Here is a 63,794-nt window from a genome sequence, read left to right as displayed (position 1 = left end):
GGATGGAGAATGGGATGTAGGAGGTTTTTAGAAGATAAACAAATTTTAAGAATAAATTTGAAGAAATGAGTATTTGAGTTAAATTATAGAGATGAAGAAATAAAACCGGATGGGGATGCTCTTAATAACCCTTCTAGACATGGGGTATGGAAAGCCGCTCCGAACTGTTTCCATCAGTAGCCGAATTAGTAGGGGATGTGCTGGTCTGCACCAACAGTGCTAGTTCCCAAAGGCCGTACGTTGCTGGGACAGGCCATGTCGGCTTGTTGTTTTCTCCTTGACGGGCCGGTCTATTGCGGGAGGAAAGGGCCTAGTTGTTGCCCTTTTGTGCACGTCAAACCTAACTCAATCGGTGTTCGTACGTAATTAGTTTGCCGGATAGGACTAGGCGCATGTTTTTAGAATAGAAAAATATAGTTACAAGTATAATTATGTATTAATTTGTACACAAATGTGATGTAATTAGTTAAAAAATAGATTTTATTAAAAATAATGTTAATTTAAATTTTAAGTATGAATGAATCAGTATTAATACACAGATTAGTACGCGACTGTGCTTGTGTATAACAAAACTCTTTTAAAATGGAGATTGTGCCTACACTCTGAATTTTACTCTGAATTTCAAGAAAGTGATTAGAATTTAGACTTACGATTGGAACTATTTACGGTTATATGATATTAGTTCTCTTGTCTAATTTATTCCTGTGCATTATTTATCGAAATTATCCTTTTATTTTTCTCGTGGTATGCATGTGATTGTTTGACACAAAATAATTAAAATTTAACAAAAAAATTGCAACTAATAAAAACTATATATAACATGTGATTTTTCTTACATTTCATGACATATAATTTGTATTATAATATTTTAGATATTTTCTTTATTTTTATTTCTAACCATATTAAACCTTATCAATTTCGCTTTTGTGGAATAAATCAGCTTCACCAAAATAAAATCACGGATTCTACATAAATGTTCATTGTTCAAAATCAAATAAAATATGGTATTAAAAATAATTTTTCACAAAATTCAACATAAAGAAAGTGGCAAGAAATAACCATATATACTACAATACAACAAAAGAAAAAAAAAACCATAAAATAGCATTCCTATAACGTATGCAACTTATGTGCAACTTCAAATTTGTTCATTAAAGAAGTTGCTATATATATACTATATAGCCATCTGAATAAATTTTCTAAAAGTATTGGGTAAGAAGCTAGCAATCATGTCAGAGAAGATGTTATTAAAATATTGGAAAATTTTGAGAAGGTAAACAAAATCTTGTTCGTTGCAGCTATGCTTGACCCACACTCCAAATTGAAAATTTTGGAGTTTTAATTTATTGACTTTCTTAGCCTCGACATCATCCAAGCTTGTTGCACGACTAAGGGGAATCACTAAGCAATTGTATAAGCAATATTTAAGTAGGGGCCAATCAAGTGCTGGTGAGACCCAAATCAACACTTTTTATGATGATGATGATGATTTCTATAGTAGGTATCACCAATATCAAGCATCAAAATGTGTTGTAGAGTCCAAATCAGAATTGGATAATTATTTTTTGGGAAGCCTTGAAGGATTGACACCCGACTTTGATATTCTAATATGGTGGAATGTGAACTCAAGCAAATATCTGGTCCTTGCTAATATAGCACGGGATGTGTTGGCGATTCTCATCTCTACTATTGCTTCTAAGTTGGCATTCAGTGTTGGGGATCGTGTTTTAGATTCATTTTGAAGCTCCTTGGCCTTAAAAACAGTTGAAGCTCTTATTTACACTTAAAATTGGTTGAAAGCTCCCTCTTCATTATGTATGACTCCCAAGACTTGATGGAAGATGCTGAAAGCTATAAGCTGAAAAATGGTAAGACTCATTTTGAAATATCATATGTTTTTATGTGAGTTTTTTTAATAATTACATTTTTAACAAAATTTTTTATCTTCATGTAGAGATAACTTTGAATAAAGTTTTGAATATAGGCAGTCGAAGAATACTAGGTATTTCCACTTCATTCAAGCTTTACCTTTTTTTTCCTTTGGTTGCAACCATAGAATTGTAAGACTCGTTTATTGCACCTGCTGTACTTATAGAATTATATTTTCTTTTGGTTGTAATTAAACATCTATACATTAAAAGTAAATCTCTCTCTCTCTCTCTCTCTCTCACACACACACACACACACACACACACACACATATATATATATTTTGAAATAGAAACTTCATGCATTTCATTAATATGTAATTAGTCTATACAAATAGATTCTTTTAAAACTTGCAAATAAATAAAATCTGGTCCTTCCTCGATCCATATCACTTCATGCTCAAATTGCACTATTGCCTTTGCTAGTGAATGAGCCACTTCATTGCCTTTCCTATTGATGTACTGCACTTTCCAGTTTTTCCTTCCTCTCAGCATTGCTTTGATGTCCTCAATGATGTGTCCATTGAGAGATCAATCCTCTTCTTCTTTGTTAACAGTGTTCACCACCACTTGGGCATCCCCTTCCAAAATCACCTTATTCAACCTAAGGTCATTACATAACTCTACAGTCTGGCATAGTACTAAGCTCTCTGCTAAGGCTCGATCTTTTATTGGCTGCTCCTTATAATAGGCACTTGCCATTACTTCACCTTTCTCATAATGAATGACAATAGCTATCCCATGTTTTGCACATTAAGAGAGGCATCCCAATTTACCTTGACATATCCTTGCATTGGTTTCCCCCCATGTCTGCAACCTTCTTTTGTTACTATTACTTGTTGTAGATAAAACCTTTGCCTCTGATTTTAGAGCGATATCATTCTCTTGTGCTGATTGAAAATCTTCAAGGATTGATCTCACTATTGCTGGAACTTTTAAACTTTTCTTCAAAAATGAAAAAATTTATTCTAAGCCAAATCAACCTCATTGTGACTGCAACCAGCTTCAACTCCTCTTATTTCAACCTTTCCATTAATTTCTCCCATAAACCAAGGAAACTCTTTCAGTGCTTGACCATTTCTGAATAGGCCTCAAGGAATCTGCCCACACATCCCTTCCTGCTGGACACAGCCATAGGATATGCATAGTTGTATCCTCCTCTTCACAGCATATCAGACACTTGGGATTTTCTACTATTTTTCTTATCCACAAATTTTTTCTTATTGCAAGAAGGTCATTTCCAGCTTCCCACAAGAAAAAACTAACCACTCATAGTGTTAGGGGGAATTTTCATCAGGGCCTAAAGCCCATGATACTGCCTCAGGCCCATTACTTCGCCAGGCCCCATGAGCTCCAGAAATGCCAGCCCAAGCTTGGAAGGGCCCCCCTTTGGTAGCCCGAGGCGGGTCCCATACCCATGTGAGTCAGGCGAGCTCTAAACCCGTGCGGGTTGGAAGTAATCATCAACATTGGGATGGGACGTTACAGAAGGGCGTGGGAAATCATAATCGGGGAAAAGGGAAGAGACGACATCTGGCAATTTTGCCAGAGACCCACACCGCATTAAATGACTAATACCAAGAAAACCACACCGCATTAAATGCAGTATGGCGGTGGAGACTCCGAGGAGAGGCGTCCCTCTGCCCCATAACACAAGGTACGGCTCTTCTAACCTGAATGACCAAGTATAGAAGGTCGCCTAGAACTACAAGGTAAGAGAGATGACGAATTCAAGTCTGTTGTCAATTATACACCACTATTATCTTCTTCTTTAAGCATTTTATCTCTACTCTATACTAACTTTGGCATCGGAGGTTCCCTGAGCCATCGCAGGAGCAACCCCTCTCCTACCACAGGATCTGTCGCCAGTGAAGACTCGTGCCACTGAGCAACCCGGCCCGAGGGCGTACGAAACACGACATTAACATTAGGCACAGTCTATGGGATTTGGCTAATCTTACGGTCAAGTGTGTCCTTCGTATGCCTGGGAGGACCCGTTCTCAGCTGGCACGAGAGCAGGACGAAGGAATGGTAAGCAGCATGGAAGCAAGGTTAGCCGCTATGGAGTAGCTCATAGGAAGGCTCAATGATGAAGTGAAGGACCTTTGGGAGGAAAACCAGGCCCTCAAGGATAACTTCCGAGACTCGATACACCAGGATGAGCCCAGTGTCAGTGAACACCATTTGGGAAAAGAGGCAAAGGGTGACAATGCCCAGGATGAAAGGAAACGCATGCAGTAGGACTTGTGTAACCTCCAGGAAAAGTGTGAGGAGGTATTGAGGAAAATGGGTAGTTCGACCTCAGTAGACCAACTACTGGTTAGCACGGGCCTACCGTACAGCGCACGGATGATGGTGGTCCTATTGTCACCAAAGTTTCGAGTCCCGTCCATGGAAGCATATGATGGGACCCGAGACTTGGTAGAGCATTTCGAGACCTTCAAGGCCCACATGACGTTGCATGAGTTTCCCGAGGAGGTAGCATGCAGAGCCTTCTCGCTGACCTTGAAGGGACCCGCGAGAACGTGGTTCGGCTCCTTGGCGCCTGGATCCATTGAGAACTTCAATGAGCTGGCCTGCCTATTCCTCACTCACTTCATGGCCAGCAGGAGATGAAGAAGGCCGGTTGCTTACCTCTTCACCATCAAGCAGAGGGAATATGAGAGCCTGAAGACTTACCTGGCTAGGTTCAACAAGGTGTGGATAACCGCGGAAGACCAAGACGAGAAGATTACACTGGCGGTGTTGCTCGGGAGGGTCTGGCCCCGATCGATGTTCATGGCAGAGCATGCAAAAAAGACCATTGCCACTCTCTGAGAGTTCATGGATTAGGCTGACAACTTCATCAATGTAGAGGATACCCTCCCCAATGCCACTCAAAGGGTTTTCGGGAGAAACGGTCTAGTTGGCGAGGACCATCGCCCTGTCAGTTTTGGTGGGCAACCCTCCCTATGTCAGCTTGGTTATGGTTGACTTTTTGTTAGTGAAGGCTCCTTCCTCCTACAACGCCATCATCGGCTGCCTGACAATTAACCAGCTGCGAGCCATCACTTCCACCTACCACCTGAAAATCAAGTTCCCTACGATTCAAGGAACCAGTGAGATCCGGGGAAAGCAGGCCTCTGTGCGGGAATGCTACATGCAGGAGCTGAAATCCACTAGAGAGGAAGCGACACGCTGCAAGGGCATGCACCAGTCTTGAAGTCATGGCAGGCTCCCATCAGGATGCAAGCTATTTTGACTAGGAGGGAGGAGAAGGGGCGCATGCCAAAAAGAAAGGACAACTAGGGCCCTTCTTTTTTTTTTTTTCCCCTCACATTTCTATTTTTTGTCTTTTATCTGCTTGCAAAATTGCAAATGACTATGATTCTTAGTCAATGAAAGAATGCTCCTCTGAGGATACATCTTGCACGGGAAAGCTCCCCCGAGGGAATGCTCCCTTGAGGGAATGACGAAGGCTCCCCCAAGGATCCACCTCACGTGGGAAAGCTCTCTCGAGGGAATGAATGAAGGCTCCCTTGAGGGAATGACGGACCTCTCCCGTGGCCACGCACCTCACGCGAGAAAACTCCCCTGAGGGAATGAACCAAGGCTCCCATGAGGGAAGGAACAAACCTCTCCCTAGGAAATACTCCTCGGTGGGAAAGCTCCTATTAAGGAAAGCTCCTCTGAGAGGATGATGATCCTTTCCTAGGGGGAATGCTCTCGAGCGTGGGAAAGCTCTAGTAAGAGAATGAACGACAGCTCCCCTCAGGGAACAAAGGACCTCCCCCAAGGAAATCACCTCGCGCGTGAAAGCTCCTATAAGGGAATGATTGAAGGCTCCCCGGGGAGGGAAAGTTCCTTGAGGGAGTGAACATGCCCCTCCCTCGGAGGAATGCGGGTAGTCTTGAAACCAGCTCAAGCCTGCACTGGCCCTGGAGTCCTACCATACCGAGCCGGCGAGACAGGTCAGTAATGGTCAAGTTAAATTGAATATATACATTTGTGCATTGGCTTTTGTAGCAAACTTGGTTGGGTTTGGCTTACGCGCCACTCGGCCATCTACCAAGAAGATGCCAAGTCAGCAAGACAGCACATCGAGGGAATCTCCATCGTGGCTTCAGCTATGCGGCATAATTCAAGCAAGATGGGGACCTTATGTGCAAGATCGCAAGCTGGTTACACTACAAATAGCCTCAGGGGTTGGCAAGGGTAGAAGGTTAGTTATGCTTGGAAGGGTACTAGTAGGTTAATCATCAACTCATTGCGATGTGAGCAAACAAGCGGTGCATCGCTGCTCGTGAAAGGCGTGCGTAATGAAAAGCAACGCAAGTAAAAGCATAAAAAATAAAGGCAACTGAATAGGAAGACATAAGAAGAGAAGTTTTATTCATCAACTGCCAAGACAATTACAACCAAGGGAATACGACGCAACAACGAGAAACCATGCAAAGAGATACAAAAAAGAAAGATCAGTGTGAAAGTCCAAGTCGGGTCTGAATGGGTACGACGCCATCGGCAAAAAGGAACAGCGGCTCCCAAGGTTCAAACAATAATCCAAGAGAGGCACTATCCCATAAGTACAGAGGTGAGGTTGGGAAGCAGGACAGGAATCGTCTGGAAAAGAAGGCGCGGTTAGCCCGAGTTCTATGGACTACCCTAAGAGCTCAAGTTGACGGAGAGACCATCTACGGTCCCTTCCACGGGACTCCACCCCTACTCCTCCCTGGGCCAGAGAGGAAGTGTCCGGGCTTGAGCAAGCCAAGGACACCAGAAATCCCCTTTGCTAACCCAACTAGGGAAGGAAGCCCTGCTCTTCCTAGATTCGGGAGCAACCCGAGATGTAAGAAAGAACCATGAACTGGACAAGGAGTTCTGAGGTAGGGAAATCTATTGAACGATTTTCCCGCAAAGCTGGGGACATGCCATCTTTTCAAAACATCTCACAGTAATGAAGAACAACATGAATTTTGGAAAGGCATCCGCAAGGCCTCAAGGAGGCCACCACACGCATGTCTCCATGAGAACTCATCGCAAGACTCGGCATCAGAAGACCAACCCTGGCCCAAGGTACCCATCGAAGTTAAGAGCAACCAGTATAAGTGCAAGGGGGCAGAAAAGAGAGCAGGAATTTAGAACACTTGAGGAAGCAGGAGGGAAGACTTGGTGGGAGGCAATGAAGGGGGAAAGGCCTATATATAGGCTGGGAATGACTCTTCACATCCCAAGGTTCAAGGTATATACACGTCGAAGGGCTCCATCATATTAGACGTGAATCTCGCAGAAACCTCCAGCATAGATTTCATGGCATGCATGGGAGAAACAACACCCACATCATAAAGGCAGGACAACCAATGGATGGGCAATGAATGAATGATTGTTTGAAATCCTTTTGGATCCGTAGGAGAAACGCTAGCCATTAATTCACTCCTTTGGGAAGGCTAAAGGGTAGGTACAACAATAACGAGAGAAGGGCATAATTCAAAGCGTCACATCGGAAATGAAAATACTACAAGTAAATGGCAGCCAGACAGTGCGAGAGGATAAGTCAGAGCATGAGAAGGCAGTCAGGGCATAGAAGAAAAATACAAGTTTTTATTGATTAAGTTATCTACAATTTACAAAGGGACATGTAGCATTTATTACCAACATGGCCCCAAGAAAGTAAACAATAAGGAAAAGAAGGACTACGACTATGGAGGAGGGTCAAGATCGGGAAGCTTCAAGCCCTCTTGTGGATCAGAAGAGCCTATCTCGGTAGGGTCCCGCTCATGTTCAGTGCTAACTGGGGGATCTTCAAAGTTCCCTCCCCTTGTGCCAGCCCAAAAGTGCTCACAGGGAGGAAGTCGCCGGAGTCGTCATCTTCTGGTAGGAATGCGTCTGGGATTGTCTCCGACCCCAACTCGCCAGCATCATTAAGGGTGGCGGCGTCAGGCTCGAGGGTCTTGAAGTCCAAAGCCCGCAAATGCGCCTCCAGTGCCTCTAAACTATGTTGAGGGTTGAGGATGACGTAGTCACTCATCCTGTCCAAGCTGCCTCGTCGCGGACAGAAAGAGCCTTTCCCAGCTACTTACTTGATCACGTAGCCACCTCTTGCAACTGCCATAGGTCGCTGCCAGATCCTGGATAACTACGTCCTCACCGGAAATCCTCTCACGGGCAATAGCTAGGTTGGCCAGAGCCTCTTCCTGGCAGACCCTGGCTGTAGCCAACAAAGCCTTATGATCATCTGCAATAGCTGACAAGTTAGAATGCTCCCCTTTCAGCATCTTGATCTTACGCAAGTGGAACTCATGCAGGCCCCTTAAATCCTCATTCTCCGTTCGCAGAAGGTCCTGCGATTCCTGGAGCTTACTCAGAGACTCTTGCGCATTCAAAGCCCAATCCCGGGCCACAGCCAGCACTGCCTCCAAGCATCCCCGCTCTTCCCTCCCTTGTTCCACTACAGACTGGAGACACCGTATCTCATTCTCAGCAATGCGTTGGGCTAGCGCTCTGATTCCCTACACTGGCTTCAAGATTAGACAGGAGACTCAAGATCAAGAAAGTGAAAAAGGAATACAGAATGTAAGAAGTACCTCAGAGAGAAGTTTTTGTAGCTACTCCACTTCGCGGCCTATGCAGAATCCTCCCACATGGACTCTCTTAAAGGGTCGGTAATAACATTTGTGCTCGTGGTCTCTGCCACACCTATGCCAAGCCCAATCAGAGCACCCCCACCCACCAACAAAACAGGGGGAGCCACCACAGAAGGGCTGCTCTTGCCCCTGCTCTGGCGACCGTCACCCTCACAGGGACCTACTATCCTAGTCACCGACTTGCCAGGGCTCGGTGGGGTGCAAACTAAAGATGCATCCGACACATTCATTTCAAGGTTCTATGATTTCCCCCATTTTTTCCCATCCCTTTTTCCCCCTCCAGCTTCCTTCAATCTCTCCTCTTCAGACACTTCCTCAACCACATTCAACATTTCTTTAGTCCCACCTATCCTTGGGCCCCCTCGCTGCCTCACATTCAGGATTTCTTCTCCCCCTTTCTAGGTCGACACACCCTTTTCACCTTCATCATTTCTCCACCGACCCTCCCTTCTGTTATCTCTACTAATAACCTGAGTAAAATTTCTCTCTCCCATTGAACTCCCCCTTAGCTAGGCCCCAAATTGTTCCTCTCTCTCATTTTTTCCTTCTTTCTGTTTTTCCTTCTCAGGGCATCCTTGAGGACTATGGATTATCCTACCACAAGAGAAGCGCATATGAGGTAATTTCTCATACCTGAAGGAGATCCATAGCCTGTTACCTATGTAGTAATTGTTCTTCCTCTATCCAATGGTTTTGTGAGATCCATTTCGATGTGGGCCCTGAGATACCATCCCCAACCACTCCCATCATCCTACACGTCAACATTTATCACCTTGCCCACTGTTCTTCCCAGCTACTCACCTTTTTCCTTTGTGATATAAGCTAGAGGAAGATTATGCATCTACACCATAGTTCCTCCCATTCAAAATTCATCTTCAGTGGGGGAGTGAATCCATCAAACACCTTCAACGCCATCAATTGGTTGTCAAACAACCACGGTTTCCCTCCCCAAACTTTCTGTTTGATTGCATGGGTTGTGCAAGTGATGACAAAAACATTCTTCCCCACTTTCAGAAAACTAGCCACCCTACCTAACCTCCAAATCTTTGCCATCGTGGATTCTAGGACACCTTTGCTAATCCTTCTTTCCATCCACACTTTGCCAACCAAGCTTCTATCTCCCTTATTTTTTATCTCTTCTGTAATACTATCATCTAGTTCTACATTCCTCTTTTCTTCCTCTGTTAACCTGAGCTTTTCCCATTGTTCTTCTAGACTTTCCATCTTCTACAACCATCGTCGTGGCCAGAGTACCTCAGCCCCCTTCTTTCGTTTGCATGAAATCTTTCGCTTATTTTCCACCTCTCTCCGCCCTCTGCCACCCGTACTGACCACGAATCTTCCTCCCTCAATGATGTCCGCTCCCCACTCTCTACCACCAATTTTGTTAGTGCAATACTTCCCACTTCTCCTCTCTTTTCTCTAACGGAAAGGAGAGAGAAGACGTCAAATCTATCACATTTATATTTAATAGCTGAGGTGGTGGACTACGTACCTCATATAAAGACATATTACATTGAAAGCATTAATGTTAAGGAGGGAGACTAAAATTAAAGAAAATTAAAAGGAAATGGCAATGAAGCAAAGATTCGGGGCCATGTTTGGAATCAATATATAGTGATTTGCTATGTTCTAATAAGTAGTAATTCAAATAGTTGCGGTTGGAATAAGCTGCATCTGGTAGAAAGGCAACTATGATGATCATTTGTTTTGGGGCATGCATTTCACTTAGAGATCTTTACTTCCATGCATTTGGCAATCATTCATCGTTTTTCATCCTTTGTTGCCTTTTTTACCCGACTTATAACGAATTAGGGTTTCCTGTAATGCCTTGTTCGGATTGTTGACAATTCAGACAAGAACCATGTGTGAGATGAGGGAGGACGGCACATCTCCACCAAATGGGGCACCAACCAGTTTAAGAGAGTGGTAATGTACGATCATAACTTTGTACTACTTCTCATTTGGTTGTGAAGCGCTTATACTACAAGTTGACAAAATGCATGTCTCATGTATCGAACCTTTTCTGCAGAATACATGGGGGAGGCCAAAGTGTCGGGTGGGTGTAGATTTGAATTTGACAGAGACATGAGTTGATTTCTTAATCTCCTTCTTTCTGAAGATGACTGCCATTTTCTTCTCAAATATTTGCCAAAAATGATAATTTCTGAATATTTAAGTCCATAAAATTGGCCTTGTTATATTGACTTAGGTGGCGCTGCTTGTATATCAGATGCTCATTCCAATTGTGAATTGTAGGATTAGCACACTTGAGTTTGCAAAACTAACATGAAAGATCAGCAGGATCCACACTTGCTAAAACGCACTTGTTGAAAGAAATACACGCTTAGATAAACATGATTACTTAATATGGGCTAAGTGCTAACTAGCAGCCGCATGTATAGTAGGCTAGGAGAGGGCAGAATAAACCGTTTGTAGCAAGGAAAGACATAGATGGGCTAAAGAACATCTTTGGATCTCCAAAATAATCGTGCCTCGATCCTATTCGTTTTATCCTATGCTAGTTGTGACATCTTTTCTGCTACAACTGGGGCCGCCGGTTTTGAACCCATCAGACTCTTGGAATTACTGGTACTGTTTTGTTCTCACGTTCGCAGAGGTCTGTGCAGAGAAAACCGTGGCAACAGATATCATTATAAAGCCTGGTTAAGAAAACTTGCTATGTCCTCATTGCTCAAACCAATTTGTATAATGTTTGTCTCTTTGAGATGAAGTGCATCTGCGGGAGACTTAATCAGCCAATACATTCTCGCAGCATAATAGGTGATGTTGTAGCCCTTACTCGGATCACAATGCTCATATGCGATGAGGTTTCTAAACGTGGATTCTGTGTTCTCCTCTATAACTATTGCTGCCATCTTGATTATCTTGTTATCTTCGACCTCGAAATTGAGGATGTTTTCTCCTTCTGCAGCGACAAATCTATATCCACTCTGAAGACACTCTGTCACAGAAGGACCTGGGTTCCGCTCTAAATGAACTAAGCACTTGCGACCAATTACTAAACAGTTTCGGAAGCAATCGAGTAAATGCTTGTGATTTTGACTGCTGCGCGCCGATGGAGGAAACATTCCATACTTGGAAAGAGAAGAGGAAACCAGATCATCAAGTCGGGAGCACGATTCAGTTTTCAAGTAGGGCATGAGGTTGAACAAACAGTCGAGCACGCACCAAGGAATTTGATTCTCAAGCAGAAGCAAATCTGTTAATATTTTTCTGGGCATCCATGAAGTATTAGGCACGAGAGCTTCCTCTCCTCGAATTGCCATCAGGTCCTTTTGATATCTGCAGAGGAATTCGAGGATAAAGCAACCATCGAGGATCATCATCTCTATGAATTTCTTTCTTGGAACATCTACCTCTTCTGCATAAGACTCACGACAATCCTGCTCAGTACTTCCGACGGCTTTTACCAAGCAAACCAAGCTAACTACTGTTTCCTCAGCAGGTGCTCGATTGAGGAGGCATTTTAAATACCATAGCTTGATTTTTTCCATTCCTTTTAACTCCTTGTTCTCGTGGTGAAATGGACCGATTGAAACTACTTGTGGGACGAAAGCCTTCTCATTATGCCTGCGTAGTCCATTTGGAACTCTAAATATGGAACACTCATGAGATGGTGGTGGAGGCATTTCGGAAAGCTTTCCTTGAATCCAAGATGCAATTTCTTCCACATCTTCAGTCCCAGTGGAAGTTTGCATGGTTCTGTTGGAATTTGCCATCAGATCATCATGTCTTCTGCAATATTTATTTCTATCGAATTAATCTTGCTCACCAACAATGCTTGTCATAATGTGTGTGTGTGTGTATATATATATATATATATATTCTTTCATCTTGGAAACCCAAAATAGTTGAGAATGAAAGATGGCAGAAATTAATGAAATTACAACCAATGCAAAATAATTTGTCTCAACAAGTGAATGAAAATAGAAGGAAAAAAAAAAGGAGAAATAATTATGGTGACACAAATTAATAAGATTAACATTAAAACATATAAAATGCAGAGAATGGAAACAATTCCTTTTGAGAATCTATGCATGTATTAATTACCTAGAGGTATTACTTGCCGGCGAGCACTTTTCCGGTGGATAATTACCTGCTAACGTCGAGATGGTTGCGCCCATGTGTTATCCTGAAATTGCAGATCAAGATGCAGTCAAATCCTAGTCAAAAAAAGCAGGAAAAAGAGAAAGAAGCAGATACAAATGGGGACGTACGGATGATCTATAAGAGAACCGGAGAAAGAGATCAGAGGCAGGCAACGACAGATCAAGGCACTCAAAAGAGTTCGTTAGATCGAGAGAGAATGATACGATGTCTCTAACATTAACACGATCGTCTTAATATAAACCAAACATTATTGTTATTTTTTTTTTAAGTTTAAGAAATAATATTCTAATCTTTCTTTTAAATTAAATTACTAGAAAAATACATTACTCACAAAATAATTATATAAAATTAAATATATAAAATAATATGACTTGATGTGATAATATATTAGATTATAAATTTACTTTTATCATATTATACAACAAGAAGTAACATTTAAGCCACAAACAACATTTAAGTAGACGAATCAATGAATTTAAGGACTAGGATAGTCTTGGACACGTTTGACGGTGATTTGGGAAATGTTTTCCTTCTTCCTAGATTTTAGTATTGATCCTTTATTAAAAAATAAAAAAAATTAAAAAAGCATTGATCCAGTGACTTTTAATTCAAAATGTATGACATGAATCAATGATTAAAGAGAATAAAATCATTGGTTTAACGTTATTATGTTTGATTCCAAAACCCACCATTCCTAGTGACTTTGACTGGCCACTACCATCCCTTCATGAATAGATATATAATTTTATATAATACGTTAAATTTATTTTATAATAAAATTAATTTTATAATATTTTTACAGTTTAATGTATTGTATTAATTGATAGATTTGCTTTTGTAAAATCTAATATTTCTCTATAATTATATGTATCCAAAACTCACCAATTAATCTTAAAGACAAATGATTTGTCTAAGTTTCAAATAGATAAATCTTGTATAAATTTTTTTAAAAAAATATAAAAAAAACTTATATAAATTTGTGTATTTAATGCTTGAAATAGCATTCTCTTATCTTACAAACGGATGATAAAGAAGTTAAGAGCACTAATATTGACTTATTTTTCTTTATCTTTATCCTTAAATTTAAATAATATGGATTTAAATTCATCTACATTGACTTATGTATCTCTATATTTTTACATAATTATAAATAGTAATTCTTCAAATTTGAAAAAACATTTTTCACTCTCCAAACATTATTTTTAATATTTTTTCTCTCTCCTACCCATTAGGAGAGAAAAAACTTTGTGAAATTTGTGTTAAGGTGATTTTGATATATAAAATTTGTATTAAGTTGATGATACAAAGTATTTTTTAGTACATATTAATATTTATTGATAAAATTAATCATTTTGATATATAAAATTAGTAATATTTAGATATATGAAATTAGTATTTTTGAACATATGGTGCTAATTATAAAATATATAAATGTTAATAAATAATTTTAAGAAAAAATAAAAAATAATAATATTTTATTATTATTTGATTTAAGTATATATAATTTAATATAAAAGTTTTTTTTAATATGTAAAATTAATTTTTAAAATATGTAATTTTAAAAATAAAAATACATATAAAAAAACTAATGCTAGTGCAAGGTGTAAAGCCATTGCTTTACATCCGACAAGATAATTAAAGATGTTACCATTTGCCTTTTAAGTAAAGATGAAAACTACGAAGCTACTTTTACTTTCCCTGTATCCGCGCCAGAGGGAACTTTTCAGGTCACTTTTTCCCCTCATTTTACAGAGAACTTTCATAGTTTTACTTTCCGACTTTGTTACGTACAGTCATCAGATGTAGTCGACGTATAGTCAATTATATGAAATAAATAAAAAAAAATTATAAAAATTTTTTCTATATTCAGGAAAACCGACATGAATTATAAAAAATTATAAAAATAATTTTTTTTTTCATGTAAGTTCTGTATTAATTTTTTTTACAGCCGACTGCACGTCGACTGCATCTGCCGACTGCAAAAAGTATTTCTCTTTACTTTCAGTTTAAAGCAGGGCCAGCTCAATAGGAACGGGGGTAAGGCCAAAATTTTTATAGGGATTTTTTTTTTTATTTTAAAAAATAAAATTATTTAAATTTTTATATTATATTTTATTTATAAATAATTCTAATAGCTTGTTAAGTAAAATTACTATTTAAGATTTTATACTATATTTTTAACTAATAACTGACTTAATTTTTATTCGAAAATTTCTGATTTAGAGATGATTTTATCAAATCTAGTTTAACAAAACGTGCTTTAGACTCTTAAGGGCAGTTTGGTAACACAACTACTTTTAGGTATCTTCAGATACTCTGAAATTTAAATTTTTCTCTTACATTTCTCAAAACTAAATAAAACATATTAACTTAAACTATTTCACTACAATTCACATATATTCTTAATATATAAACAAGCCCTAAAAGTAATTATAATTATAATTTTTAATAAAGTTCTATAAATAACCTACATATTTGGAAAAAAGTAGGCCCTTACTTTTTCAAAGATCATACTAAATTTTTTATTATCACTCAAAAATTAGATTTTGTTATTTATAATTTTTACATTATATATTAAACTAATAATGACAAAAAAAAAAGTGTATTCTTAAAAGAAGAATACTTGAAATAATTATTATGTGTGATACTTTTAAAATTAATAATGACATAACATCTATTTAATACTTTTAATGTCATCTTATTGAATTAATTAATTTTTTATTTAGATATTTAAAAAAAAATTCTAAGTTAGACTTTTTTGAAAGGAGGCTCTTCTTCTACTAGTCTTAAACAATTGCCTAATTCGCCTTAAGAAGAGCCGGCCCTGGTTTAAAGCAAATATAATAATATCTTTAATCTTGTCGGGATGTAAAGCAATGGCTTTAGAGCATCCCCATCTGGGTCTGCATATGGAAGTTTTCCCTATAATTTAGGGATTTTTTTAGGGTTTTGTAATAAAAACACCTCACATCTCGTTTCCCATTTTGCGATCTATCTTTCCGGTCTGTACAGAAAATCCCCATCTTTGTTGATCTACTGTACATCTGCATCGTGTATTTGGCTCCTGTTTCTCCCATTCCGTCCCGCGTGTTCTTCCCTCTCGCTAGGGTAAACGGTTTGCTCCTCACAGTTCAAGCACCATCGACGCACCAGTGAATCGCTGAACTTGTATGTACGGTTAGTTTTCTTCGTCTTGCTTACTCTTGACATGTGTTTCCAATTCTGTACGCATGTTCATGTCTATCGTTCGTATTCTCCTTCGTGATTTTCTTCATCTTGGTATCGAGGCAGTAGTTTGAATTGAAGGCTGGATTTATTTTATATCTGGAGTTCCAAAGGAATTTTGTCTTGGGCTCAATGTGTTCAACTTTGGATTGAAGATCTGGGGTTTTCTTATGAAACCCGGGTTCCCAAAAAATAAGGGGTTATACGAAAATTGGGGCTGTGTGGGAATTCTGTGTTGGGATTTAGGAAATTTCACGATTCATACTCGATTAAATACCTAAGTTCTGAAAATATCTATCTATATTTATTGGGGCAAAAGATAGCTTGAATCTTCGCTTTTAATGGGGCAAAAGATAGCTTGAATCTGAGCTTTGAAGACCATTTCTGAAAATATCGAAGAAATATCGAAGAAATTTTAATGGGGCAAAAAATACCCCATAAAATGATCAAAATCATTATTCTGATTCTGTGAATTCCATTCTCTCTCTTGGTGGCTGAATTTCCGAGCTTGGAGCTTACTAGCTTACGAAAGACTCTACTTTGTGGCTTTGTCAATTTTTTCTTAATCCTGTTTCATTGATTTATTTTCTTGGTTTTTCCTGGGTTATGAATTGCTTCCCTTCTTTCTTTGCTTGTATGCATTGTGATATGGACATGGGAGAGCACCATTCTGCGATATTTCCATGGAATATTAAGGAGTAATTATTTGTGAATGCTACCATATTTAATGGTTTTTGCTATGGATGCTCGAGAGGCTGACGCTTTCCATTCAAAGTCTCAAATATCCTAGTTTGCCTGTATACATTTGGTTTATTACTTTTTTCCTTATTTCTTTGAATTGAATTGGTCATTTCATTGCATGTTTAAATTGATATGAAAAATTCTGCTCTTACAGATGGGGATCCCACGACAAATTTTATTTTACAATTTTATTTTACTTTTACTTAATAATTAAAGAAATTCTTTTAACGACGATATATATAATAAAAAGAAAAAAAAGTGCACTGGCCGTCGGGATCCCATCTGTCATGTGTGGCTGCGGAGCCACTCGATAGGTATGGGACAGGCTGTTTCTTTTCTCTTTTTATATTTGGAACCATTTTTGTTCTTTCGACACCTTGCTTTCAGCTGGTGTTGGAACCTTTTCTCTACGTTGAAGGTGAATATGGCATAGGTTCTATCTTTTATTTTTTCCTAAGATAATCTCAACTTAGTACTTCTGCTCATGATCTAATCTACAGTTTCAATAAGAAAATATAATTGTTATGCGGAAGGAGAATATACGTGTTTGGCTGTTGCTTATTGTTTTGGTCTTTGAGAATAGGACCAACAGATCTAGTTTCTTCTAATTTCATAGTTTGAGCAGCATAAACTAGACTAATTTCATTGTAGCGTGCCATTCTTTAAATACAGTCTCCTTGCTAGGCTGTTGATATATAACGGCTTTAATTGTTTTGATACATACCTGGCTGACAATTACTGCCTTGCTTCTTTAGCATGAAGTCAATTATTTTAAATCCTCTTCTATTATAGTTGATGTCATTGATGACCATATAATTGTTGAATATCACGGTGATGTTTGAAGTTTTTCTATACAGTTACCTTGTTTGAACACAGATCTATATATAACATCTATCTATATATAATATCTTTTTCTTTATGGTATGGCCTGACCTATTTCTTAATATACAATTCATTGCGTATGACAGGCAAGCTTTGTAGCTTGTTCTGTTAGAGCTATGGTATTTTTTTTTGTTAGAGGTAGGATTGTTTGGGAAGAACACAAGGTATTGTTTTTTATTAACTAGTGGTTGAAAAACACTGGTCTTCGTGTTTTTTATTTTGTCATCCTGGCTGGAGGTGTGTGTTTTATTGCATTTTTTGGAATCAGGAACCCAATTTGTTGGTAGATACCTACTTTGAGGCTTTTAAGTTTATGAAGATGAGTTTCACCTTTTGTTACAGTTTAATATTTGGAGAAGTGAGATGACAGCCATATCAGTGACAATTAAAATCTGAACCGGATGCACCAAGTTTATTATGGTTAATAGATCCCATCATAATTTCAAGATCTTTTTAATAACTAGTTTGATTTGAACCTGTTGCATAATTCTTTGAGTACTTTCAGCAATATAAAGAAACCACAAATGAGCGGACAATAAAGTCTTTAATACATCGGTGGTCGGTTATTTAAAAGGCCACAAATAAATTTTATGCGAAACTAGCTCAAGCTGAAGGGTTAAATCAAAGTGGCATGACCGAACAAGATAAGTTAAAAATACCATATGCTTACTTATTTTACAAGTAAAATATTTTTTCATTTTCAGTGGTTTAACATGGGTTTTATTTGTTTAAATACAAGTTTGAGAAGGCGAATATTATGTACCAATCGCTAGAAAAATACAGTTTCCAGTTTGAGCATTGTTGGCACCTATTGAAGGACCAACCTAAGTGGATTTGGCGCGCCACAAAGGATGTTCCACCGCGAAGGAAGACGATGTCCCCGTCCCTGACCTCGACCTCAACTCGATGTTCCGCCGCTACGGAGGATTCGGTTTTTGATCTTGAGACGGAGAATGTGATAGAAAATGAAGTTGCTGAATTGGACCGACCAATGGGCAGGAAAGCCGAAAAAGGGAAATGAAAGGCCCAAGGCAAGCAAGCAGAGGAAAATTTACAACTTAGAAAGATGAAGTATACTCTTTTAGAGGAGTCACGTGCTCAGGAGAAAGAGTTTTATCGCCTTAAGGCCGAAAAGATGGAGTATGACAAAGAGAAAGAGGAAAAAAAATTACGTCTTGAAGATGAAAGACTGAGGTTGGAGGCTGAGAAGATGAGGATTGAGGCAGAGAAGATGAGGATTGAAGCTGAAAAAGAGCAAAGTAAAATCCGTCAAGAGGACGAAAGACTGAGGTTGGAGGCTGAGAAAGTGGAGCTTGCGAAGAAGGAATCAGATCAACGCATTATAATGATGGATGTGAGTGTCATGCCAGAAATGCAGCGGATATATTTCCAGCAACTCCAGACGGAAATCATGATGAGACGCAGTAATGCCCAAGATTTGGATTGATTGTAATGTAATTTTTTTATTGTACTTTTGATGATAGTTTCCTATTATCCTTTTGTGCAAGTAAATTGGATGCCATAATTTCAGAAACAATTATAAATTATGCCAAATTTAATCCACTATTACATGAAAGAAATACGAGGTCACTGTTAGCGAGAAAAAAATGAGTGGAAATTTTATATTCAATACGTGACTAGGTTCAAGACCATTAAAAAGACGGATAAAGAATACTAAATAATAAAATATGGCCATCACGTTAGAAAATGCACTAATTAAATAAAAAAATTACTATTTTTATAATACGAATTTCGGTTAAAAAAATATTGTATTTGATAGTCAAAATCATAAAAAAATTTAATAGAAATTGATATTTGAAAAAAAAGATAATAAGACAAAAGAGTTAGTAGTTAAGATTGTAAATGGAAGAGAGAGAAAAAAATAATAAAAAAAGAATAGAAAAATATTATTTAATAGAATAGAGATAGAGATGAGGAATGAGATGTGGGAGGCTTTTAGAAGATGAATAAAATTTAGAAAAAAATTTGAGGAAATGTGATTTTAAGTTAAATTATAGAGATGGGGATGGAGAATGGGATGTGAATGCTCTTACATAACCTTAGCTTCTTTATCTATCGTCACTTTGTAAGAGAGAGCAAATATTATGCAGTCCATAACTTAAGCTCATAATTTAAGAAAAAAACTCTTTTATTCTGTTAAGTTTTAAAAGCTGTTTACGCATAGGCTTGGATAAAAAATAAAAATAAAAATATTTTAACTCATTTATCTTATTTAATTATTATAAATTTTTTAAATTTTTACACAACATATAATAAATAATTTAATTTTTTTTAATCTCAAAATAATAATAATATTAAAAATTAATATTTTAATAATATTTTATTCAACTTTCATTTTAACTCATTATCTAAACCTGCCTGTGATTAAAACTAAACTGGAGGTTGTTTGGATTGAGAAATACTTTGATCCTATCTCATTTTATCATTATAATTTTTTAAAATTCCTACACAAAACTAAACTAGAGGTCGTGATGCTGGTTACAATAAAGTTAGGTTTGGGGAGTGAGATGAGAATTTTTAATTTTAGATTAAAGTTTATTATATTTTAATATTATTATTATTTTGGGATTTAAAAAAATTAAATTAAGATTTGAAAAAATTAAATTATTTATTATATTTTATATAAAAATTTAAAAAAATTATAATAATGATATGAAAATTTTGTATTTGAAATTAGAATTTTGTGGTGGCCAAACCTAACCTAATACTCTCCTTTTTTTAATATTTATATATATATATATTTAGGTTACAATAATACTTGATTTGTGGCGCATCTTTCTAGGACCTGTAGTTTTCATGTCGTTGTTAATGGTCCAAGCTCTTGCAAACTGTTTTTAGTATTAAATTGGCTGCCCTAATTCTTATTATTGCTCATTGCTAGGGCTGTAAATGAATCGGTCAATTTGATAGTCCACTCAGTACTCGCCTAATTAAACTCAAATCAAATTCTATTCGTAAAAAATAAAAATAAAATAAAAAGAGGCTTGACTATGAAAGTAAATACTCTCCGATTAGTAAATGACTTATACCCAACGACACTTGACTTGACTCGACTCAACTAAGGCTAGTTAAGGTCCGCTTGTTTATGCCGAGACGACTTGTTAGCTCGACTCAATTAAAACTCATTTATATATTGATCAATATATACATACACCTTTGTAGGGCTAAGCACCAACCAAGTTGGAGTTGAAGGGCCCAACCTTTGACTTTGACTCCGACTTTGTTAGAGGTTGAATCCAACCTCCAACTCCGACTCTGATATGCACAGCCTTCGCTCTGACTCTGACTCTGTCAACGGTGGAAAACAGTGTGAGATTGGGCTGATACAAACAAGGGCAATTGAGAGTGGAGAGAGAGGAACCCGCAGGACCAACAACAGAAAATGAAGGGGATGAGCGATTGGGGATGTGCAATGGTTCCCCAAATATAGGGAACCCAAATTCCTATGAGGTCTCCTATGCGTCGAGACCAAAAGAGGCCGCTAGCCTGTCGTTGGAGGGGAAAGGTAAGAAGCCTCACATCAAGGCGGTTCGCAATCCTTGGGAGTCTAGTGATAGCAATTTTGGATCATCCTAGCTGCCACCCCTGGGCTAGTCTTCACAAGTGCTATCTTCCTCGAATGGCGCGGAGACATCCTGGGGGAGGGGGGGGGGGGACAACTCACCCTGGGTCTGAAATGTCTTGGCCAGTTTCGTCTTCCTAAAATGTCTTGGAGACATCTGGGGGCTAACAACTCTCCTCGGGTCTAAAGGGCGCCTTGTTGTCTGTCCCTCCCTCTTCTGTTTCCTAGTTGGTGCCGTCTTCTACCACGTCGAGCAACCCGTGGCCAATAGAAATCCTTAGCTAGGGGGAGGAAGAGCTCAAGATGGCCTTATTTTTGGTCCTTCTAGAATTTGCCGCTTGTCGATGCCCTGGAGATGATTCCCTCCCCTGAAGCCAACACGTAGGTTGCCGATCTCAAGATGGTCACTAATGTTGGAGCATTGACATCTCAGGGTGTTGGTGAGGGTGCCCATTCTCCACACTTGGCTCGGTCCACTGGGGGCGTGGGTCTCTGGGTCATCCTCCGGCCGCCGACTTCAGCAAGGACAGAGTTTCCATCCCGATTTTAGCCGTATGTGGTACTAAGACCATGCTCAAGTTAGCCCCTGTTGAAGGCGAGGGTGGCATTGATGTCGCTAGACTTCTAAGTAGGTGTAGGTGATAGCGCCGCAGGCGACATTGAGATCTCACCTGAGCCTGCACTTAGTGGGAACAAGTAAATGAAGAGTTGGTTACATAAACATCTCAACAAAATGGACTATGAGTGAATCTATCCCAGTATTGATCTAAAACTTGCTAGAATTCTATTTATTTAATATATTAATGTGATAAAGTCATTAAAGATTACAATTGCACAGTTACCTCTCATAGCGGCAAGGCCAACGTGGTGGCTAATGATCTGAGTCATAAATCGACTAAGAAAATGTAGGGTTGATTGAAAGTTCAAATGAACATTTGTATAGGGATATGGAGAGAGTCAATTAGAAGTCGTCAAACAAGAAGAGTAGAGTATATACACTGTCAAGAAACTCAATGATTAGGTGATTTTAATAGGTTGAGTTCTTAGAAGAAATTATGATTATTGAAGCCCACGAAAATGCCGCCGAGGATTTCCAATTTTAAAGAATGTTTTCTTTTACAAAGGAGTTGAGAAATGGCATTGTGATAATTTATTTTATTTTTAAGTTTAGATCTTAATTAGTGGAAGGTGCAAACACCACTGCATTCATTCACACAGATCGTCGCCTACATAACATGGAGTAGGGCAAAAAATATATCATTTAAAAATATTTACTTAATTATTAAATAAAAAAAATCAAGACTCATTCTCGGTAGAAATCATCGGAATCCATAGCATTTTTCACAATAAAACCAATAATAATAATAATAATAATAATAATAATAATAATATATGGTAGGGATGGCACCGCTAGTTGAAGAGCCACCCACCCGCTGTTGTGGGGTGGCCAATCAGCTCGCCATCCAAGTTTTTGTTTTCTAAAATTATTTGTTTTTAATTTGATTTTTTAAAAAGTTATTTCTAAATTTCATGTGAATAATAAAATAAAAAATGGATATTATGTCTAATATTGTAATACGACATTTTTTTTTTTTTTTGTTTAATTTCATCGACAAACATTACAAATAGCATTACTTCGAGTTTGACAAAAAAAACATGTAAAGGATCCACACTTACACACACCTACTTATCGAAAGAAATGCACACTGTGATAAACCAAATTACTTGGCTGATTTAGAATTAGAATCCTTGTAGGAGAGGACAGCAATAACTGTTTGAATACTGGAAAGACCTAGAGAAAAGACGACTCCCAAAACGAAAGCCATGAGCGCCCATGGTCCAATAAAATAATCGCGCCTAAGACGTGCTTTCCATACCGTCCATTTGGAGGAATAAGCTTTGTTCAAGTCTTGGCAGAGACCTGAGTGGAGAAAACCATGGAAACTGGTATCATTATTAGAAAGCAGCCTGTTGAAGAAACTTGCCCTGTCCTCATTGCTCAAACCAATAATTCGTAGAATATCTCTCTGTTCGAGTTCAAGTGCATCTGCGGGAGACTTAATCAGGCAATCCAAGAGAGCAGCATAAGACGTGATTTCATTGCCCTTCCTCTGATCACAATGCTCAAATGCGATGAGGTTTCTAAACACAGATTCTGTGTTTTCCTCTATAACTATTTCTGGGATTTCCATTAAGCCATTTTTGAACTTTACATCGAGGATGTTATCTCTGGATTTAGCTTTCAAAGGAATTATTCCATGCAGGATAAGCTCTGTTACAGGCTTAACTGGTTTCCACTCTGAGGCTTCTGAGCAATTACTCCGTTTTACAGTACATGATCTAACTAAACAGTTTCGGAACCAATCGAGTAAATGCGCGTGCTTTTCATGACTGCGCGCTGAGTTAGGTGCTGGGAACATTTTATACTAGGAAAAAGAAAAGAAGACAAGATCATCAAGTCGGGAGCACCCTTTTTCAGTAGTTTTTAAGGAGGGCATGAGGTTGAACAAACAGTCGAGCACGCACCATGGAAGTTGGTTCTCAAGTAGGAGCAAGTCGACTATTATTTTCCTTGGCATCCATGACGTTTTAAACCCAGGATCATCCTTTCCTTGTGTTCCCCTCCGTTTTTGCTGATATCTGTAGAGGAATTCGAGGATAAAGCAACCATCGATCACCATCATCTCTATGAATTCCTTTCTACTAAGATCAACCTCTTCTGCATAATATTTACGGCAATCCTGCTCAATCGTATCGATGGCTTTTACCAAGCACTCCAATTCCGCAGTTCCTGTTCGACGGAGGAGGCATTTCAAATACTTTAGCTTATTATTTCCCGTTGCTTGCAGCTGCGTATTCCCGTGGTGAAATGGACCGATCGAAACTACTTCTGGCACGAAAGCCTTTTCATTATGCCTGCGTAGCATATTTGGAACTCTAAATATGGAACGACGGTGCTGAGATGATGGTGGTAGCTGATCCGTTTGGAAAAGCTTTCCTCGAATCGAAGAAGCAATTTCTTCCGCATCCATAATAATCTAATTGCTTCTGTTGGAATCTGGCATCAGATGTATTCTTTCAAAATAGTTGAAAGTCTACTCATAATCATATATCATAAAAATAATAATAATAATAATAATTCTTGGTGAATTGGTCTACATTGAATGTAGAGTCGTGCCCTGTGAGCTCAAAAAATGCTTGCTAATTAGTCCACGGATAGATCTGAAAAATGTAAATTTAAGCATATGTTAACTTGTAAAATATTTGTTGTTATAAAATAGATTTATCTTATTGTATCAAACCTATCAATTCTAAATTAATATTCTAAATTCAATGTTAATTACGTACCTGATGAGGATATTAGCGGAGGATTTGTTAATGACGGCGAGCGGTGTTAGAGAGGGTTGCTTGTTGGTGATGTCGAGTGCGATGCAACCATATGTTACCCTGTAGTTGCATATCAAGCTCGCTCCAGTCAAATCTTCCTAGTTATAATAAGCCGGAAAAAGAAAAAAAACATACACAGAGAGAGAGAGAGAGAGAGAGAGAGAGAGAGAGAGGATATACGGAGAAAGATAAAGGACAGACCGGCAAGTGGTCGTTACATCAAGAGAGAAAAGTATCTCTCAACATTAACACGATGATCCTTATCTAAGAACCAATCAATGTTTGGTAATAACTACTAATTGCATTTCTTCTTCTTTTTCTTTACAATATATATTTATACTTCAAACATTTTCACAACATATTTTATAATTATATTTTAAGATATGAATATTTTTATAAAATGATATTACTTATAAATTATTTTAAAAAAATATTTCTTATTTAAAATATAATTATAAAAAATATTGTGTATAAATCATTTTACTTTATACTTTGAAAGATTGTCTACAATTACTTGCACTAGTCAAATTTTTATATTCATACTAATCAGAGTGCTAAGACTGAGTTCAAAACCCACTCTTCAAATATATTAAAATAAAAAAATAACGTCCTTGTGTTGCACGAATGATAAAGATATCTTTACTTTAACTTTAATGCTAAACAATTCTACTACCTACAATCGTTACTTGTAGTCGGTGTGCAGTCGACAACGCCACATCAGATTAAGAAAAAAAAAAGACATATAAAAAAAAAGCCTTGCTATAAACCGAAATAAGAAAGAAAAAAAAAAGGCACTGAGCTTGGCATCGTCTGGATATTCGTCTTCCCGCTCGTTTGGGCTTTTCAGTTGCATGTTCATGTTAGTGTTCATCTTCTTGCTCATCCGATCTGGGAAGAAATAAGAAAGAGAAAAATAATACTTTTCCGGGAAATGATTTCTTAGGCTTAGCAGAGTGTCCAATGGCTTCCGCCAGCAATGTTCAAATACTCCCATAATCATTTGATTTTTCCGCTCCTATTTCTAAATCACCATAGAAATATAAAGTTTCCTCAGTTTCAAAGGTAAAGGCACCCGTTATATTTTTACTGAACGTCTATGTGAGGCCTTGGTCGAGAAAGGGATTGTCACCTTTAAGGATAATGAAGAACTCAAAATAAGGATGAAAGAGAGAGGGATGAGAAATTTTTCCATCTTCTATCATGTGGATCCCAGCAATGTTCGGCATCAGAGGAAGACTTTTACGGGAGATTAGAATCAACATGGGGAAAAGCCAAATTGATAAAAATCCATTAAAATCGAAGATGAAAAAACTTGAAATTGAAATCCAAAATTAAAATAGACCAAAACCCATGTCGACAAATTAGAAGAAAACCCAACCAAGCTCCAAAATTGAAAATTAATTATAAACCTAAACAGAGCTACGAAGAAATAGAAATCAGAATCGAACTCCTAATCTAAAATCAACCAAAACTTAGATAAAATAATTGGAAAAAAACCCAAAAACACGCACCAAAACAAAAATGAGCCAATCACACAAATCACACTCTAGGGAGTCAGGGACCAGTCTTCACAACAGACAAGACAAAGAAGAAATTCATGAGAGAGAGAGAGAGAGAGAGAGCTTAATCAGTTACACGGAGAGGTAGGAAAGCCTTCATCTTTACGAGTTCAAGCTTGGGGGCAAATGATATGGAATGATTTGACAAAAGTGGTCAAAAATTTCTCCTTTTGCATATGTCCGGCGAGATGCTTCGACAAAAGTGGCCAATCACTCTAGGACCCAGGTACTTCCTAAAGAATGTATAAGATTTAATCATCTTCTTTTACCGAGTCTTTTTTCTTTTTTCTTCATTCTCCAGATGAAAAAGTAGACTCGTAATATTGCAAATGCAATGCTTCGACTCTGTAGGAAATGGAAGGGCTTCGAGAGAGAGAAACACAGAAGGGAGAGAGATATAGAGCGGAAGGAGAAAGAAATGAAAATCTGGAAAAATGAGATCAAACATTAAAACGATGCGTTTTTATTTTTCTACGCCAGACGGCGCTTGCCCCGCGCTTGCACCAGCCGACTGCCTTTAGCTTTTTTCAATGCCAAAAGAAGCAATGGGACCCATAAAAAAACCCACCAAAGGCGATGGCACATTCTATGGAATACAACCGGGCCAGGTCAAAAGACAAAAGAGTAAAGGTCAAAAGAAAAAGTAAAACAAAAATGCTATTTACACACGGCTTGGGATACCCGCCGCGTACACGAATCCACGTGGCAGGAAAGCTCCCATGTAACCGGCGCTTCTTTTGATGAAAAATTTTGTTTTTTCTACATTCCCCATCTCATCATTTCGTTCCCTCTCACTCTCTATCAATTTTTTCTGAACTTCTTCCTCCCTCTACATTTCTCTTCTCTGCGCATCGCAAACATTTTAGTGTATCCTACCTTTCTAACCCTCTTCAATCAAAACTTTCTGCAATGGAATGGTATGCTAGAGTCTTCATGGCTCAATTTTTGGAAAACCTTTTGAAGAAGAAGACATTCCAGCCTCATTGCAAAATTTTGGTACTTTTGACATTGCAAAGGATTGGGAAAACATGTTCATTAAGGCCCAGTAACGTTCATTGCTGATATTCCAGCCATTTCAGTTCTTCCTTCTTTCTTCTTCTAGTCTAATGGTCTTCTCAATTTTCTTCCCTAAATATATTTAGGTGCTTAGAAGGAAAAAATCTCACAAGCCAGTAATGTTTATCGATGATATTCCAGCCACCAGTGTAGCGGTTAAACCCATCACTAGGGTCCTTCCTGAGTGTCCTCGTCTCAGCCAATATCAGAAACAAGTTCCCTGCACTCTTCTCCGCAACAAACTTCTTTGTGTTCCAATGCACCACCCCACCATATTCTTTCTCAACAAAAATCTCTATAACGTTCAAAACCACGCACATACAAAAAAGAGTCACCTTTACAAAACAAATTGTTGTAAAGAAGAAACACAAGTTTCAGGAAACAAAAAATGAAATAATTGCCATTAAAATCACCTGGACTACATAGCATGTACAGACAAAGAAAGAAGAAGAAAAAATGAAGGGTTTGGTCTCAGACATAATATGGTGGGTTCACTTCTGTTCGTTTCCATTTCCATTTCTTGAGTCTAGAAATATCCTGGTTTCTTGGAGAATAGAGAGAGGAGAGAGAGAGTGACAGTGATTTAGCTGAGATCTTAAATTCTGTCAGAGCCACATCATCCGGTTACACACGGTTCCGCAAGGGCGGTTGTACGTAGCATAACTGAAAGTAAAAAGAGTAGTTCACGAGGAAGAGGTAACAGAGAAAGGACACACTCCGTACTGCACGCAAGGTTAATTTACTAGTAATAATTTTTTTAAATATTTAAAAATAATAAAAAATGAAATGCACTAATAATAAAATCTTAGAAGCAAGCTAGCATTTTCCTTATTTGTTTTAGTTAAATAGAAAATTGTTATTTGTACTTGTTCGTATTTTTTAATAAATAGAATTATAATTTGTAATGTTTTTGTTTAATGTCTTTCAAGGTGATTTTTTTAAATTCATTTAATTTTTAAAATTATGAATTTTTTTTTATAAGAAACAAATTAACTTCATATTAATAAAAGAACATTACACAACTTAAAAAAAAAAAAAAAAGAACATTACACAAAATGTTTGTAAGCCATACAGCTTGGGAAACATGAGAGGGAATACATCTCACCACATCTCTATATCTTCAACATTTCAAGTATGTCTAACTAGCATGTGAGTAGCCTCATTATCAAGGTGATTGATGTGTTGAGTAGTACAATTCTAAAACAGTTGCATTAATCTTCTAGTCTCTTACACTAGCACTCATTAGGCCACAAAAGAGTCACGGATTTGTTGAATCATTCTCAAGGATGAGATTTTGTATTCCCATATTTGCACAGATTTGCAATCCTTTAAACATGGCCAGGATTTCGACAGTAAATGGATCAGGGACTTCTTCTTCCTTTTTACTAGCTATAGCACTACATTCCCACTTGAATATCTGAGAATGATCCCTACTCAAGCCTTTTTTTGGTCATAGAACAAAGCACCATCAATATTCAGTTTGTATGGTGCAACAAGAGGTGTAAGCCATCGATATCTTTGATGTTTCTTAGGATTTTGATTCTGTCTGCTAATCTGAGGCACATTCTTTAGTGAAAACACAAAGTGAACCACCTGGGCAAGATCCATGCACTCTTTCTCATTTAACATCTTGTTTCTTTTGAACCAAAGATCCCATGCAATCAGTACAAACATGGTAAATTTATCAACCGTGCCATTTTCCTTTATGCTCAGTGCTATTTTCTTGAATGACAATGACTAATCCATGTTCTGAACCATAGGCAAATGTTTAGACCAGCAAGCTTGAATACTATGACAATGTAAAAGGGCATGTTGTAGATCTTCCACTTTGTCTTTACAAAAGATGCTTTTATCCTCAACATCAATTTGGAAGATGAGAGCTAGGGAGGTGGGGGAAACAAGAGGGGCAGAGTGTATTGGGTATCCAGATGAAAAAAAGGAAAATGGACCAAAGAGGAAGAGGGAAGGGAGGAAAAGAAGGAGGAGAAACTTGTTAAAAAACTATTGTACACGAAACGGTACTGGTATTGAAATATTTCGTTCCAGAGCCTTGATCGGTATGGTATTCAAAACTTTGATTACAAGCTGTCGGCTAGACTTTCCAAGAATCTTTTTTAAATTTCTTTAAATCTCGCCACGTTTGTTTTCGTAGATGATATGAAATGAGATGAGATAAAAGTTAAAAGTTGAATAAAATATTTTTTAATATTTTTTTAATATTATATTTTTTTTAAGATTTGAAAAGGTTGAATTGTTTATTTAATTTTATGTGAAAATTTAGAAAAATTATAATGATTAGATGAGATTAAATAAGATGGAAAGTTTTGTAAAAATGAATTAGAGTTGCCAAATTTAAGCTGAATATTTCATTGATGACACAATTACAATACTTATAGAGAAATAAGCTGGACTAAGTCAAATAACAAACTGCAACAAAGTAAATTAATTGACCAACTCACTACGTGAATAACTGCAAATAAGAACTATTACTACCGAGCCCACGTTGTGATCCACTGAGCCCACGTCGTACACAATCTAAATGACTCAATAACTGAAGCAATACAATTTACTGAAAGGGCCCACGGCAAAGACCAGCGCACGTAACCCATAGACAAGGAGCCGAATATCTAGGCTTTCTTCGAAGGCACATAACAGAGTGGAGGATGAGGGAAATTGTTGAGAGAAATTTGGTAATGTAGAAGTGAAGTGGCGTGAGAAGGGGAGAATGTGTCGGGGAAGAGAGGGAGGATGAAGAAAAGAAGACGGACCAAAAATGGCATTGATTCCATCGACTCTTTGTGGACCTGGGCTTGGGCTTGGGCCTGGGTATTATAGTATCTCCCAAACAGTGTGATGAGTTGAATTGGGGTGGCTAATGAGCTGGCCAACCATGCATCCAATTCTTTTTTTCTAAAATAATTTGTTTATAATTTGATTTTTTTTAAAAGTTATTTTTGAATCCCATGTGAATTTAAAAATTGATATGGCGGTATAATACCGGATTGTAATACAAAATTAAAAATAAAAAAAACGGATATTATGTCTAATATTGTATTACAACATATTTTTTTTTTAATTTCATCAACAAATATTACAAATAGCAGCACTTCGAGTTTGACAAAATATTTAAAAAAAAATAAAAAAATGCAAAGGAGACCTACTTATTCAAAGAAATTAATACACGCTGAGATCAACCAAATTACTTGCCTGATTTAGAAGCCGTGTAGGAGAGGATAGAAAAAACTGTTTGTATCATGGAAAAATAAAAAGAAACGAGGACTCCGTAAAGGAAACCAAATTGCTCCATTGGTTCTCCACCAAAATAATCGCGCCTAAGACGTGCTCCCCATACTGCCCATCTGGAGGAAGAAGATTTGTTCAAGTCTTGGCAGAGGTCTGAGTAGAGAAAACCATGGTAAATGGTATCGTTATTATAACGCAGCCTGTTTACGAAACTTGCCATGTCCTCATTGCTCAAGCCAATAGTTCGTAGAATACCTTTCTGTTCGAGTTTAAGTGCATCTGCGGGAGACTTAATCAGGCAATCCAAGAGAGCAGCATAAGACGTGATTTCATAGCCCTTCCTCGGATCACAATGCTCAAATGCGATGAGGTTTCTAAACACAGATTCTGTGTTTTCCTCTATAACTATTTCTGGGATTTTCATTTTGCCTTCTTCGAACTTTACATCGAGGATGTTAGCTCCGTCTTTAGCTTTCAAAGGAATTATTCCATGCAGGATAAGCTCTGTCACAGGCTTAACTGGTTTCCACTCTGAGACTTCTGAGCAATTACGCCGTTTTACAGTACATGATCCATCTAATAAACAGTTTCGGAACCAATCGAGTAAATGCGCGTGCTTTTCTTGACTGCGCGCTGAGTTAGGTGCTGGCAACATTTTATACTCGGAAAAAGAAAAGGAGACAAGATCATCAAGTCGGGAGCACCCTTTTTCAGTAGTTTTTAAGGAGGGCATGAGGTTGAACAAACAGTCGAGCACGCACCACGGAAGTTGATTCTCAAGTAGAAGCAAGTCGGCTATTATTTTCCTTGGCATCCATGACGTCTTGAACACGGGATCATCCTCTCGTACATGTATTCCCTCCCGTTTTTGCTGATATCTGTAGAGGAATTCGAGGATAAAGCAACCATCGATCACCATCATCTCTATGAATTCCTTTATACTAAGATCAACCTCTTCTGCATAATATTTGCGGCAATCCTGCTCAATCCTATCGATGGCTTTTACTAAGCACTCCAATTCCGCAGTTTCTTTTCGACGGATAAGGCATTCCAAATACTGCAGCTTGATATTTTCCATTGCCTGCAGCTGCTTATTCTCGTGGTGAAATGGACCGATCGAAACTACTTGTGGCACGAAAGTTTCATTATGGCTGCGTAGTCTATTTGGAACTCTAAATATGGAAAGCTGACATGCCGGTGGGTGCGTTTGGCAAAGCTTTTCCCAAATCGAAGATGCAATTTCTTCCGCATCTCTAATCTGGGTAGAAGTTTGATTGCTTCTGTTGGAATCTGCCATCAGATGTTCTTGATCTTCTGCATGATGATCTTGTATTCCCATCGATCTTTGAAAGCCTTTTGTTCACCTACCTGCGATCGATGCTTGTCAAGCATGCATTAATCTTTCATCTAGGAAATCCAAAATAGTTGGGAATCCACTTCAGTAACGATATAAAAAAATAAAAACAGGAAGATTATTTTGGGGCGTTCTCTATATATGTCCAACAAAATTACAGCTTGAAAGTTTGAAACCATATTCAAGTAGTACTTATCCTTCAAAGGTTTGTGTTTATACGTACCTATCTAGTACATGATTTCTTTCTAGCTTTTTTTATTGGGGGAATTAGATAAAAGGTGTATGTAGGAACCAAGTTGGTGATGCTGGAGATGGAGACAGACAAACTCCAAGGTTTGTTCTCATGGTATCGACTTGAAGTTCCATTGTATATGATATTGACAACTACGAATGTTAAACCTGATTTCCATTCCAGGTCAAGATTTGGATAAAAGATTCAAGGATTTGCCAGGGGAGGGACAACCTTTTCCAAAATAAAGGCGTATGCTTGGAGGGCAAGATATAAAAAAATCTTCATCGTTGAAAGACCATCGGGGCAAGCAAAAGATCGAAGCCCCTTTGCCATCTCTTTTGACGACACATACTGCATGGGAATACAGTACGCTCAAAGGGTTGATTGTAGAAACACCCCAATAAAATGAACTATGAGTGAATTTAAAAAATTTTAGATCTGAATTAGTGGAAAGTGCAAAAACCACAAAAGGCATTATTCATTCACACACATTGTCGATAAGATGGAATGGGGCAAGAAGGATATCACCGGCCCAAACAGTGTGATGAGTTGAATAGGTTTAAAAATAGACCGAAGGCTGATTGATTTTGTGAATGCAGTGGCTATTGAAGTGAATAAGCTATCATATAATATCATACAGATGTGATGGATGCAGATTTTCACCCTGTTCGGGGGGGACAAGATCAGTCAAAGTTGAGGAGGGAAGAAATTAGGCGGGAAGAGGAGAAGGAAACTGAAGACCAGTCTGGGCCAGAAATAGAGAATGGGCTTCACGAAACTTTAGGCCTAACAACAAATCAGAAAGGGCCCAGCTTGCGGGAGTTAGTCATCTCGGATGAAAAGGAATTGGAGGAAAGGTCAAACGCCAGGTACAAGATGTTATTACCGAGAGAAGCACGTAGATGGAAAAGGAAGGCCAGAGAGCAGCAAAGGCCAGTAGCTTCTTCCATTTATACAAGATCTCAAGGTGTCAAACGAGGCATAGAGGTAAGTCCCTCAAGTACTATATCTCAAAAGAAAGTAAAGAAATGTGGTGTGGTGGACCCGTTGACTTTGAATAATGATTGTTCGGAGAAGGTGGTGGCTGCGAGTCAGCCCCACCAGAAGCAATGAAAATCATAAGCTGGAACTGTCGGGGGCTTGGGAACCCCCGAACAGTTCAAATCCTTCGGTTACTAGTGAAGGAGAAGTTACCCGATGTGGTGTTTATTATGGAAACTAAACTAAACTATGTGAGATCATCTAGGATTGCAAAGTCTTTGAATTTTGAAGGATGTTGTGTCAGTGAGGCAGTTGGTAGAAGTGGAGGTCTCATTCTGATGTGGAAACAAAAAGAATTACTCGAGCTAGTTAATTTCTCAAGATATCATTTTAATGTGCTGGTTAAAGATGGTTTCAGTAGCTTTAGTTGGCTGTTGACTTGTTTTTATGGGCACCCGAATGCCTCCTTAAGAAAATACACGTGGAGCTTACTATCTTCTTTCAAACCTGGGGAGGAGGGGTGGGCGGTGATTGGTGACTTCAATGAGATTTTATACAACGATGAGAAGGTAGGGGGAAATTACAGAAGTGAATATCTCATGAGAAGTTTCAGAAAGGTTCTAGAGGAGGGAGATCTGTTTGATTTAGGGTGGAAAAGAAACAAGTTCACGTGGTGCAATCATCATGAAAATGAGTCTTTTACCAAAGAAAGATTAGATCGAGTCCTTGCTAATTCGAGGTGGAAAGCTCATTACTCAAAGGTTTCTGTGGAAACTCTTCCAGCTATCTGTTCTGACCACAGCCCAATACTATTTGACTATAGTATTGAGAGGTGTTCAGAAGCCAGATACTTCTTTCCTTTTAAGTATGAAGCCAATTGGAGCAAGGAGGAGGGGTGTAGTGAGACTGTTGGGGCAGCTTGGCATGGCTGTAGTGGAGGAGAGACTGGTCTGATCAAGATCTTGAAAAAGCTAGACCGTACAAGAAGGGGGCTTCAGAGCTGGAGCAGAAATATGGTTAGAGATAGAAACAGAGCTCTAAAGGAAAAAACTCAGCTTTTGGGTGAATTGCAAAGCCGAGCAGATTCTAGTACTATGAATGAACAAAAAAGTATACAGAAAGAGCTGAATTTTTTGCTGGAACAAGAAGACACAAGATGGAGGCAGAGGGTAAAGAGGCACTGGTTAAAGGGGGGGACAGAAACACAAAATTCTTTCATGCTTGTGTCAATCAGAGAAGAAAGAAGAACAACATCATAAAAATAAGAAATGGGGAAGGGATTGAGTTGAGGAAAAGGGAAGATATAGCTGCAGGTTTCAAGGATCTCTACACAGCAATCTATAAGTCAACAGCACCTAGTTCAGCTTGCATTGAGCAGTGTATTCAGGGAATTGAACCGAGAGTGACAGGTGAAATGAAACAAGGGTTGGAAAGGGATTTTATAGAAAGGGAAGTGGAGGTAGCACTAAAACAGATGTCTCCTTTTAAGTCCCCAGGTCCAGATGGGTTCAGTGCAGGTTTTTTTCAGGACCATTGGGAGATTGTGGGTCCTGAGATTTTAAAAGCTGTCTTAGATTACTTCAGATCAGGTCACTTACCAAGGGATTTAAACCACACTCATCTGGTTTTGATCCTGAAGTCTAGCTCACCTGTCTCAGTTCATGTTTTTAGGCCAATTTCTCTATGCAATGTGGTTTACAAGCTTATCTCCAAAGTCTTAGCTAATAGGATGAAAGGTATGCTAGATAAGGTGATTTCAGGGAACCAAAGTGCATTCATTCCTAGAAGGCTGATTACAGATAACATTATGGTGGCTTATGAGGTTCTTCACTCAATGCAGACAAAACAGAAGGGTAGAGAAGGATCTATGGCAATAAAGCTTGATATGTCAAAAGCCTATGATAGGGTGGAGTGGGATTTTCTGGAGGCTATGTTACTAAAGCTGGGTTTTGGACAGAGATGGACTGATTTACTGATGAATTGTGTAAAATCCGTCTCATATTCAATAATCATAAATGGAACTCCGGGTGAGTCTTTTGTACCATCAAGAGGTCTAAGACAAGGTGATCCCTTATCACCTTATCTATTCTTGTTTTGTGTGGAAGGACTAAGTGCTTTGTTTCATCATGCTGAAAGTAGAGGACAGATAAGGGGAGTGGCAGTTGCAAGGGGTGGTTTCAGGATTAATCATCTTCTATTTGCAGATGATTGCGTGATATTCTATAGGGCAAGTATAGTAGAATGGAATGTAATCTATGATATGCTGGTCCAGTACGAAAAGGCTTCAGGTCAGACTCTAAACAAGGAAAAAACTAGTGTATTTTTCAGCTCCAACACAAGAGGGGAAACAAGGGATTTTATCTTACAGCAAGTTAATGGTTTGAGGTGCAACAATTATAATAAGTACTTGGGCCTACCTACAGTGGTAGGAAGATCAAGATACAACTCTTTTAGAGGGCTGAAGGATAGGATATGGAAGAAAATAACTGGCTGGAAGACAAGTTTTCTATCAATAGCAGGGAAGGAAGTCTTGATTAAAAGTGTTCTGCAGGCAATACCAGCATATGCTATGAGTGTCTTTAAATTACCAGCATCTTTGCTTAAGGAAATTGAAGCTTTATTAGCCAAGTTCTGGTGGAATAACAAACGAGAAGGGAGAGGTATACACTGGAAAACATGGAAGTTCTTGGGGACTTTTAAAAATCAGGGGGGCTTAGGTTTCAGGGACCTAAACTGTTTCAATAAAGCCCTTCTAGCAAAACAGCTGTGGAGATTTTTGAAGGAACCGAATTTGTTAGTCTCTCAGATTTTCAAGCAGAAGTATTTCCAGCAAAGTGACCTAATGGAAACAAAGCTAAGAAGCTCACCCTCCTATGTGTGGAGAAGTTTGTGGGGCTGCTTGGGGTTGGTAAAGGCAGGTATGGTTTGGAGGGTGGGGAATGGAAAGAGCATTAACATCTGGAAAGATAGGTGGATTCCGTGCCCACTAACTTATCAGGTTCAAACCCCTATGAACACGTTTGATGTAGAAACCAAAGTAGAAGTGCTGATTGATGAAGGTACAAAATCTTGGAAAGAAGAGGTTGTGGCTGCTGTTTTTAGAGAAGAGGAAGCACGAGTGATCGTGTCAATTCCTTTGAGTAATAGAGGAGCAAGTGACAGAAGAATATGGAGTGCCTCAGCTAGAGGGGTTTTTTCAGTCAAAAGTGCATATGCACTGGAGTGTACTCTTCAGAAGAGGAATGAGGGTGGTACATCTTGCAATGGGGTTCCTAATAGACAGTGGAAAAAAATTTGGGATCTTAAGGTACCAGGCAAAGTAAAAATGATGGTTTGGAAGTGTGCTAATAAGATTCTACCAACTAGAGATAACCTCTTCAGGAAAAATATTTTGAAGGACAATACCTGCCTTGTATGCTTAAGTGAACCCGAAACTGTGGTGCATGTGTGCTGGGGGTGTGCAGCTGCAGCAGATGTGTGGGGTGGACTTTCTATGTTCAGGAAATGGAGAAGAGGCTTCTATGATTTTCAGGCCCTGTGGGAGGAGATGGGAACGAAACTAAAACAGGAGGAATTGGAGCTGGCTGCTACTGTCATGCATAGTATCTGGTTGAGGAGAAATGAAATGGTTTTCAATGGTAATTTTCAGTCTCCGAATGCTGTCATAGCTAAGGCACAAGCTGATCAAGCAGTGTATAGAGAGGTGCAGGAAGGTCTTCCAGGGGCAGCAGTTAGAAGACTTAGTAGTGAACCCAGGCAGGTTTGGAATCCCCCTGTATGGCCTTGGTACAAGGCAAATTTTGATACAAGTTTTGATAAAGATAGGGGAAGAATGGGGATAGGGGTGGTTGTAAGGGATTCGGAAGGGGCTTTGATTGGGAGTCTGGTTGCACCAAGGAGGAATGTCACCTCGGCTTTCCAAGCAGAGTGTCATGCTCTACACAGAGCAATGGTCTTCTGCACTGAAATGGGGTTGATGCACGTATGTTTTGAAGGGGATGCAAAAGCTGTAATTGAGGCTGTAAATTCAAAAACAGAAGACCACTCTTGGGATGGCCAGCTTATTGAGGACATTCGACAGCTTAAGACAACCTATCCTGTGTGGAAACTGGTCTTTGTTCGAAGATCTGCAAATGCTAGTGCTCATGTAGCAGCTAAGTTAGCAGCTTTTTTTTCATGTGAAAGTGTATGGCTGGAGGATGGCCCAAGTGAGGTTAGAAGATCCATTATGGATGAGTTAGTGTGTAACGAACTGTTTCAATCTTAGTAATGAATTTGACTTTCCTTTCAAAAAAAAATAATGGAAAATTATACTATAATCCCTGAGTTTGTCTCTTCAATTTGATAGCTCATGTATTTTATTTTATATTTTAATATTATTTTTATTTAATGGTTAAGAAAGTTACTATTAGTGTATTGATTTTTTGTTTTTTAAATGTTTAACCTTGTTTAAAAAATGTTTGAAAAAAAATATATAATTTATACTAGAGACACACCAAATGAGCAAATTGAGAGATATAGTAGCACAATCCTATGATAAACATCCAAATGTCAACTGAGCTAAGTGTGTATTGACATTTGAGTTAGAAAGTAACACCACCCACACCAGAATTAGCAATGTCATCATTTTTTATGCCGGGATGAAATTGATTCAGTTCGATCCACTTTTTAACAATTTCTTCGACTAAAGTGAACTAATCGGAATGTTTGCTCTGGTTCAGTTTGTAGTTATTTTTCGACTCGGTTCGAGTCAGTATTTATCTAGAGTTGTTGGTTTTGTGGCCCAAACTTACAGTTTTTAGCCCAAATTTAAATTGTAGAGCTCAACTATTATTTTTAGCTCAAAGACGAATTATATAATACATAATATATGAATGTATTTAAAGCAAAAATTAATTATACATGATTTATGTTTGGTCCGATCTAACTCGAAGTATTTATACATGATTCGAGGGTGAAAAACACAAACCCTAGGACCAAACCAAACACTAAGAAATAATTAAAATGTAAACAGAAACCGACTGGATTAGGATTAAATGAACCTAATTTGTCCAATCTCTCGATTTGATTTTATGATTTTTTTTAAACAGTCCTATGCACATGTCTTTAATATTGTAAATAGATTTAATATATTATATGAAACTATTTTAATTTTTAAATATACTCTTATAAGATTTCTTAGTGCTTGTTGCACGTTTGAAATAAATAATAGAATATAAATAATGCTATAAATATTAAAATCTTTATTACAAGGGTTGTGCAAACTAATGAAAGGACCCCTGCAACGTAAGCAAATAAGTATACATGAATGATATGTGAAATGCCTACAAATAATTAAAAGAAAAAAGATAAAAACTAATTAATAATAATAATAATAATGTATGGTAGGGATGGCCAGATCGCGAGTCCAAGTGCCACCCACCCGCTGTTGTGGGGGTGGCTAATGAGCTTGCCAACCACGCATCAAATTTTTCGTTTTCTAAAATTATTTGTTCGTACGTAATTTGATTTTTTAAAAGTTATTTTTTAATTCCACCTTAATTAATAAATTGATGTGAAAGAAATACACACTGAGATTAATTTATTATTATTTTAAATTAATACCTATTATTTAAATAAAATAATAATAAAATGGATATTATGCCTAATAACGCAATACAACAATTTTTTATTTCATCGACAAACATTACAAATAGCACTCCAAGTTTTTTTTTTTTTAAATGCAAAGGGTCCACACTAAAACAGAACTACTTATTGAAAGAAATACACAATGAAATAAACAAAATTACTTGGCTGATTTAGAAAGTAGATTCTAAATTCAATAATAATTACGTACGTACCTGACGAGGATATTGGAGGAGGATTTGTTAACGATGGTGAGCAGTGTCAGAGAGGGTTGCTCTTTGATGATATCGAGTGGGATGCAACCATATGTTACCCTGTAATTGCATGTCAAACTCTAGTCAAATCTTCCTAGTAACAATAAGCCGGAAAAAGAAAAAACATACAGAGATCGAGAGAGAGGGCCGAGAAAGAGAGAAGCCGCCGGCCAGGACGAAGGACAGATCGGCAAGTGCTCGTTATATCAAAAGAGAAAAGTATCTCTCAACATTAACACGGTGATCCTTATATAATAACCAAGCAATGTTTGTTGAGTGATGATATATATATATACGGTCGCAAAATGTGCAAGTGTCATATAATTTTTTTAAAAAGAGTGAAGTTTATTATGTAAAAATTAGTTTTTTATCAGATAAAAACCATATATGAAATATATATATGCTATCATATTATGTGTATGTATTAATAATTTATGTACGCTTATAATATATTGTTATTATGGATAAATATCAACTAACAATATATTAATTATTTATAAATTTTTTAAATCTTATAATTTAATAGAGATTCTACTTGTTAATTGTATAAATTTAATGTTAATTTTTTTTATTTATTTAACTTATTAATTATTAAATTTTATTTAAAAATAAAATAAAAATAAAAAATTCGAATTCAAGCTCAAATTAATAGTTTAACTTACCAAGTCGAGCTATGTAAAGGTTGTACCGGCCTGTCTGTTCAGTTATTGTGAGTTTTATTTTATATTTTTTTTCTCAAAGATCTTCACGTTTAAATAAAAACTCAAAAAGAATTTTAATGATTTATAGTAGGATCATAACTTCCTCGTGTTCCACGACAAAACGTTGCTTTAATATGTAGTTATATCTTTACTTTAGCAGATGCTAAAAGAAGCAATGTGACTCATTAAAGGCGATGGCCCAAGAAGAAGCACTCTTTTATTTTCTTGAGAAGTATCTCATGCAAGTTTTTCTGGAAATCAGCCCATGATCATTTTATATTCTTGTTAGTATTATTTTTTTAAAAAGATTATTAGTATTATATTCCTTGATGGATTGAATTAGGGCTTAAAAATTTGTGGATAAGAATTTCGGCCTATTTATATAAAAGCATGTAATTTTCCATTAGTCACAACGTCAATGTAAAAGAAAATTGAATAATTTGAAACAAAAAGTTTATATATAATTATTTTCACGTACTTCTTATATACTATTAACATGATTGATTATATTATTAATTTTAATATAAAATAATTGTTTTAGTCAATTACATTAATAAAATCTATAAAGAATATATAAAAATTACTATATGTAACGTAACTCAATTTAAAAACCTGTATCCAACATTCTCTATTTAAAAAAATTTTGAGGATTCACAATAAATTTATGAATTATACTTACCATGAACGATGGCTAAAAATAAGTGTTCTAACCATCTTCTTATTATTTAATTTTTTTCAAAATAGAAGAAAGCAAAATGCACTATAAAATACTTTTAAAAAGCACATATGGAGTAAAACTAGAACCAAGCATTTTACTTTCTCCAAATCTTCGAAATCTATCGTACATACCCGGCCGGGCCAGGTCGAAAGACAAAAGAGTTAAGGTCAAAAGAATAAAAAAGAGTAGTTTAACAGGAAAAAGAAAAGAAAAAGAGCAGGAACCGTACAGCTGCACAGCTAATTTACTAGTCATAATTTTTGTATAATTTAAAAATAATAAAAAATAAAATGCACTAGTAATAAAATCTTAAAAGCAAACTAGCATTTTCCTCATTTATTAGTTAAATAGAAAATTGTTATTTGTACTTGTTAGTATTTTTTTAATAAATATAATTATTTGTAATGTTTTTGTTTAATGTCCTATCATGGTGAATTTTTTAAATTCTAGTTTTTAAGATTATGAGTTATACGGGTCATTGAGTGCTTATTAAATTGTTTCACCCATTTTTTTTTTTTTTTTTAAAGAACGGCCTCCAGTTTAGCCCCTTGAAGAACACTTGCATTTTTTTAAAAGAAAAATCGTTGTACGTTTGAATATTTTTTCTCATTGATTTTATCATAATGTAAGGCCTAATTTCGATGTTAACAAAAGATGAAATGAAATAAAATGAAAAGTTTATGAATAATAGTGAAATAATTTAAGTTAAGATATTTTATGAGGTTTTGAAAAATAAAAGAGAAAAAATTGAATAAAGTTAAAATATTGTTAAAATATTATTTTTAATATTATTTTTATTTTAAAATTTGAAAATATTAAATTATTTTTTGTGTTTTATTTAAAAGTTTAGAAGATTAGATGAAAAGATTAAAAATTTGAAATTGAAAAATGAGTGTTGATATGTTTAAATATTGAGATGAGATGAGACCATCTTACAATCCAATCGGGCCTTAATTTCTTACTGACAATATGTTTATGGTCCAAGCTCTTGCAAGCAGATTTTAGTATTAAATTGGCTACCTTAATTCTTATTATTGTCCCATTATAAGGGCTATAAATGAACTAGTTTGTTCAATAGCATGCTCGGTACTGTCTCGATTAAACTTGACTCGTGAAAAAAAAAAAAAATTGATCGTGAAAACAAATCCTCTCGGTTAGTAAATGATACATACCCGATGAAACTCGACTCGACTCGACTCGACTCAACTAAAGCTAGTTAAGGCCTGCTCGTTTATGCCCTAGTCGACTTATTAGCTTAACTCAATTAAAACTCATTTATATATTAATCAATATATACATACACTAGGACTAAGCACTGACCAAACTTCGACTTCAATTCCAACTTGTCGAAGTGGAGTCAAATTTTGGGCCTTTCTTTTTTTTTTTTGGTCTTTTTTAACTTCAAATTTGACCAACTTTTTGTCATAAAAAATTTTGTGTTGGCTTTCAAATTTTGGTTTTTTTCAGAAATTACAATCTAAATTAAATACTTCACTTTTCAAAAATTATAATACACTAAAAACAAGTAACATACTAACATGCTTTCAAAATTTAAAAATAAAAAATAAAAAGAAGGTCCTATTGTTACCGGTACTCCCATCATCCATTATCCGCATCCAACTAATCACTACAATAAACATCCACACCCACCGTCTGTTATCCACATTCATCATAATAATATTTACTTATAACTACTACAACAAACATTTTCTAAGTTCCCATTTTGACAATGAAAAAAATCCAACATTTTCTAAATGCCAACCAAATTAAATGTTCCCAACAACAACAAATTACAAACTTCCAAATTACAAACTTCTAAATGCCCAACAGATGAACCAAAATAAATTAAATGTTCCAAACTTCCAAATGTTCCAACTTCCAAGTTGTGCTTGAAAAGAATATGAAAAGATTCTTTATTATTATAATTTTTTCCATCACTCAATTTAATTGCTAGCATTGATTGATGAAACTTATTATTTAAATTGACTTGTACTATATTGACTAAAATTTAAATCTAATTATTTGCTAGTGTTATTATACATTGGTATTACATGTAGACTATAAGTCTATAATGTTTTTAAGATAATATGTACTATAAGTCTATAATGTTATTATACATTATTATAAATACGCTTGTACTATATAGGGTTTAAATACAATTGTTAGTATTTATACAGTCTATAGTATTGATTATTGACAATTACATATTACCATACTATAATATTACATGTTACAGTCTATAGACTTGTACTATAGTTATTAATTACATGTTATAGTCTATAGACTTGTACTACGGTTTTTATAAATAGTGTCTAATTACATGTTATTAACTCATTATACTTTTACTATAATAGCTAAAGTATAATAACTAGTATTATATATTATATAATAGTATTATATGTCATGCACTATTATTAGTCAATTGAATCAATTTTTTCTATTTATATTATAGTATAAGTATATTATTTATAAACAATAATTAGCTCATATTATTATTAAATTTGACTGAATATATAAGTTATAGTTATATAAAATCTAAATTTAAATAACATGTAATGATAATGTATTATATATTAGTATAATAGTATTTTATGTCATTATAAATTTATAGATTAGTGTTTGTACTTTAGTATTAAATGTTATTATAAATTAGTTAATATACATTAGTATTACATTAGTTTATTATACATTATTATATGTTTACATATGCCATACACTATTATTAGTCAATTTAGTCTACTGGTATTATAATATAAGTATATTATTTAGGTTCGATAATTAGCTCATACTATTATTGAATTTAAATAACTATATAAGTTATAGTTATATTATATATATATGATGAATGTATAGAAAAATACACATTTTTTTTATAACATATGCACAACATCAGAGTCAAAGTCAGTCCAACTCCACCTCTGACTTCGACTCCAACTCCGATTTCATTTTGAGAAAAAACCTCCGAGTGTGACTGTGACTTGTCGAGTCAGTGCGGAGCCAAAGTCGGATTTTTGCTCAGCTCTACACCTATGAATATACACATACAAATATATATGTGTGTGTGTATTAGCCAATAATATAAGCATAGCACTTTTATAATTAAAGATATAATATGTAACCTAATTACTTATATATTGAATATGCTTCATAGTTATATTTTATAATTTGTACAATAATTAGTCAATAAGATTTAATAATTTCCTATACTAGTACGTGGCAACTATATATAAATTTGATATATATTATCATATTATATGTATGTATTAATAATTTATGTAGGCATATAATATATTGTTATTATGGATAAATATTAACTAGCTACATATTAATTATATATAGATTTTTAAAATCTGATAATTCAATATATGTCCTACTTGTTAGTTGTATAAATTCAATATTGGATTTTTTATTTATTTAATTTATTAATTATTAAATCTTATTCAAAAAATAAATAAAATAAACAATTTGAGCCGAGCTAAAGCTTGAGTTGGGAGTTTAGCTAGGGGTGAAAAAAAAATAGGTGAATCGGTATACCGGCCGAATTGATGGGTTTGATCTGGTACCGGGTTCAATCCAGTCAGGTATCAGCTCTATTTTTCTCAAAACTAATCAAAATCAATCCAGTTTTGATTTTCCTTTTTCAAACACCAGACCAAATCGGTTTATACATATATATTAATTTTTTTATATTGTATAAAATATTTTTTATAAGATTTTTTATATTATATATAATTTTATATATAAAATATATAATTATATATAAAATAATTTTGTATTATATGAGAAATTACTAATTAATATAATACTAAATTTTAAAATCCTATATAAATAACTATATATTATCACTATCGTCTATTGTATGGGTAGCTATACTAATACTATATCATTATATATTATAATATATTATAATATATCATTATATTATATATTATAATATATCATTATAGTCTATAATATAATTATAATATATATTATAATATACTACATATTATTATATATTATAATATATATTATATAATATATCAGAAAAATCAGACCAAATCGAACCTAAACCAGTAAAACCAAAAGTACTAGACTTGTTGGTTTTGTGGCCCAAACTTATAGTTTTTAGACCAAATTTCAATTTTAGAGCTCAAATATAAAATATTAATTTTAGCTCAAATTCCAATTGTATAATACATAATATATAAAAATATTTAAAACAAAAATTAATTATACTTGATTTTTGTTTGGTCTGATCTAGCTCGAAGTATTTATACATGATTCGAGGGTGAAAAATACAAACCATAGGATCAAACCAAACACTAAAATACTTCTTTAATATGGTTTGTGTTTTCACCCTCGAATCAAACCGAATTGTGCAAAACTGGTTTTTCCAATCTCTCGATTTGATTTTATGATTTTTTTAAAACAATTCTATGTACTTGTCTTTAATATTGTAAGTAAATCTAATATGTATCATACAAAACCACTTTAATTTATGAATATACTTTTATAAGATTTCTTAGTGCCTATAGCATGTCTGAAATAAATAATACAATAGAAGTAATGCTATAAATATTGAAAGAGATACACACTAAGATAAACAAAATTACTTGGTTGATTTTGGACCGTAGGAGAGGATAGCAAAAATTGTTTGTACGGTGGAAAGAGTAACAAGACGACGACTCTGGAAAAGAAAGTATATTTTAAATTCTATTTTAACAATATTTTATTAATTGTTTATCTCATTTCATCACATCTCATCTGTAGAAATAAATGAGACTTAAAGAGGTGGTTAGGATGACTGACCACTTCATTTGAGGTAGGGTTGACGGTGTTTGCAAAGGAGGATCTATGTGAAAGGAGACTTATTAGTCTCCATTTACATGGCATTAAGGCTGTAAAATGAACAAGCAGCTCGAATTTAACTTGATTAAACTCGAAATCAACTCGAATTGTATATTAAATGGGTTGCTCATAAACAAAAAATTAGGTTCGATTATTAAATGATACAAATTCGTATAAATTAAAGCTCAACAGGCTCAAATAATGTTCGTGAGCAAACTCATGTAAAGCTCGACTCGACTCGTCAGCTCAACTCGTATATATTTATACATACACATAATACAATATATATAATTTATAATATACATAATTATGTATATACACTTATAGTCCACTACATATACTATATATAAATTTATTATAATATTATATTCTAATCTTATAGAACTATAAGTTATGATGAATACATGAGTCCAAATTCCAATAAATATATAACATTATATATTTACAAATTAAACCAGATAGATGATATAGTCCATATATATTAAATATAAGTATTATAAATTAATAATTTATTAGTAGTATAGTCTTTCGTTATCGTATTGGTATAATAGTATTATAGAGTCGTGTATATAATATAACTATAATATTATATTATGAGTAATAAATTATAATGTTTGATAAAATATATAGTTTTTATAAAATAAAATAAAATATAAAGTTAGACAATGTTATCTTTACAAGGAGTATTAATATTTTTTTATCTATTTTAATAAAATATGAACTTGTAATAATATGAATTATAACGTTCCATCAAGCAATATGAAGTTTTTATAAAAAAAATATATATATCTATATAAAGTTAGAAAATGTCATAAACTTATATATGTATTATTGTATACAGTATAAATATTAAAAATATAGTTTTATAGACTATAGTATATAACATATTTTACAGTCTTAATTCTTAGTCGTTGGATCTCTATAACTAAATCGAAGCCGTTAAATCATAAAGTTACATCTCTAATTCTCAGTGGTTGGATCTACAGAAGGAAATCGTAGCCGTTGATAAAACTCATTACAACCCTAACTTCTAACTTCTAACCCTAGCCGCCCCCTCAGTCCTTTCACCTTTTGTCCTTTAAGCTTCTACCATTTTACTTCTACTTTCATTGTTCCACACGTCCCACATCCTCTAAGACTCATCGCAATTCTCGATTCAAGAAGTCACTTCGTCGCTTACCTTATGATTTCCATGGAATGAAGCCTTGAATCAAGGCTTGATTCTTGATTCTTGAAGGCTTGTTGTGTGTCTGCAAGTTTGCGCCTGCTCGAAACCCTCACAGATGAAGGTGTCGGCTGGATTTGAGGGGAGCCGAGACTACAATCTCAATCTTAGAGATTGCAATCATGCCTCGACAGATGGGTCATTAAATGCTAGCATTTATGACTCCCAACCAACTAAATCCCTGATTTCGTGGTTCATGCTTCTCTGGTTCTATGTTTGGTTAGTCTATCAGGTGATTAGCTAGGTTATTTTTCTATTTCTAACGATTTCGTTGGGAAGTTTGGAGACTTGGTCCTTGACTCCTTTAGTCCTTTGAAAGTTTGGAGATTTTCCTATTCTTGTTCTTGTTTCTAATTATTAGAGTATTTTTAACCTTTGGTTCTCTCCTAACTATTTCTAAATTCTAGTATTGTAGATCTAATCATGTGATTCGTGTTTGTATTTGTAATTTTGCAAACCCTAGTTGGCCGAAATGGTGTGACAATGTGACACTGTCTTGCCATAGGCCCATAAATGTTTAATGACAACATATATGATATAAGCATGTTTGAATGCTTCTTTGAGAATTTGAGCCTGTGACTGTCTCTGTCTCTGTCTATCACTCCAATCAATCTTGATTTTGCTGTTGTTTATACATTGCATTTGCACTATACTATATGTTTCGAGCTTTATAATTGTCAAACTAAAACTTTTGAGGGAAAAACCTTCTAAAGAAAGAACTTACAAGACAGATTGCCTTGCTTATGAAAGTTGAAGCAAAATTTGTAGTCCACAACGCAATGAGTTATACTTATTCTTCCTTAATTTGGTTCTTGCTTTATGTCTGCTAAAAGTATGTAAACATGCTTTCTTCAACACGTTTATGTGTTTATAAATGGTTCTGTTATGTGTTTAGGTGTTTATAAATTGTTATGTTCTATGCTTATATATTTATGAAATGGTGTTTTGTGTTTATGTGACTATTTTCTGTTATGTGTTTATGTGCTTATAAATTATTATATTCTGTGTTTATGTTATGTTCTGTTATGTATTTATATGTTTATAAATTGTTATGTTATGTCACTTCTGTGCTTATGTATTTAAGTTCTATTCTATTATGTGTTTATGTGTTTATCCAATATGTTCTGTGTTTATGTTCTCTCTTCAAATATGAGAAATATTGGTGCTGTACTTGACATGTTTTGATTCATTGAATTTTTTTGTCTCTTCAAATATGAGAAATATTGGTACTGTGCTTGACATTTTTTGCTTCATTAAGTTTTTTATCTATTCAAATATGAGAAATATTGGTGTTGTGCTTAACATCTTTTGCTTCATAAAATATTTTGTCTCTTCATCTCTATACTCATGTATTAAAGTATTAATTCTTACTTGAAGTATTAAAGTATGTTTTTTTTTAATTTGTTTTGATTGATTATAAATGATCATATATGGTTCTTTCTTCAACTATTTAATTGTGACATCTTGAACATGTCTTACTTGAATTGATTAATCTTATCCAATTTGTCATGTATTTATGTTCTTGTTTCAAGACTTAAAATGTGCTTTCTTGAATCTATTTTGGTTGATTATAAATGATTATATATGGTTCTTGCTTCAACTATTTAATTATGCCATCTTTAACATGTCTTGGTTGATTTATCTTTTAAAATCTGTTCCAATCTGTCATGTGTAACTGTGTTTATGTTCTTACTTCAAGTATGAAATGGTGTTGTGTTTAACATATTTTAGTGGATAGATTTTATCCAATTTGGTCTATGTTTATGTTGTTGAGGTGCCTTGCTTCTAGAGGCACATCAAGCCACCAAGGCAAGACTGTATACTAAAACTGTTGGAATCAAATTTGTTTGACTTTAACATCTTTTAGTTAATTAGTATCAACTGTATTAACCTTGCCTTCTGAAGGCACATTGAGCCAGCAATGCAAGGCTATATAACCAAATTGTTGGAGTCAATTATTTTGACTTTAACATCTTTTAGTATCATTGCTTCTGGAGGCACCTTGAGCCACCAAGACAAGATTGTTTTGATTGTTGGTCAATGTCTATATGCTTATTATATGTTTCTAGTTTTGTGTTTAAAAAATATTAGACCCTAGCAAATGGATGATCGTGTGAATGAAGTTGATCCGGTAGAGGAGTATGAAAATGAAAACTCTATTGGGATTAGCTTAGTAGAGCCTATATCTGATGATGATGGAGACAATGCAAATGCTGATGCGCCTAATACTATGTCTAATGAGGGCCCTTCAACAAAAGTTCAAATAATAGCCTATGAAAGGAGAAAAAAAAAACAAAAAAAAGGGACTTCCATTGTATGGAATGATTTTATTGAAATTGATAGAGATGACATTAAACAACCTTAATGTAAGTGGTGTAAAATTTTGTTTAAAACTTCTCGATCAAGTTCTACAACTACACTATGTATGCACTTGCTAACCTGTTTGCCATACATGGGGTCTAAGAAAAAACATAAAGTCTTAGCAGTTGAGTCTAAGGAGGCAAATGGTGGCTTCACTGTCTCAAACTTTGCCTATGATTATAGTAGAGTCAAAAAGCTTGCCTCTCATATAATATTTTACCATGAATATCCAATTTCTTTAATGGAGCATGTGGTATTTAATAAATTTATGAGTGCAAACACTCCATATTGGAAAAAAATGTCTTGGGCTGCTCTACAAAATGATTATATGAGAATGAAAAGACAAAGTTAAATGCTTTGCTTAAACCTGTGAATAAAGTTCATATGACAACTGACATATGGACTTCTTGTCAAAAACTTTCATATATGATAGTGACATGTCATTTTATAGATACTAATTGGCCTTCTTATTGCTGATGCTTTAGAAAAGTGTTTCCAAGATTGGGGGATTGAGAATAAATTTATTCATTTATTGTTGACAATACTAGTTCTAATGATGTTGCCTTCGGATCTTGAAAGAAAATTTTAGATTGAAGAAAACATTGTCTGTAAGGGGGAAACTGTTTCATGTAAGTTGTTGTATGGATATAACTAATTTACTTGTATAGTATGGACTTGGGGAGATTAGAGAGATTGTTGATTGTGTGAGAGATGATATAAAATATCTAGTAACATCAGAGAGTAGGCTAAAACAGTTTAGTGAAATTTTAAAACAATTACAATGCCCTCAAAGAAACTGATTTTAGATGTGTCTACAAGATAGAACAGCACTTATTTAGTGCTGGATGCTACAATTCAATTCAAAGAAGTTTTTCCTAGATATGGTGATAGAGATAGGTGTTTTGAATATGTTCCAAGTGTTGAAGAGTGGGGGCAAGTTGAAAAAGTTTGTCAACTATTTGTTATTTTCAATGAAGTAACCAATATTGATTCGGATGTGATTACCCAACAACAAACTTATTTATTTATGAAGTATGGAGAATGAAAGACATCTTAGGTAAGAAGAGTAGAGATGAGAATGAGTACTGAAATCAATGATAAGGAAAATGAGTTCTAAGTTTGAGAATTATTGTAGGGAGTCTAATCTATTGATGGCAATTGCTACGGTGTTAGACCCTAGATTCAAAATGGTCTTGATCCAATTTTGTTTTTCTTTAATTTATCATGAGCCAGACACTGCTAATAATATTGATCATATCTCTCAAGTGTTGCATGAGTTATATGATGAGTATGTTCATAAATACAATTTGACTCTTGAGGCACAAAGAAAGTAGAAAAATGCTCGAATAAATGTATCTGGTTGTTCCTCAAGTACTGTGACTGAGGGAAGCATGCAAAGTGGCCAGTCATTGTTTAAATATTTTGTTAAAAGTGTTGATACAGTGCAGCATATTAAATTAGAACTGGACAATTATTTAGATGAGAGTATTCATCTGTGAAGATAGTTCAGATGCAAGTCTCGATGCCTTGGAATGGTGGAAAGCAAATAGTCTCAAGTTTCGAACTTTGTCCAAATTGGCCTGAGGTATATTGGCTACACCAATTACCACAGTTAGCTTAGAGTCAATACTTAGCACAAGAGGCAGAGTCATTGATCCTCATCAAACTTCATTGTCAACTGAAACAGTCCATATGTTGTTATATGAGTCTAATTGGATTAGAGCATTATATGGGTTTAAAAGATCATCAACTAATTCTACAAGTTTTACATTTATTTTAATTTTAAGTTGCTATTTTACTATTTTATAATTAGTATTATTTATAGAAATACTAATTACTGTTTTTTCTTGTCAATATAAGGATATTCCATCAGAAAATCAACTTCTCTTGCCATAGCCATAGGTGTTCTTACGCATATTCATCATTTAAGTGAAACGAATATTTCCACATTTTATCATGTTTAATCTATGGAGCATCTAGACAGTTTGGTTGTTTTATTTGGTCTGTATTGTTTAATTTGTCTGATTTCCTATATGATATTTGGATAGTTTACTTTGTAATATGATATCTAATTTTGTTTGGGATGATATGAGTTATGACAGTTCAGGTAATTTCTATGCCTTGGCTCTTCACCTTATAACTCTCCTAAATTTTTTTTTAAATGGCAAATTAAATTTTGCATTGCAAACATTCATTGACAATATTACTAAGTTAAAAATACTTGAATAATGATGTAAGGGCTGTCACAGTATGTGCGGGTTGTCATGGTGATTTTGTTCAAGTTGGGAATTTGCTGACTTCTGTCATGGTGATTTCAGATTATGTCCTGTATTTGGTAGTTTCTAGTCATTGTGACTTTGTTGGTAACTAAGCTAATTTTGTTTAACAAAAATTAGTGTATAAGTATCTGTATAAGCCTATTGCATACTGCAGCCTATTGGTTTATGGTTTATTCTTCTTATTAGTGTATATTGCATATTGCTACCTACTGGTTGGTAGATTTTATTATTCTTGTGTGACATGTGTCATATTGTTTTGGTTGTTTTGCTAACTTGCTTCAACCTGTCTGGCTGATTTTGTTGTCAACTTGTCATTGTGTCTTGGTAAATTCTTTGGTAACTATATGTGGTATTACTTATTAGTGTATGCATGTTGTTGAGTTGCCTGCTGATTGGCAGATTCGATTCTTCTTGTGTGACTTGTGTCATGCTGTTTTAGTTGTTTTGGTAACTTGCTTCAATCTGTTTGGCAGGTTTTGTTGTCAACTTGTTTGGCTGTTTTGGACCTTTGGTAACTTCTTCGGCAGCTGCCTGTCTGCCTGTGGTATTACAGTATGCTAGTTCTAAATTAGAACTTCTAATGTTGCCTGATTCAACCTATTTTGGTTGTTTTGGTAATTTGTTTGGTAACTTGTTTGAAATATAATTTTGATATTGGTGTATCTAATATCTGAATCCCGAATGCACATATTTATCTCTCAGATTGCTTGTATAACTGTTTTAGAGATATGACATTTATTTTCCTTGCAAACTAAGTTTTGCATCCCTATAAAACATCTCTTGATAGTATACTAAGTTGGCAGTACTTGAGTAAGGGATTAAAAATTTATTGACAAATCTTTTAGTGTATTAGTGTATGTAGGGCAACAATGTCAAGATTTCTGGCTCCATTCATAAAGGCTAAGGACTTCACTGATTAAATTTTCAACCATTTTTTGTTTTGAAGTTTAATGTACTAAATTTCATTTCTTATTGTTGTAAAGTGTTTTTTAATTCACTTGTTCTATTAGGATGTAAAATGTCATTTAAATATTTAATGTACCATAGCCATAATACTCTTGAAGGCTTGATGGTGTAAATTTATATTTTTCTTTGGAGTTATTATTTTGATGCATTTATTTTAATTTTATATTAGTTATTTTGTAAATAAAATATATTGTAAATGAGCTGAGCTCGTGTCAAGCTTGGACTTGGCTCGTTAACAGAACTGAGTTCGAGTCGAGCTCGAGTTTATATTACATGTAAACGAGCCGAGCTTGAGCATTAGCTTGGGCCCGGACTATAAGCAAGCTAAGCCCAAGCTTGACTCGAGTTGTGAACGAGCCGAGCTCGTACACCCCATGCTCGCTCGAGCTCGACTCGTTTACAGCCTTGCATGGCATAGATTCTTACCATGATGTGTGTAGAAACTTGTATATGGGAAAATTCTAAAACTCAATGTGTATTGACAGTGTACATGATGGTTGGCCTATTTATAGTGTAATAAGACCCTTCTAAGAAAGAAAATACAATCCATACCTAAATACAAAATATTTGACCTAGGATATTTACAGACAAGAATTGCTATAGAAACAAATATATTACATAAAAGTAAACCTATAAACTTACGTGGCTTCATATGATCTGTTAAATTCAGTTTACACCAAAAGTAACTTAATATGACACATTACATCAAACCACATCAATTTATAAATTTATTTTTGTGTAATTCCTTTGTGGCTAAAATATTTATCTTTTACAAAATAGTAGGTAAATATATGCTAACAATGTGGATCTGCTTTCAAAGGAAACCCACCACCAATTATGGCGAGTCTGATCAATATTTCTCATTAGTTGTTATGGGATGGCTCGATCCACCGATGGATGGTCCATCTGCCACTCTAAATGGAGTGATCAGACATATAAAGTGACCTTATTATAATTTGATGTAATATTATGGATAGTATATATATGTCTAGCATTATTCAATTCTATACATTATCAATTTTGTTCTCCATAGACAAACAAATACAAATAGAAATTCGAGTTTGCAAAAAAGTAACATACAAGATATTACTTGAACTGAGCTAGGATCATGAACTGAGTATGCTCTTATTTAAAGTAGGAGAGGATAGCAAATATGGTTTGTAAAATACCAAGAAATAGACTAAACGCGATTCCATACACGACAGTTAAGAACGTCGTTGGATCTTTTAAGTTATAATCCCGCCTCAGAGTAGCCTTATACCTTCTAAATGGTTCGGACTGAAATGTGTTCACATCTCTGCAGAGTTCTAAGTAGAGAGGACCATGGAAACTGGTATCATTACGAAGGCTGTGTAAGAAACTAATTGCTGGGTCCTCATGCACACTCGAACCAATATGTAGAATATATTTCTGTTTGAGATGAAGTGCATCTGCGGGGGACTTAACAAGGCAACCCAGGATCGCAGCATAAGAGGTGACTTGAGTGCCCATACTAGGATCACAATGCTCAAGTGCGATGAGGTTTCTGAACAAAGATTCTGTGTTCTCATCTATAAATATTTTTGGGATTTTCATTTTTCCATCTTCGAACTTTACATCGAGGATGCTAACTTCGTCTTGATCTGGAGCAGGAAAGAAACTAACTTCAAAGTCCAAAAGCTCCGTCACGGACGGAATCGGTTTCCACACTAAGGCTTCCTCACAGCTCTTACAGCAATCTGCACACAGTGGTGCACGCCATTCTGTACGGCATGATCCAACTAACTCAGCTCGGAAGAAATCGAGTAAATGCTTGTATGTTCTTGCGGGGGAAATCTGGTTCCCCATTTTGAACATTCTGTATTCTGAAAAAGGAACGGCAACAAGACTTGCAACTGTGCAGAAGCGGTCCAGACCAGTTGAAATCATCACGTTGTACAAACAGTCGATCACGCACCAAGGAAGTTGATTCTCAAGTAGAAGCAAGTCTGCTACTATTTTCCTTGGCATCCATGACGTTTTGAACACTTGATCATCAGTATCCAGTACTCGTATTCTCTTCCGTTTTTCCAGATATCTGCAGAGGAATTCAAGGATAAAATGACCATCAATGACCATCATCTCTATGAATTCGTTGAAACGAATTTGATCAACGACTGGATCTTCATAACAGTGACGGCATTCCCACTCAATGCTTTGGATGGCTTTTACCAAGCTCTCCAATATGTCAAATCCTGTTCCAAGGACGAGGTGTTCCAAATACAATAGCTTAATATTTTCCATTGCTTGCAGCTGCGTATTCCCGTGGTGAAATGGACCGATCGAAACTACTTTTGGCATGAAAGCCTTTTCATTATGCCTGCGTAGCATATGTGGAACTCTAAATATGCAACGACGGCACTGAGATGATGGTGGTAGCTGATCATCCTTTCGTACAAACTTATCTCGAATCGAAGCAGCAATTTCACGTTCCGAACCCATAATAATATAATATAGCTTCTGTTGGAATCTGGCATCAGATGTATTCTTTCAAAATAGTTGAAAGTCTAATTCCATAATTACTAAGAATAATTAAAACACATGCAGGAAGAGTATCGAGTGGCATGCTTGGCTGAAAATTAACAAGCTATTAATCTAAAAACATGTTTAATCTGAAAATTAACAAGTAACATTTAAGTATCAAATTAAATTATTAATGTACATATGGTTAGTGTAATTGCAAAATATGAAAAAAAAATTAAAAATATTATTATTAAAAAATAATATTATATTATTATTTTGATAAATCCAATAGTTAATTCAATGTGGGAATGAATAGGAAGGTTTTAGATTTATGAAAAACATATACTTTTCATCAAATTTTGATGAAACCAATGATAATGCTCTAAGGAGCTTGGAGAGTTTTGTCCCTCCAAAATTTTGAGTTCAAAATGTGATAAAAATTAAAATTTTAAAGGTACTTTTATAAAATAAACTATATGAAAATCAGTATTTGGAGTCTTGGACCTCCTAATATTTTTTTTTTTTTTTTTTAACTTGGCCTCTCAAACCAGGTTTTCTAATTCCGCCCCTGCTTGCTTAGTTCACAAATAGATCTGAAAAATGTAACTTTAAGCTTAATATAATATGTTAAATAGTAAAATATTTTTTTTTTGTTATAAAATAGATCTATCTTATTGTATCAAACCATATGATCAATTCTAAATTAATATTCTAAAATATTCAATATTAATTACGTACCTGACGAGAATATTGGAGGAGGATTTGCTAACGATGGCGAGCGGTGTTAGAGAGGGTTGCTTGTTGATGATGTCGAGTGGGATGCAACCATATGTTACCCTGTAATTGCATATCAAACTCCGGTCAAATATTCCTAATTATAAGCCGGAAAATAAAAAATATGCAAAGAAAGAGAGGACCAAGAAAGAGAGATGCCTCCGGCCAGGAAGAAGGACAGACCGCAAGTGGTCGTTAGATCAAGAGAGAAAAGTATCTCTCAACGTTAACACGATGATCCTTACATAAGAACCAAGCAAGTTTGGTAATAACTACTAATTGTATTTCTTCTTCTTATCTTTACAATATTGTCACGTTGTTCCACGGAGTCAATGCTCCGGACAACGTTCCTCAATCATTTCCCGTTCCAAACAAAAATGGTTATTTCTGCACTTTCGGGTGTCAAATGGTTTGGTATCGTGTCAAGATATATATTATATTATATAGATAAATTTAAGTTTGATTTATTAAAATTATTTTGTCAAAATATCAAATTTTAATATAATTTATTAACATAATAAATCGTGTCGTGTCCACTTGTTTTAACTTATTTATATAAATAAATTTAATAAATTTAAAATTAACTGATTTGACTTAATCAAATTTCATATAATTTTATATAAATATTAAAATTATAATATTTATAAAAATTATAAAATTAACTATAAGTTTAAAATTAAAATTTAAATAATAAAAATATCAAAATTAAAATTTAAAAAATATTATTTTTAAATATGATAATATAATTCTAATTATAATATTTTTAATGAAATAACCTATCTAAACGAATTGAATTGTTATCACCCGTTAAACAATCAGTGAACTAATAATTTGACCTGAATTCGACTGAATCCAAATCCGTTATTATCATATTCTATTCTAATTGAGTCACATGTAATCACCCTAATCCTGTCCTCCCAATGCACTGTCCTGTCTGTTCAATCATTACACCGACGATAGTTGGTGGTGTTGTACTGTTGTTCATCTCCATGTACGATAATTCATTATCATTTACACCATTACAGTTGACGAAGACTTGAACAATTTACTCGAACAATAATGATAGTCCACCAACTCATGTACAATCTCATTTACACAATTATATAATCGTATATGTTTTTAATTTTTTTAATAATTAAAAATATTAAAAATTTTATTTAAATAATAATAATAAAAATAATAAAATTTTAAATATATAATAAAATAATAAACAGATCATAATAAGAAATAACAACTCTATCATTATTTTTATAAAAAATAATTTATAATTCTGAAATGTATTTTTTATTTGTGAATAATAAATAAATAATGCTATTTTTACTGTTAGTTTTTACCGCTAGTTTTTATTGCTGTGATTTTTTTATTTTTTATTATCATTTTTTATTTAATAATTAAATAAGTCTTTTTTAATAATATTATAAATTTTTTTTTTCAAAAAATATTTAAATAAATTTAAAATATATATGTAAAATATATATATATATATATATATTTCAAAGCACTAGCGGGAGCCAGGAGTAGCACTAGCACCGCCCGTGGAAAATTAATGGTAAATAGTTGGAAAGCTATAATTGTCCTTTCCTCGAATTTCGTAAGACGTTGGCGAAGACTAGAACAATAACTTGCCTGCAGACAACCGGTGGCAGTTATGGATAGTGCTTCATCTTTTCAGAAAAAAGTTTAAAATATCTTTAAACATATTTTTACAAAACAATATATATCTATCTATTATAATTTATAATAGCATCCACGTTGGTATATGTCTATTCATATTCAGAATAGTAGTTCTATAGGCAGTCGGCAAATATAAGCGGCACGCAATCGGCTGACATGGCTGTTATTAAAATAAAAAAAAAAAAAAAACCCGAATGAAAAAGCGGAAGAAATGATATTGAAACCATTTCGTTCCTGCTTCTAATGTGCGAGTGCGAGCGGGACGAACCATTGTAGAAGATCGAGCGGGCTTCTTGGGTTCTTCCAACGTCAGGCCGTTCTGCAGTTGTTCCTCGTTGGTGTAGCACGGAGTCGTTGGGTTGGGCATCTGGTTTGGGTGGATTGATTTTGGCCCGATTTGCATTGTGTGGGTCAAGCCCGAGCGTCGTTTGGGTCAACTTCGTGGGCTGTGTTTGGGTTAGCTTCGTGGGCCATAACCTCGGGTCAACTTGGTGGGCTAGCAGTTCGAGCCAGCAGTTGGGGCAGTTCGGGTCAAAGACGTGGGTGAGTGTTGTGGGTCGGTTTTGGTTTCGTGGGTCATCTTCTGACTTTACCCCATCGGCACCACCACAGGCAGGTCCTGGTTCTGTTGGTTACTTGTGTTTTTCTGCTTAAATAAACATGGATTTGAACTGGATTATAAGTTGTTTGATATATGAAAAACTCTGATTTGGCTCTGTTTCGTGGGATTTGCATAAACCGGGCTGCAGTGAATTGGTGTAAACTATGGTTTTCACATGAGGATCAATATATGTTGGTTGTTTACAGTTCTGGCTTGGTTTCGTGTAGCATTAGCATGAATTTGGCATATTTTGCATTTGATTGGATGAAATACCCGTCAGAATTTAGATTCAATCCCATGCATGTTGATAGAATATAATATGACTGTTTACATAATTTACATTGATTATAGAAGGGAGGAATTGTAATAATTTACATAAGCTCACTAGGTTGGAAAATCTTAAATGAAAAAGAAGCTTATTACTCTCTTAATTGAATACATAATTTTATTTATATAATTTTACAAGCATCCGATAATATTGGTTTGATTAATTTTTTTTTTTTTTTTTTTTTTTTACGTTGCTTGATGACTACAAATATAATTATGTGATTGATAAGATCGCAAATACAAATGCAAGTTCATCTAGATATATGCTGTCTACAAACAGGTTGTTGGTTAATGATTTTTTTATTTTTTAATTTATTATTAAATCATTTGGATATTTTTAATTAGATACTGTTCTGTATTTTATTATTTGGTTTAATGAAGTTGTTATGCAACTCTTTGGTTAAAGAACATTATGTTACTTGTTGTAAACCAAAATAGAAGAAACAGTTGTAGCTACATTGTATAATGTGAAAATCTGAAAATTTTGGTTGGAAAGAAATGTGAAATATCAAGTAATGTGGATTTTGTATGGAAAGCATCCACTTGAGTATCGAGTATGCGATTGAGTATAAAAATGTGACAAAACAATTGTTTCAACAAGTTAAACAGGATGGAGATGCATACGTTCTTTATAATTTAAAGGGGCTTCAATTCTTTTAACATTGATTAGCTTCTTTGATAAAATATAAATTATATAATAAAATGTATATATTGAGAAGTTAGAAGAATGTAGAAATCTTCATGATAAGCTCTTTAGATGGTAATTTCACAAAATATCAAAGCAAATGCAAGTATGTGAAATTATTGAGAGAAGTTTCACGTGTTTTCAAAGTCTTTAAAATCCAAACTATCATTTAATAATATAGAGAATTATTTCTATCGTGCTACCGCGAGTTGCACGTATCTAACTCAAACATAATATTCAATGGTTGAGCCAAAAAGTGTAGGTAGCTAGGCTAAGCCAAAATTTGTAATAGTTTCAAAATTTAAACTATTGGCTTCAATAGTTAGATTATAAAGATGCAATTACCTCCAAAAGAATTCATCAATTTATTTAATGAGTTTTTTAATGGGACCCAGCAGGTTATTTAAATTTTTTATCATGCCATTCCTATAAACTCTTATAATTTTTTTCCTTTTTAATTTATTATGCGATTACCAATTGCCTTTTCAACATGTGGACATAATAGTGATCAACTTGTACAGGCCATGGGAAATGAAGAAGAACACGCATCTCCCTTAACGGATTGTTTAGAAACTGAAGTGCAATGTACTTCCGCAAGAGTTGATGATGAAGATCTGTTGGATAGACTAGATGAACTGGAAACTGACGATGGCACTCCATCTACACCACATGTGTTGCCATCTTTGGATGGTAATGATATCATTGAGGAGCCAAAGCCGGGGATAGAGTTCAATTCGTTTGAAGATTTGATGGTCTATTATAAGCAGTATGCTAAAAATTGCGGGTTTGGGGTGATGACACAAAGGAGTGAGAGGTCAGATGATCAAAGTGTCAGATATGTCACCCTCGGTTGTGCACGGGGAGGGAAAGCTCGGATTAAGAGTTCCAATATCGCCAACCCACATCCGACGGGAAAGACAGACTGTAAGGCAAGGATTAATGCCTTAAGAGTCGAGGGAAAGATGCGGTTGACAACAGTGAATAACTCATATAATCATGTAATTAGCCCTCAGAAATCCCGCTTCTTTCGATGTAACAGACAAGTGAATGAGACAGTTAAAAGAGTCCTTGACACAAACGACTTAGCTGGTATTCGGCTGAACAAGAGTTACAGATCTCTTGTAGTTGGAGTAGGTGGCTTCGAGAACCTGTCATTTTTGGAAAATGATTGTCGCAATTACATCGACAAAGCCCGTCATCTACAACTTGGTGCAGGTGGTGCTGGAGCACTTCATGATTATTTTATGAGGATGCAGTATAAGAATAACGGTTTTTTGCATTGATGGATTTAGACGATGATGGGAGGTTAAAAAATATTTTTTGGGCAGATCCACGTAGTCGGGCTGCGTATAAGTATTTTGGTGATGTTGTCACATTCGACACCACGTACCTAACTAATAGGTATGGGATGCCGTTTGCACCATTTGTTGGTGTAAATCACCACGGGCAGTTGATTCTTTTGGGAGCTGGGTTGATTTCCAATGAGGACACAGAGACTTTTACATGGCTGTTCTAAACTTGGTTGCAATGTATGGACGGAATAGCTCCAAAGGCTATTATTATTGATCAGGACAGAGCAATGAAAAATGCAATTGCGATCGTATTTCCAGAAACTCGACATCGATTTTGCTTATGGCATATACTCAAGAAAGTTCCCGAGAAGTTGGGTTCATATGCTGCGTACAAAAGTGGCCTGAAAACTAAGCTGATGAAATGTGTGTACGACACACAAACTATTGATGAGTTTGAAAAAGGTTGGTCCCAGTTTATTAACACATACCACTTAGATGAGAATGTTTGGTTGAAAAGTTTATACTCCGAGCGCGAGCATTGGGTACCAGTTTTCCTAAAAGAGCACTTTTGGGCTGAAATGAGTACAACCCAGCGGAGCGAGAGTATGAACGCCTTTTTTGACGGTTATGTCCATTCGAAGACAAATTTGAAGGAGTTTGTTGATCAGTTTGACAATGCGTTGAAGAAGAAAATTGAAAATGAATGTCAGGCAGAATTCCAGTCATTTAGCGGCACCATTCCCTGCATATCTAGATCTCCAATTGAAAAGAAATTTCAAGAGCTGTACACCAATGCTAAATTTAAAGAAGTTCAACAGCAAGTAATTGGTGTGCTTGATTTGGATCCAGCTCTACAGACATCGGATGGGGTAATGAACTCTTATTTGGTAGAAGATGAAGTTCGTATTCAGGAGTTCACAAAACAGGTTACATATTCAGTGGATTTTAATGTCGATGAAGGAAATGCAAAGTGTTCATGTGGGTTATTTCAGATGAGAGGGATATTATGTAGGCATATTTTGGCTATATTCAAATCAAAAGGTATAAAATCATTGCCAGAAGGTTACATTTTAGATTGATGGAGAAAGGACATGCATCAAGAGGAGATACACATTAATTCGAAGTAGCTACGATGCAGGGGATGAGAGGGCAAATGGTAATAGACATTCAATTCTTTTGAATATGTGTTATGAGATGATCGACTATGCGGTAGAATCTAACGAGCAATTTGAAGATGCAAAGAAGAGGATACATGAGATGACTAGATTATATCGTCAGAACCGTAGCCCGTTATCTATGAACTCTGAAAAAGGTTCGAAGGTTAAATCCCTCTTTTATTTTTTCATGTATAATAATATCAATGTGTTATATCTTTGCAAGTAACAGATTTGGAACCTGCTACGACACTGGATATAGCTACTGCAGTTGGTAGTTCACAAGGAGTAAAGAGTCCACTTATTATCAGAGGGAAAGGGAGACCCTCATCTCTTAGAAGAGCATCTAAGATGGAGACAGATATGCGGAAGGTTAAAACCAAACAGAAAAAAGCACAAGCGGGAGGAAAGCGCAAACAGGTCGATGTTTTAACCATTTTGTTGTTCATGTGTGTTAGATAAAGTCTCACTTATTTCTAGTGAGTATTTAAACATTAGACTTTATTGCTAGCGAGATGAAGGAGATACAGCTCCCATGGGCACGTGCAGGAATTTATTTGGGGCATCAGAAGTAGATATCACCAATTCTGGAGAAGGCAAGGTATCAGAAAGAGCACTTTGTATGAATTTATTTTAATGGTCGGTCAATATTAAAATTGTTAATAAATTTCTGTTTTTCTATTAACAGGTTATGGACAGCATTAGCGCCACGCAGTCTCATCTCATGTTTGGTACTCAAGAAAGTCTAAGATTTCTAAACTTTGCACATTGAAGATAGTCAGCTTCACATTAGGCTAATGGTTGGATATCTATCAACTCAGATATATTTTGATTGGATGTCGCAGAGCGAGAGCTCACTGGGTGGAGATGGAGCACAAGCATGACAATAATAGTGGCAAATGGTTGAGATATCGTCAGTTTTTTTATTTACAATGATATAGGAAAAATGTAATATGTGATTAGAATGAAGGTCAGATAAACTATTGGTTGCATCTTATGGCAAATATAAGTGTCAGTGCAGTAATTATGTATGTGGATAGTAAAAGGTTATTTTTTGATTTACACAAAATATTTGGTGATATTTTGTGTATTTGATGTAATTATGTATGTGGATACAAGGAGGAGGCTATTGGGTTTACATAATTTTTTGGAGGGGGTAGTGAGTAATATTAATGGAAATTGTAACAGGTTATGGAATATTGTAATAGTTATGGAAATTAAACAGGTTATGATGAAATATTTGGAGGGGGTATAAGTACCATTTTGTTTATTATTTATAGAAATTATCATAATATTTATGGTAATATTTATATTCCATAAACAGGTTATTTAAGAAAAATTGTATTATTTGGTCATCTAAGAACAGGTTATGAAGAAGCTGGAGTGGAGGTTATGTCCAGTTTGTGGTTATTATGGGAGGTCAAAATTATACCATTCCGTGTTGGGGGTAAATTCCTTTCAGGTGGGTTCTCGTAATATGTGATGGAGGATTAAAGCATTGGGAAATTATACCATTACAGGACAAGTTTGTGTTTAAAAAAGTTGGTCAAACTCATTTAGCCTTTTTCAATCTCCATTGCACGTAGAAGGGTTCAGGAGAAAATGTCACGCATACCTCATAAGGTTACACACGACTTGGGTTCCTGATTGCAATTGGGTACCACTTAACTAACAGGTGCACTTCGGCTTTTTACACATTCATTGAAAGCAGGTGTTGTAAGAAAGGAAAATTGCACAAAACAAACTCAAACAGCAGAAATTAGGTACCAAAATTTCTGCAACAGCACCAAAATTTCTAATCAAAACAGACTCAAACAGCAGAAATTATAATACATCAAAATTATATCGATAAATTGCAAAAAACCTCCAATATTGTAGTCAATACAACATTCAACACATTTACTACATTCACATGATCAACCTTGATTTTGCAAAAAAGTACAACGTCTTACATGAGTTGTAGACATGGCTGAGATACATTATAATTGGTTCGATACATCAAAAGTATACCACAAACTATTACTAAAAAAAACCATGTCATATTTAATACTTTGAAGACTCGGTTATACTTCTTCTCCAATGCTTTTAATTTGGATTCTTCGATGCGTAGCCGCTCATGAAGTACCATCTCATGCCTCCGTTCAGCTAATGTGACGCCCCCCAAATCCCCACGCCCGAACACGGGGAAATCGAGACGTCCGGATGGTGACAACCCGGGTCACCATCCTAACGACGGGTGCCAAGTGTGTGCGAAGGTAACATATGTGCACAAGAAACACGCAGCGGATAACGAAAGTCATTAACTAAGTACCAGAATTTTTCTTAACGCAATACAAGTTGTTTAAAACATACATAAATAAAATATTACAAAAACCCAAATACAGTTTTAAACAAATATAAAACATATCATCAGCAACCCGGCGGAGCCGCATCCTCGGGCTCAGCCTCCTCCTCCTCGTCCTCAAACTCTGCACCAAAAGCTACGAAACCAAAAATGGTACCGCAGGTAAGTAAAACCCAAACACTACCAGATAAAAACACATAAAACTCAAACAATATGCATGAAACATGCCCAATGCACAAAGCCCATAAAACACAAGTTTTCCACACACGCCAAAAAACCCATTTGGTCCAAAAACACACAACCTTTCCAACTAACACGCCAAAAGTCACATTTGGCCCAATATCTCGCCAAAAGTCCATTTGGCCCAATACCACGCCAAAAGTCCCATTTGACCTCTCAAACCATTATTCAATTTTTAACCATATGCACCATGACCTCCCCTAGGGGTCATCCGCACACCCTGGCTCCAGTGCCACACCGCAGAGTACCACCACGCATGTGACACCTAACAAGCAATGCCCAGTTCCGCGCCCCACGCGTGCGTAGCCAAGCATCCTCTAGCCCTCACCAGCGAAGGC

At 35.5% G+C, this 63,794-nt stretch overlaps 5 protein-coding genes across 9 annotated transcripts; 1 reads left to right on the top strand and 4 right to left on the bottom strand.

Annotated features, from left to right (window-relative positions):
- Positions 1-10,833: 10,833 nt before the first annotated feature.
- LOC122289183 (UPF0481 protein At3g47200-like) lies at positions 10,834-12,941 on the bottom strand. 3 transcript variants are annotated; one of them, XM_043096148.1, is made up of 3 exons: positions 12,790-12,941; positions 12,623-12,704; positions 10,834-12,304 (listed from the first exon to the last, which is right to left on the bottom strand). In XM_043096148.1, the coding sequence occupies exons 2-3, from the start codon at positions 12,694-12,696 to the stop codon at positions 11,203-11,205; spliced, it is 1,176 nt and encodes a 391-aa protein (XP_042952082.1). In that variant the 5' UTR covers positions 12,697-12,704; positions 12,790-12,941; the 3' UTR covers positions 10,834-11,202. The 3 variants fall into 3 exon arrangements, with proteins under 3 accessions (XP_042952082.1, XP_042952081.1, XP_042952083.1); XM_043096147.1 differs by having other exon boundaries at positions 10,834-12,307; positions 12,790-12,940; XM_043096149.1 differs by having other exon boundaries at positions 10,834-12,274; positions 12,790-12,940.
- Positions 12,942-15,539: 2,598 nt separating this feature from the next.
- Positions 15,540-19,106, top strand: LOC122289513 (myb/SANT-like DNA-binding domain-containing protein 4). Of its 2 annotated transcripts, none has more exons than XM_043096569.1 (2): positions 15,540-15,859; positions 18,314-19,106. In XM_043096569.1, the coding sequence occupies exon 2, from the start codon at positions 18,597-18,599 to the stop codon at positions 18,975-18,977; it is 381 nt and encodes a 126-aa protein (XP_042952503.1). In that variant the 5' UTR covers positions 15,540-15,859; positions 18,314-18,596; the 3' UTR covers positions 18,978-19,106. The 2 variants fall into 2 exon arrangements, with proteins under 2 accessions (XP_042952503.1, XP_042952502.1); XM_043096568.1 differs by having other exon boundaries at positions 18,270-19,106.
- Positions 19,107-22,834: 3,728 nt separating this feature from the next.
- LOC122289332 (UPF0481 protein At3g47200-like) lies at positions 22,835-24,145 on the bottom strand. The gene is made up of 2 exons (XM_043096312.1): positions 23,626-24,145; positions 22,835-23,523 (listed from the first exon to the last, which is right to left on the bottom strand). Exons 1-2 carry the CDS (start codon positions 24,143-24,145, stop codon positions 22,835-22,837), a joined length of 1,209 nt encoding a protein of 402 aa, XP_042952246.1.
- A 6,045-nt stretch (positions 24,146-30,190) lies between these two features.
- On the bottom strand, positions 30,191-39,055 carry LOC122289432 (UPF0481 protein At3g47200-like). The gene is made up of 3 exons (XM_043096402.1): positions 38,934-39,055; positions 38,766-38,864; positions 30,191-31,726 (listed from the first exon to the last, which is right to left on the bottom strand). Exon 3 carries the CDS (start codon positions 31,695-31,697, stop codon positions 30,315-30,317), a length of 1,383 nt encoding a protein of 460 aa, XP_042952336.1. The 5' UTR covers positions 31,698-31,726; positions 38,766-38,864; positions 38,934-39,055; the 3' UTR covers positions 30,191-30,314.
- A 13,784-nt stretch (positions 39,056-52,839) lies between these two features.
- LOC122290139 (UPF0481 protein At3g47200-like) lies at positions 52,840-55,532 on the bottom strand. 2 transcript variants are annotated; one of them, XM_043097696.1, is made up of 3 exons: positions 55,323-55,532; positions 55,104-55,202; positions 52,840-54,372 (listed from the first exon to the last, which is right to left on the bottom strand). In XM_043097696.1, exon 3 carries the CDS (start codon positions 54,342-54,344, stop codon positions 53,010-53,012), a length of 1,335 nt encoding a protein of 444 aa, XP_042953630.1. In that variant the 5' UTR covers positions 54,345-54,372; positions 55,104-55,202; positions 55,323-55,532; the 3' UTR covers positions 52,840-53,009. The 2 variants fall into 2 exon arrangements, with proteins under 2 accessions (XP_042953630.1, XP_042953631.1); XM_043097697.1 differs by having other exon boundaries at positions 55,299-55,338.
- Between the last annotated feature and the right edge of the window lie 8,262 nt (positions 55,533-63,794).

Source organism: Carya illinoinensis, chromosome 12, assembly GCF_018687715.1.
Source record: "Carya illinoinensis cultivar Pawnee chromosome 12, C.illinoinensisPawnee_v1, whole genome shotgun sequence".
NCBI classification, from domain to species: Eukaryota; Viridiplantae; Streptophyta; class Magnoliopsida; order Fagales; family Juglandaceae; genus Carya; species Carya illinoinensis.
Note: the sequence above shows the minus strand (reverse complement) of the source record. Positions and strands in the feature narration are given on the sequence as shown.

Excerpts from the sequence above, each read along its gene's own strand:
- LOC122289183 (XM_043096147.1), bottom strand. The coding sequence starts at position 12,696 with ATGGGCGCAACCATCTCGACGTTAGCAGGTAATTATCCACCGGAAAAG. Across the intron at positions 12,308-12,622 it reads CCGGCAAGTAATACCTCTAG|AAGACATGATGATCTGATGG; the intron begins GTAATTAATACA and ends TAAATATTGCAG.
- LOC122289513 (XM_043096569.1), top strand. The coding sequence starts at position 18,597 with ATGAAGTATACTCTTTTAGAGGAGTCACGTGCTCAGGAGAAAGAGTTT.
- LOC122289332 (XM_043096312.1), bottom strand. The coding sequence starts at position 24,145 with ATGGATGCGGAAGAAATTGCTTCTTCGATTCGAGGAAAGCTTTTCCAA. Across the intron at positions 23,524-23,625 it reads TCCATGGTGCGTGCTCGACT|CACCTAACTCAGCGCGCAGT; the intron begins GTTTGTTCAACC and ends AAATGTTCCCAG.
- LOC122289432 (XM_043096402.1), bottom strand. The coding sequence starts at position 31,697 with ATGGGAATACAAGATCATCATGCAGAAGATCAAGAACATCTGATGGCA.
- LOC122290139 (XM_043097696.1), bottom strand. The coding sequence starts at position 54,344 with ATGGGTTCGGAACGTGAAATTGCTGCTTCGATTCGAGATAAGTTTGTA.